The 58,249-nt window shown below is 39.0% G+C and overlaps 3 protein-coding genes and 1 non-coding gene across 12 annotated transcripts; 1 reads left to right on the forward strand and 3 right to left on the reverse strand.

Annotated features, from left to right (window-relative positions):
* Window positions 1-8,400: 8,400 nt before the first annotated feature.
* On the forward strand, window positions 8,401-16,075 carry LOC134003123 (cerebellar degeneration-related protein 2-like). Its single transcript, XM_062442254.1, has 6 exons — window positions 8,401-8,601; window positions 9,564-9,676; window positions 12,111-12,259; window positions 12,384-12,539; window positions 14,726-14,948; window positions 15,467-16,075. The coding sequence occupies exons 1-6, from the start codon at window positions 8,520-8,522 to the stop codon at window positions 16,073-16,075; spliced, it is 1,332 nt and encodes a 443-aa protein (XP_062298238.1). The 5' UTR covers window positions 8,401-8,519.
* Window positions 16,076-20,700: 4,625 nt separating this feature from the next.
* polr3e (polymerase (RNA) III (DNA directed) polypeptide E) lies at window positions 20,701-35,315 on the reverse strand. The gene is made up of 21 exons (XM_062443131.1): window positions 35,202-35,315; window positions 34,308-34,421; window positions 32,554-32,604; window positions 32,379-32,456; window positions 32,165-32,280; window positions 31,363-31,445; window positions 30,938-31,045; window positions 30,599-30,648; window positions 30,396-30,515; window positions 30,025-30,110; window positions 29,804-29,848; window positions 29,614-29,705; window positions 29,075-29,195; window positions 28,796-28,877; window positions 28,609-28,668; window positions 27,421-27,578; window positions 27,189-27,250; window positions 26,624-27,087; window positions 23,778-23,855; window positions 22,793-22,915; window positions 20,701-22,186 (listed from the first exon to the last, which is right to left on the reverse strand). Exons 2-21 carry the CDS (start codon window positions 34,344-34,346, stop codon window positions 22,130-22,132), a joined length of 2,073 nt encoding a protein of 690 aa, XP_062299115.1. The 5' UTR covers window positions 34,347-34,421; window positions 35,202-35,315; the 3' UTR covers window positions 20,701-22,129.
* Window positions 35,316-35,498: 183 nt separating this feature from the next.
* On the reverse strand, window positions 35,499-35,580 carry trnal-aag (transfer RNA leucine (anticodon AAG)). The gene has a single exon. It is a non-coding gene; the product is annotated as a tRNA-Leu (tRNA).
* A 1,451-nt stretch (window positions 35,581-37,031) lies between these two features.
* eef2k (eukaryotic elongation factor 2 kinase) lies at window positions 37,032-57,817 on the reverse strand. Of its 9 annotated transcripts, none has more exons than XM_062443126.1 (19): window positions 57,576-57,817; window positions 56,254-56,510; window positions 55,597-55,668; window positions 53,935-54,035; window positions 46,221-46,281; window positions 46,081-46,118; window positions 45,114-45,285; window positions 43,907-44,056; window positions 43,692-43,824; window positions 43,415-43,542; window positions 42,712-42,916; window positions 42,526-42,590; window positions 41,896-41,973; window positions 41,046-41,111; window positions 40,405-40,536; window positions 39,053-39,241; window positions 38,838-38,962; window positions 38,406-38,584; window positions 37,032-37,448 (listed from the first exon to the last, which is right to left on the reverse strand). In XM_062443126.1, exons 2-19 carry the CDS (start codon window positions 56,500-56,502, stop codon window positions 37,339-37,341), a joined length of 2,253 nt encoding a protein of 750 aa, XP_062299110.1. In that variant the 5' UTR covers window positions 56,503-56,510; window positions 57,576-57,817; the 3' UTR covers window positions 37,032-37,338. The 9 variants fall into 9 exon arrangements, with proteins under 9 accessions (XP_062299110.1, XP_062299105.1, XP_062299104.1 ...); XM_062443121.1 differs by having other exon boundaries at window positions 38,406-38,580; window positions 38,834-38,962; window positions 42,697-42,916; XM_062443120.1 differs by having other exon boundaries at window positions 42,697-42,916; window positions 57,576-57,816.
* Window positions 57,818-58,249: the final 432 nt, after the last annotated feature.

Consider the following 58,249-nt stretch of genomic DNA (forward strand, 5'->3'; position numbering starts at 1 on the left):
ATAATAATAATACTGTTAATGAAACTACAGTGATAATACTATCATTGAAAATTTAAACCTTTAAAAAATGATTTTGATTTGATTGTGAATGTCATGTTTCCATAAGATTAATCAAACATGTATTAATGACTGATGAGGAATTGGTGTAAAGACTAAATAGGAGTCAGAATATGAACAGTATGTAAGGGTAAAAATTTTGATTTTTGCATAATGAACGAGTTAAGAGATGTCTTCATAAACATAAAAGACATGAGACTAACGTATGATGTATTTATAACGTATGAAATTATGCATAAATTGGTGACAAATGAAATGAAAGGCCATATCTGTTCACTGAAGTGAGCTGAGGGACTGCTCACTGTTATCTGCGTTCAATAATTAAAACTACTGTGGAAAACACTTTAAGTTCAGTGTTTTCTTACTGCTGCAGCTCCAGTTTGTTAATCTGTCACAATATAATCAGCTTTATGAGGAAACATCCAAAACAGAAACTGGCTGTGAAATAAAATCAGCATCCAAAGATTTTGGCTGACAGCGATGGGAAAAAAAAACAACCCACATTTTGATTATAGATGTTGACAAAATTGCCTGAATGTGTTGCTTCAGAATGTCGTAGTTGAAGCTGATCCAAGAAGAAGCATTTCAGATCAGGACAGAACTATAAAAGACAAAGACAGCTGCGGGGACGTTTTGTCTTAGCTCAGCAGTCAGACTGTGCTGCTGCAGCGAAGTGGTCAGCTCTGCTTTTTCTAGCTTGTGTGTTATCAGATCCCGGCAAATTCAATCAAACAAAGATGTATTGTGTGTGGGAGTAGAGCAAAATCCTTCAGAAAGAACAAAAATTAACTGGATTTTAGGGGCAACTAAAGTTTATTTTCATTACAGGTGATCTGATGATTCATCCTCAAGGGATCATGAATTTAAACTTAATAGCAATCCATCCAGTCAAAGTGGTGGACATAAAAATTAGAAATTGTCTGTTTGTCGGCTCATCAATTAATCATCTCAGCTCTAAATTGAATGACTTTAGTGAAACAGGAATTTATCATCTCCCAGACTCACACACAGCATCCATCATCACTCCTGTCTGCGATATCAACGCTTTATTTTGATGCAACGTCAGCCACGTCTCTTTCCATCCACTCATTCACAACAGCAAACATCTGAGCGGCAGGCAGCTGTCATTCTTTTCAGCCTTTAAGTGCAGAAGCCTTTCATCCTCTCAGACTCATTTTCATCGTGGATCCTGGTTAAAAATGTGTTTTTTTTGTTCTTGTGTTTGAAAGCAGAGAGAGAGAGTGAGAGAGAGAGAGGGAGAGACACCTCTCTCCATGCACGGAAGCAAAGTCGCCTCTGTTTCATAAAATTTCAGCTCCAAACGAATGTGCTTTTCTATCCCTGTGCCTCTGTGATCCCCTGAAGCTGTGTGAGAGAGATTAGCTAAATTCATCTACTTCACAGAGTTTTGTTTTACCCACAGGCCCCAGGGTGGAGATTACTTGTGAAATTAAACTTCTTTTACTTTTTTTTTTAATAAAAAAGTTTCATTGATTCCCCCTGTCTATGCCTTTGATGTCAGTGTTCAGTTATAACAGTTTGCTATCTTTAACCCAAATCCAGCTTCTCTTATCACCATCTTTCCATCTCTGATTATCTCTGCGTCTCTTCTTCATTCCCACATAATTTACTATAGCTGCAGCGATCGATGGAAAGAAAATTAATCAGCAACTTTTTTGATAATTGAATCATCATTTAGGTCATTTGCTGTTTCAAGGCTCTCAATTTGAGAGTGTGTTGCTTTACATTAATGTAAATTTCATATTTTGGACTTCTCAGATGGACTTAATAAGACATTTGAGGATGCCACCTTGGACCATTTTCTAATGTTTTATCAGCCAAATGTTAAAATAATATGTGCAGATTAATGAAAATAATTGTAATTTTCCATGTTCTTTATATTGCATTTGCCGTGTTCAACTCAGATGTTCAGATGCTTTATAAAAGTAATATCTGCTACACATACTCAAGCAGGAACATGTACAGCAAACAGCATGTGTGCATGTATTGCTCCTGCCAGTTTCTTTGTCTCTCTTCATCTTCTTCTTCCTTTTTTTTCCCTTCTTTTTTTTGTGTTTCCAAACAGCCCATATGCAATCATGGATGAGAGTTGGCATCAGTCTGATTTTTGCAAACGTCTGGTTGTCATGGCAACACAGCAGCTCCTCTCACTGTGAGTATATCTCCCATCCTTGACTGTTTGTGTATACCAGTCCAGAACAAAAGGCAGTGGAGGGGGGGAAGGAAAAAAAACATGGAAGAGGACAAGAATCAGAAGAAAAAAAAAAAATTGCAACAAATTGATATGACTGCAGGCTCCGTGCACTCTGCTGTCATGGTAGATTTCTGTAAAAACGGAAGAGCTTTGAAGATAAAACACGTACTCACATACACACACACACGCAGACGTTTTGTCATATGCATTGAGTGCGTGCATGTGTTAAAGTTCTTCCCAGAAGCACTTCCTAAAATCCCATTACACCCCTCCCCAGCTCCTCCTCGCCCCCCTCCCCAAAACAATCGAGAGCATCCAATCCCACAGCGGAGACAGTTGGTATGGAAACGGATCAGAAAAGCTCCAAATCTGTCTTTTAACGACTCATTACCGGTTGCTGCCACCCATTAATGTCACTGCTTCCACGCTAGGCAGCAAGAAACACTATCACTAACCCACATCGCTGCAGGGATGAGGAGGAATGTGTGGACGGGCTGGTGAGCAGAGTGGTAATCATCCTGTTAGCTTGCCCTCTCTCCTGTAATATTTCAATTTCCTCCCTTAGTTTATCTGACTTCCCTTCGCTTCTGTATTGCTGCAAACACATTATGCTTGAAGATGGTTTTACTGCCACAGAGAAAATATGATTTTGCATTTGATATACATGTGTAATCATTTCCTGACAGAGATATAGAATACCAGTAAGGCTAAAGCAGCGCATGGGGACCCATTCTTCTTGTTTTTTGGCATTTAGGACCCCTTGAAATCTAAAATGAAAAGGCAATACAGCATCAATAAAAGCAAAAAAAAACAACAAATTGCCACAGCTGTAAGTGTAGATAGGAGAAAACACAAGTAGTGTGTTGATTCTGCTGGGGGGGAAAAAAGATCACAGTAATTTTATCGCTCTGAGAAGCCGATTCCCTGCAGAGAGTTCTTACTTCCTGTTCTGCCCTTTCTCTTATCTCGCTGACAGCCGCAAAAAAACACAGAAGGAGGAATCAAGAGGACGGTGGAGGACAGACAGAGAACACACTGAAAGTGGAGCACGAAAAAAGGGAAGAGCAAATACTCTAGGACAGTGGTACTTAGCTTGAGTGGGGGGTCCCCAACAAAAAGGGGAATCATTTATTTTTACTATAATTCCACCCATAAGTAACACAATGACAAAATGTGTGATTATTTTGGTCATAGGTTTCATACACTTTCTCTAATAAAACAGGTCCTTGAACCACTGATCTAGGAGATGAACAGGCTGAAGCTAAGAGGAAGAGCTTGTGATGTTACAGCTTCTTATCCTTCAGCCTGGCTGCAATAATCTGGTTGGTTGGTGAGTTAGTGAGACGTAACAGTGACTTCTGTCCCGACACCTACGAGCAGCTTCGGCCGATAATCTGTTTGGTCTGACTCGGCTACCCTTTGACACTTTGTCACGAGTAGTAATGGTGCAAAAATAGAGACAGAATCTCCAGTTTTTTCCCAGCTTTAAAAAAAAGAAAGTGAATTGTCTTGACGCATTTTAGGTTTCCTATATAAAGAATATCTCATAATATCTGCAGCTGAAATCTATTAAAGAGGATTTCCACCTCCTTGCTAGTATCTCTGTGAGGCTGTACTCACAGGTGCTTTGAGCAGCTAACATCAAAATGCTTCACAAGAGTCAACACGATTCAGCTCTGTGGAAACGATAAAATCCAGGCTTAAAAAATGTTTTTTTCTGTTTTCTATGACCTGACATGTGGTCGTCCCAGCCTTGTTAGATTGATCTCCGTTCTAAAATTACTAACTTCATCCTTGGTGTACATTACTACCTGTCTATGTGTGTGTGTGTGTGTGTGTGTGTGTGTGTGTGTGTGTGTGTGTGTGTGTGTGTGTGTGTGTGTGTGTGTGTGTGTGTATGCGTTTGTACTTTTATATGGTTTCTTTTTTTTCTGTTGTTGTTTTTATTGACTTATAAAGTGCACAGAGACTCTCGGGGCGATGTGCACTTGAAATAAACTGAAGTTGGAGTTGAAGTAAAGTCTTAAAAAATGACAAAAAGATACAAAGAGAGGTCTACAGTAGCCTACATGAAACAAATTGGTCATATAAATCATAAACCACAGATTAAGAAAAACACTACAAGAAGCAAAACTACTATAAGATTACAGAGATAACTAAAGATTAAAGTGTAATATTCATGATGTGCAAACTGTTCCTGATGCACAAAGAAAGATGGTCTGTTTTTGCATGCAAACATACAATTAAAGACATACTGTCTGATGAAAAACAGCCACAGTTTGCAGCTTTATGTGATGCAGAATTTATCCAATCCAATGTGCACAATTATATTCATGAAACACAAGCACAGACACAGAGAGGTTTACAGCACTCCCTGTGATTTAAGTCAGACAAATGACAAAGTCCATTGTATGTTTTATTGCTTGTTATATGGTGGCTTAACTACACTAGCTAGTAAAATACCCTTTATTTCAGGAGCTTCAGGAAGGATTTTCTTTGTAGAGTTTTGAACAGATGACAAAGTTCTTTGTTTGCGGTGTAATATAAGATGTTTTTTTCTTTGTTCTACATTTGACAAATGTTTCACCACTGCAACTTTATATTTTGGTGTCTTATAAATTCACGTGGGCTGGACATGTGTGTGCATGTCATGACACACTAAAAACAACCTTACAAGTCACAATTATGTTTTTTATAAAAGATAAAATGAAAGTAGTCAGGAGAAGATGAAGTAGTTAAGATACTTTATTATCCCTGAGGATAAAGTTGACTGGGGGCAATAGATCATATGATATACAGCTGCAATCAACCTTAATATAATATGTAACTAATAAAGTACAGAGGTACAATAAAGACCCTAATAAATCCAGAGCAGCACATCGTTGATCATTAGCTGGCAGAATATTTCCCAGAGAAAATGTTTTCATGTGTCTGTATCAGAAAAATGAAACTGAAATCTGACTGTGCAGTTGATCAAAAGCATGATTTTTTTCAGTAGCGTGGATCAACACTGTCATATGTTAATTTATCTGATCGTGTAAATTTCTTTCAATGAAACTAATTAAAAAATAATGCAAACATTTGATAATTTCATGTTAATTTCTTCTTTCTAGTGTGTTCAAATGAGCAACCTACTGTAAATCAGTGTGTGTTGATATAACGTCCTTTATTTTGGATTAAAGGCACTTTCATGTTCAGTATGTGACGTTAAAAAGGAAATTCAGAGCAAATAATGAGACTACACTGCCACCATCTGATGGAGTATAATGCCTGCAGCACACCTCGAGGTAATACAGTATACACATCTTTTCCTTTTAAATTCTCACTATTTGCACATTTGCAGATATTTTTATATATCTCTTTATTCATGCTAGTGGCCATAAAGATTAAATTAATGTGTAATCTGGGTTTTTGTTTTGCATGATTCTGACATATGCATATCATCATAAATAGTACAAGCAGTGAGAAATATCTTGGCTCATGAGGACGTCTCATTGTCAGCAGATTTCAGTGATTTTATTTTATTTTTTAAAGTGTGAGAGCAGCTCTTCCTCCATCTTTAGATGTCTCCTGCCCGCTGCCCCTGCCCACTTAGGCCCAGAAACCTGCACTCACAGTGAAAACTCTCCCTCTCCGAGCGATGACTCAGCCACTGACGTCCTACAGCCTCTCTGTCTGAGCCAACTACTTTCAGGGATAACAAGAGGATATTAGTAAGGGATGTTTTTCTCCAGTCTGGGAGAGGTTTTTGTCTATGTGTTTGCTGCTGGATATTAAAGCCTACATTCACAATTTGTGTCTGTCTAAAATAGCAGTCAGGTACCCATATGAACACTGAAAGAGTTTTTCCTCTCTGTAATCATTCCTCCTGTTCATACTGGCTTTTAAAAGATCCCCTTCAAATGTGCCTTGAATGTAAAAATCCACAGTGTGTCCAGTCATTTTGTGGGAAATTGCATTTAAACGTTCATCTGAAGCTTATATGATGTTGTCAGCCGTCTTAGGTAGTGGATATCTGCCACATGAGACCCTCTAATGTGACAAACACACATCCTCTCCCTCTCTGTTTCTTTGGACAGTCATGACTTTCCGTCTCTCCATCAGCAGCTCCACAGTTGAACAGCCTCCACCTCCAGAAGTCCTGATGTTGAGAACAAAAGCTCTGTGAGATTACAAAATATGTAAATATATGTGTCTTGTTGTTTCTTTCATCTGTTGAAATCACATTTTATAAAGGAATATTAAAAATATTAAATACAAATATACAAACCTGAAGCAGCTTGTACAGTAATCCTCTAAACAGTCATGGCTTAAAAACTTTTTTCCACAAGAATTTAATGTAATTAATACAATTCATCATATTTCATTATTCAATTTCATTATAAATTGTATACGTAAAGATTTTCCAAAGTAGAAAAAAGTGAGTAAAAAAAGTGGAGTCAAAACTACAATAATTCTTCCTGAAATGTTGTAGAGAGTAAATGTAAAATTGTGCCAAAAATATTGATTTACTGGGTAAATACAAAATACTTTCCATGTTACTTTGAGTACTATTACTGTTTCACTGCCAACATATTTTACCAGCTTCTTATCTGTAACATAAATGCTCAGAAGAGTGGAGGCTTGTTGATCACTGACAGGCAGCAGCAGCTCTTATCAATATAATTAAATATTAAAGAAAACAGAACCAATTTAAATTTAAAACAGTATTAAAGTATTCTTTTATTGGATTTCAGAGTATATTTTCTATCATCAAAATATTGAAACCAGCAGCTCATTAAAATTCTGTAAATATTTAATTATAATATTGATGTGGGGGTCAGATAACCTCTAGCTCCCCCTGTTGGTCTCCCAGAGTCTGTGCTCTGCGGTTTCAGAGGGAGGACCGTGTGAGCAGCAGCAGGTGTGGTGAAGAGCCGCTCCACCTGTCAGAGAGAGGCAACCATACCGGAAACTGCGTAATCTCACCTTCAAAATAAACGCTGAAGACAACAGAATTTACTAAACACTAAAATCATGTTAAACTGTTAATTACAAACTCTGAAGGTTATTTAGCTGAAACTTGGACTCATTTTTAATATAAATAGTTTTTTAAAATCTTGTCATTTGTTTATTAACTGTTTAACTTATTGATACTGCAATATATTGTTTATATATGATTATATATACAGTATTAGAAATAGTATATAGCACAGGTATTCAAGGTGGGAGGTGTGCTCCCCAGGTTGAGGATCATTGGGAGACTCAGTGAATGGAAGTGAAAAAATATTACATTTATTATCAAAAGGAGAATAAATGGGTGTGATTTGGACAAACGGATAGTTCTATAGTAGTTTTGGGGATTTTTTACTGCTTTCCCCACTTTCCCAGAGTCATAGACTAATACGTTCATTCAGACAGACTTTTTTTAAAATGTATTTTGTGCAGTCTAAAGTAATGTCAAACAGCAATATCAGCTGTCTTGGTTCAGTTGTTGAGAGTCAATTATGGGATCCAATAACATAATAATGATCCCATAAGTGTCCAGATATTGAGGGAAACTAGTCTAGCTTTGTCAGAGGGGAGTCCCACAGTCTTACATATATAATAAGAATAAGCTATATAATAAAAAGTATCTTAATATTAAAGAATAAAAATAAAACAGGAAATATTATGATCATAATTATATTAGTATATGCTGAGACAGAACAGATATTTTAATTTTATTTCATTTGAATGTCTTATGCAGGTTCATGTATAACAAATTGAATTGTAAATATATAATTTAACATATAGAAATATAATTATGGTTCAATAATAGGCTTGGTTTGTGAAATATGGGTCTGCAGGAATCTCATTCATTTTCAAGCCACTGCATTAATTTTACTCATAATTTATTCATAATTATGTATAATTATTATTAATGAATATAAATAACATGATATGTAATATAATATAATAAATAAATAGTAGAGTCATTATTTATATCATTATTTATGACTGAATTACTTCATCATTTAATGAGCTGCTCACCACCATGGCTTTTGTTTAGTAATGTTCAACCGGAACTGTGTCACTAACGCACCTGCGCTTCATCCTCATCATCAGTTAGCTCAACTGTCTGTCCGGTCCCGGTGATGAAGCACACACTGACCGGCGCCGGCTGCTGCAGGCGGACACACTGAACCGGCTCTTTTCCTCCCAGACTCTGTCATGTAACGTTACCGGAGGATTTTTCACGCTGCTCGGATCCGTTTAGACACGAAAGATGCTGACAGACACGATCGTGGAGGAAGAATTTGAGATCAAGGAGGAAGAGCCGTGGTACGACAAGCAAGACCTTGAACATGGTAACGTTTCCTCTTCTGTCTTTGTCCCTTGCAGCGTGAAACATAGCGATCATTTTATACTCAAATAATCAGAAACGTTACAGCTGCAGGTTTAATCAATGCATCAAAAAACACACAATTGAGCCCTGCAGCTGCACAGTAGGTTACATTTGTAGGGATTTCTATCAGGTTTGTGAACACATGATATTAATCATTGTTTTAGAAGGGGTATCCTAGAAGCTTGTTTAGTACAAACATGAAGCTCATTGTAAATACAGGAGTCAGCGGGACTCTCATATGCGGCAAAATGGGGGGAAAATATCTGAATGAAGTGGCTTTGACATCATTCACCTACATGCTTCATTGGCATGCCTTTGGGCGGTTTCGTTTAAGCACTATTCCCTTTATAATTGGTCATATTTGCATCCCTATTGTCATTTTTTATACTAATTATTAGTGATTTTAAATTATATTCATTAGAGGACTGTTTGTGGAAGGCTAAATGATAAGAGGCTGGTTAATTGAGTATATGGATGGATTGATGGAAGGAGTACTGTATTGATCCCAAAGGGTAAGTCAAGTGTCACAGCAGCTATTTGACATGAATCAAAGTACAAAAACAATGAGGTAGGTTAAAAACCCAAAAATAAATTAAAGGCTAAACTACATACAATAGGTAAACTAATAACTAAAAATAGATTATAGGTATAACCATAACCATAATAAACTATTTGAGTTCCCATTAGTGCAGTTTTACAGGTGCATCAGATATGACCAGAAGTCCTCACTCATTTAAACGTGTTTCTGCTCTGATTTGACCTCGTGTCCGTTTACACACATTTGAAAAAGTGGGTTACTGGATTCTTGCCAACAACTACAAAACCGCACAAAGCTGCTTGTGAGGTTGGTGCGTCTCCGATCTCAGTGAGACTAAACTATGAAGCCTGGAGCAGTGCTGGTTCCTCACTCCGTCTCTCCCACAGACCTGCAGCTGGCGGCCGAGCTCGGGAAGACTCTCCTGGAGAGGAACCGGGAGCTGGAGCAGGGCCTGCAGCAGATGTACTCCAACAACCAGGAACAGCTGCAGGAGATCGAGGTAAAGAGCCTGGACTTCATAATATGATTGAATTAGTTGTCTTTTTTTTAAAAATCCAAAATTCATTGATGACATGAATCTAGTGTAGTTTGACACAGAAAGGCTTGGCAAAAGTAGTAGAAAGTGGTGCTGTTTTAAATAGTACCATCACACATTTATTTATCCCTCAGTTTAACCTGAATGTATTGTTTTCTCTTTCTGTACTCGTGTTCAGATCTATAAGGCTTCACGTATCAGTTTAAAACAGCAGAAACTCAATATTTAGCCTGCAGCTTATTTCGGCTCTCTTGTCTACATGTTTTAATTTAATTGAGTAGTCGAGTCAGTCTGGGGGTGTCTGGAGATAAATCCTTCCCTGTCACTGCTGGCACACAGAATTAATCTCTTAAGACCTGTGCTGTAAGCGTGTGACGTCACAGGTCTGATTCCAGCTCATGACCTATGATACATTTAATTACCCGCTTCCCATCTCGTTTACTGTCACTTGTTTAGTGGAATCAGTGAAGAGTGACAGTGAACAAGTACTGTACTTCCATTTGATGCTACTTTCTTCTTTCCACTCTACTACCCCTGCTTCATGTTACCTTAACGGCTGTCAGAAATATAAAATAAACAGACGAAAACTTTCATACTTTGATATGTTAAAAAATACCTCTACTACATTACAGAGGGAAATATTGTACTTTCTACTCCACTACATTTATTTGGCAGCTTTAGTTACTTTTCAGGTGAAGATTTGACACTATGGATAATATAACAAGCTTTTAAAATATAACACATTGTTTGTTTTTTGACGTCTTACAAAAAGCAGTGTGTGGTCTGGTCACATTTCAGATGTCTGAGTTGTTAACAGCTCCACCAAATAGTGATTTTTTTTAAAAACTTCTCACATGGTTTCATTTCAATAAATGTTCAAATGATCCAATATTTCAGGAAAAATGAAAAAGAATTAGAGAAAAGTCCAAAAACGGAAAACATATGTATGTATCAGAACTTTTTTTTTTTCTTCTTTCCGGTCCCATTAATCATCTCATGAACCCTCAGATTTATCTGGTGACCCTTTGGAGGGGCCTGACCCCTAGGTTGGGAACAACTGGACTAAGTTAACTGTATATAAAGTAATTCAAACAGTAACATGCTGCTTACACACTGCCACTGACTGTAACGAATATCATTTCATGAAGCAGAAATGCCATGAAAATGATTGTTGACATACATTCATGTTATCATTGACTTTGGACTGATTAAGTTCAGTGTTGCTGTGCAGTATTCATTGTTTGGTTTGACATTGAACTGCTGAGCTGACAGCAGGCCTGTGATGTTCAGTGGGGGTTTTTGGTTGTTTTTTTCCTGTCTGACTTTCAGCAGGCAGATTAAATGACTAAAGGTTCAAAGTTTCCTGTTTGAAACAACTGATAAGATAACCTGTTCTTAAAGAAACAGTTTTATAAGGAGCCACAGTTGAAGACTGTTGGTGTTAATGAGAAGCAATGAAATCAACAGTTATGTTAGATTTATCTTTATCGATACGTGCAAGTAATGATTAGCAGCTAAAACAGCTAACTATTAATGACAGTAGTAGGGGTTTGGTTCCTTTATGAGCACCATATTAATTAGTATAAACTGTATTTCTATGTCTATAATAAAAAATATTACATTTAGTCGTTCAGATTAAACACTGGAGTTTTTTGACCACCAGTAGCACCACCATGAGCAGTATGTTTTTATACATGGGTCCATATTTTGTTTATAGTGCACATAGACAATTGTTGATTGAAAAATTAGGCTCTTAAAATATGTAAATGATATATGTATCTAGTGTTATTTTTCTAAATATAAAAGGAAAATGTGCCAGATATCACAGCACCAATATCAAAACTGAACTGGATGAGACGCTAAGGACAAAACGATAACCAAAAACAAGCAGATAAAAGTTAATGACATTAATGATGGCCACTTAGTACAGCATTAGTCAAATATGATGTATATGAGAATGACTGATGAAACAATCAGTTGCCCAATCAATGGACAGAGACCTTATCTGCAAATACAATAGTCGATTAATCGTCCAAGTCATTTTCAAAAGCAAAGATGTCAAACGTTTGAGCTCTCTGCTATAGATCAGATAAGTTAAGACTACAGAGGATGTCACCTGAACTCCACTCCAAATGTTTTATTGTCTTTATTATGAGGAAGAAAATGTGCTCAACATGTTTGTTAGACATCAAAGACACACACAGTGTATTTAGGTGAGAAACATTGAATGGAAACACAACTTTGTTTGTTTCAAAGAATACTGCACAAGGCATCTTTAATTAAGAATTAGTAGTTTAGGACACTTTTCTTTGCTGTGGTCTTTCAGTTTTTCATCATTATGTGATGTGCAATTAATCAATCAATGAAACATTTGGATGTGTCGTCATCTCCTCTACAGTACCTGACGAAGCAGGTGGACCTCCTCAGGCAGGTCAATGACCAGCACGCTAAGGTGTACGAGCAGCTGGACGTGTCGGCCAGAGAGCTGGAACTGAACAACCGCAAACTGTCTCTGGACAACAGGACGGCCCAGCAGAAGATCCAGGGGTAAGACTGTGGCTCATCTGAAACGCTGACTGCTTCTGGAAATGTTATCAGATTTCTCAAGTTTACCTGAATGTCTTAGTTATATTTAAGGTAAAACATCCCTCGCTCTGTGCTCTCTGTGCAGGCTGACGGAAACCGTGGAGCTGCTGCAGACGCAGGTAGAGGAGCTGCAGCATCAAGTTGAAGAGCTGAAGCTGAGTCCTCCGAAGCCTCCGCACAGAGATAGTTCGTCACCTCGCGGCACTCAGAGTGTGTCTTGCCTGAAAGAGCTGCAAAGAAGGTGAGGATACTTCACTACTGTACTTTATATCATTAGTGGATGATTCAATTGATACATTTAAAAACAAATGCCACATATTTGATGGTTCCAGCTTGTCAACCATGAAGATTACCAGATTTTTATAATAACTTTATTTACAGAGCACATTTTAAAAAGAGTTAACAAAATGCTTTGACAGACAAAGCAAAGACATACAGCACAGAGACCAGTAACAAAGCCATTATTAACATTTTAATCATAGTAAATTGAAAGACTTCAGTTTTTTTGGATAAAATAAGCTGGTTGAAGATATCACCTAAGGTTTGGGAAATTGTGATGGACATTTTTCTTTATTTAGTAAAAATTATTGAAAATTTAACGGATACAATATATATCTGAACTTTAAATATTTGTGAATAATCATTAGTTGCAGCCCAACACAGATGGGGAAAACCGATAAAAGGCAAATTTGGCTCAGATTGATGTATGAAGTATTCCATGAAAAAGCAAATTAAGAAGTCAGACTGAACATTTTCATTTGTAAAAGCAAACACTTTAGTGCTGACTAATCAATGAATCACTCTGCAGAAAAATTATTTTGTTCAATTTATTGAGCAAAAATGCCAGTTTTCTGCTGGTTTTAGTTTTCAAATGTGAAGATTTGAATATCTTTATACTTTGGAATACAAATCAAAGAAACCAAGCAATTTGAAAACTTCACCTTCAAGAGTTTGCATCAACACCACCCATATGTTCACAGGGGACATGCAGGTTGACATCCAAATATTTGCTAATTAATGCACAGCAACATCAACATAACTGATCATGTTTAATATATCACGCGGATTACTCAATTCGAGTTGCTGGATTCAGCCAACAAGAATCATCTCTGACTTTGCACTTCCGAGACTACAACACATCTCTTGACTTGGCTAAAGAAAAACAACTTCATGATTGCTTTGTCACAGATCTAGGAGCTCATTGTAAGACCTATTGGTAAGAAGGGAAGCGGCAAATCCTCCTGGCATTAACTCTCCCTCAGTATGTGTGCTAATCCTACTTGCTGGCAGGTGGACAGATCTACCTCACAGCAGTCCTACTCTGAATGTTTCATGCAGAGTTCACTTCCTCTTGGCCTGTAGTGTGACAGGTTCATTTACTGCCAGAGTTGAGTCTGCATGTGTGTGTAAGTGTATGTGTAATCCTGTTTGGACTGCTCCTTCCAAAACATCCAGGTCAGGTGGTTTTGAAATTTCACTGATAAACATGTCAGATAAACGAGTCTGAACTAAACTCAGGTTGGTGAGGTTGGAAGAAACAGGTCAAAGTCTGAGCTAGAGGACACAAGTATGTCACAATATGTCTTTGAAGCTGCAATTTATTCTCATACTGATTTCTAATCACCTCTGTTCTCTGATAAGTTCAGCGTTTCTGCTTAGTGTGCTTTTCTCTGCCTGTTTCTGTTTATTTTGTGTATTTTCAATTGTAGTTGTAGGCTTATTCTGGCATAAGATCATACATATGTAACATACTTGCAACAATATTCACAATAATATGTATAGACAAGACATAAAACCATTTTTTTGGTTTAATTTATTTAAATCCCAAACACTGTTTGTGAGAGTCACCAAAAATCTGAATTGTAGTGATAATAATGATAATAATACTAATGATAATAGATTCTGTCAAATAAAACATTGTATTTTGCATCCACAGCGTAATATCTGTTTGACCTGGCTCAAGACCTTTAGCACATGTCGTCGTCATCTCTCTCGCTGTGCTTTCCCTTAATCTCTAACATTAATTTACCTAATTAAGCAAACACGTCACAGCTTAGATGCTAAAGATCAATAAAGCATATCTGTCCATTGATCTATCTAAGATGATTGTGAAAGCGATTACAAATTGCCAGCCTGCATGGTTACATAAACGATAAATTCCCCCTCCACTCCAAAGTATTTGCTTTTTGTATCATAAACTTGATAATACTTTGGGAAGAACTCCAAGAATAATTTAGAGATGTCATTAGTTCTGATATTGTACATGCATTGATATTTTACATTTAATAAATCAATTTAAAGGAATAGTTGGACATTTTGTAAACTATACTTATTCACCAAGAAGTCACTGCACCCAGCCAAGAAGTAGTCCAGAAAAAACTATAATAAAAGATAGAAAAGGAGAAATATGACTCTGTGACTCTGCAGGTATTCTGACTACGACCCAGATGAACCCTCAGACGACCTGGAGTCCTCCACCGTGTCGTGGCGTGAAGAGGAGCAGGCGTCACTGCGACAGTCCCTCAGGACCCTCCAGACCCAGTTTGCCTGCGAGCGCGCTCGGAGGGAGGAGGTGGAACGAGAGGCGGAGCTGCTCGTCGGTGAGAACGCGGCGCTGGAGCAGCAGCTGGGGGGGATGAAGGTGTGCCAGGTATGTTTGACCAATATCTCTCACCGAGTGTCTGTTTGCAAAGTGCACACACAGAAAAAAGTGAGCCAAGTGAGCAACATTTGAAAGATTGTAAGGAAATAATCTCTAAATGTATCCTGGTTTATTACAATTTGTGCAATTACCATTTTCAGTTTTGTTTTTTGCTTCATGAAAACTGTAATATGCAACATTGTCTTAGTTCCAGTTTTCACCCAGCAGCTATAATATGGTCATGTGTAAGACTTTCGCAAGGCGAGGCAACTTTATTTGTTTGATCCTTGATGCTTTGATCTAAAAATAGCACACATCATCATTTCAGAGGGATGAAAACGACTCTCACTGTCAGCTTATTGTCTTCTAAAGTGAATCATCAGTAGTAGTGAAAGCACAGAGATACTTTAACCAGCACTGACACTGTCCTTCTTCTTGGGCTCCATGAAACATGTCACTGTTGCACTCGAGTTCAGTTTCGGTTATTCTTCTCTGACATCCCCTTTTTCTAATTAATCTGTCTTCAGGCCCGGATGTCTGAGCTGGAGCGTGAGGCCGAGGAGCTGCGTCAGCTCTGGAAATCGGAATCCTCTGCAAGATCCTCCAGGCCCAACATCATGCACGGGTTGCTGTCCGACGTGATGTTCCTCAACCAAGAGGAGGAAAACGAAGGGGAGGTGGCGCCTAAAAGCCCACGGCTCCTGAAGCGATGGGACAGCGAGCGTCTGATGAAGGCGACGCAGATCCCCGACTCTCCCGACAGGATTTACGACCACGAGTGCTCCTGCGTGCGCCGAGCCGAGGTGGTGAAGTACCGTGGGATCTCCCTGCTCAACGAGGTGGACGCCCAGTACAGTGCCTTGCAGGTGAAGTACGACGAGCTGCTGCGCCGCTCCCACCTGGGGCAGCAGGAGGAAGAGCAGGACGGGCAGAGCCACAAGTCCGTCCAGACCGCATCCCTCGCCACCTCCTGTCCTGCGCTGGCAGGCGTGGAGGACTTTGAGGATGACTTTCACCAGCCGGAGTACAAGGAACTTTTTAGGGAAATTTTCTCCCGCATTCAGAAAACCAAAGAGGACCTCATTGAAAACAGAGGGAGACTCTCAGCTGGTGCAGTGTTGCCTATTTTGCAATAATTACTTCACAAAAAAAAGAAAGAAAAACAGACCAGCTGCAAGATTAATTAACGTCTTCCAATAACAGAGGAAACTTTGGAAAGACCTTCACAGCAGGAAAAGAAGCTAACTTTAACTATATGCTATTTGCCCAGAAATGGTGATTGTTATGCAAAAAAGGATTGAGAGATACGAGTGATGCAGGAACAAGAAGGCAAAAAAACCCACCAGCTCATGTCTCTGATGCACAGAAACACCAGTGCCTAACGCCGCCGTCTCTACTGTACAATCACTCTACCTCAACGAAACAAGCTCCTGAGGAATAATTTCTGGGGAATAATCACTTTTCTTCTCATAAGCTGTATCTGTGACACTTTACTTTACAGGACTCGTAGTTTTCTATTATTTCAAAGAAAAAAACTGTCAGGAAATTCATAAGAAGGCTCCTGGGAAGGAATATGTAAATTGGTACCAGTTATACAGAAAATGGAGACATTGTTAAATAGGTACACTTTTTTTTTTATTAAATAACTATATTTAATTGCTTGTATTTTAATTATATAGGCTTTAAATATTATTTCCTAGATCACAAGGTATTGTAAGGGTTAGGGTTACGGTTTACTAAGAAAACCAGCAAATACTCACATTTGGGAAGCTGGAACACATGTTTTTGGTGTGTGCACATTTCCGTTACCTCAGGATCGCTAGTCCTCATGGGGACCAGAGCCTGTTTCTAATGAGGCAAAGCATCCTTTCCGAGGTCTTGGTTAGGTGTGAATTGAGGGTACGTTGTTAGGCAACGTTCTAATAAGGATAGCTGCACAAACTTGTGTGTGTGTCTTAAGTGGTTAATTAATTATCTAAACTATTGTGGCTTAATTTCTGTCGATCAACCAATCGTTTCAGCTTTAATTGCAATTGTAACCTGAAAGAAAAATTCTGTTAGTCAGTGAAATTTGTCTAAATTGAAATATATAGTCGCATAATAATTTAATGTATTATGTAGAATAAAATGTCCATACTTCAAGTAATTAATCTGGAAATCAGCAACTGCGTAAACTCAACTAACTAAATCTGTTTTCTTTGTAATTGGTACCAAATTATAAATCTCTTTCCAGGGAACTTTCTAGAAAATGATTAGAAAACAACATGTCTGTAACATAAAGTGCTACCTGCTGTATCTGCTATTTGCTTTGTTTACTGAGCTTTAATGTGAACCTTTTTTTTTCTCTTAGGACTGTTAAAAAAAAAGTAAAAATTGAGCTTTCTTGGATAGTTTTGCCTGCGCCTATAAGAGCGACTAGTATAGCGTGTAATGTTATATTAGTGAAGGATTTTCTATTATCGGAAGTAAAAACTGATGATTTCAAGGTGCTCAAAAATATTAGCATTATTAAAATTGTAGCGTGTCTCTCTCTGAAATTATACTTGATTATTATATGTTAGGTTAGGTGAATGTGAGTGAATTTTTTTTATATTTAAGGGAAGTTCTGCGGTTTACCAAAATATCAACTCTCTCTATGTACTTGATCATGTAACGGCCTCCTGTTATATTAGCCAGTTGTCTCATGAAGCCATGTATGATTAGAAGCTTTTCTACAGCAGCAGCTCTGTGTTGCTTTTCGCTGCCTGATGTACTTCTTGTGTCCTTGTTAAGCTTAAAACTGCACATAGTTTGTAGATGTCTGTTTTTAAAAAAAAGAGAAAAATAATCACATTGAGATGCACTTTAGTTTTGCACAGACATTAATGATGCTCTCCTGACACTTTATAATACTGTCATATGTAGTTAAAATGTGATGTGCTACCGTTTCGATCTTCTGAACCTGAATTATCTGCTGAATGTATGTACGCTGTGTCTTTACCTGTTTTCATGGTTGGACCTCTTGCTCTGAGCCATAAAACATGAAGAAAGCTGAGGTGGCAAGTTTGTCTCTTTTTATATGCTTAATCAGTGCATTGTACAGTAGAATTTTACCTTATTTATTGATTTGGTGTCACAATTAAACTTGGACATCATAAATCACCGATACACTCTGTGAATTGCATAATGGATTTTTTTTTTTTCATGTGATGTTATAAAAATGTTTGATGTCAGGCATCCAGACACGTTGCCAAACTTTAATCAAACCCAACACGTCAGTCGGCCTAAAAGGAAATCTGACCAAAGAGTCACTAACATTTAGAATTAGAGGATCTTGGTTGAGGCCTGTGGGAAAATGCTTTTTTAAAAATTATTTATGTTATCGGTTTGTTTGTCTGTCCGTCGGACCCTTCAGGGAATTTCTTCAAATTTGGTACAAAGGTCCACTTGGACTCGAGGACAAGCTGATTAGATTTTGATGGTCATAGATTAAAGTTACTGTGACAGTCAGTAGTTCCTAGATAGAGATTAGTTTTTACAAAATATTTACAGTTACTGCCAAGTGCCACTGTTAAGTTAGTTAGCTGACAAAGCTAATGTTAGCTTCCTGTTTCCGTTTAGTAAAAGAGGTAACACTGAATATGGTCGACATAAAAGTTAACAGAGAAAAACACACTAAACCTTAAATAACAAAACTTTGTCAATACTATTGGTCATTTAGTATAATGTTAACAGAATTGGAGCAGCATAATTGGATATTTCCCCCATTTTAAACTGCCATGAATTCGAACTTATTTATAGCAGCAACTGGGGGTAGTGAATGATTTCATAATTTACACCTGTGCTTGTACATGTCAAAATGGTCTATTAATAAGAATCTAATTATATCAAATCAATTACACAGATTTTCTCAGTATATCGAATCAAGAAAACCACTTGGAAAAAACCCAACTGAATACACCCCCCACCCCACTGCTCTTTTCAAGCATGTAGGAGAATATATGGTGGCTGCAAAACTCACTACAATGCAGAAGTCCCTTAGTAGAGCCAGAGTTGGGTTTGTCCATTTTGGGCTACTGTAGGAACATGACTGTACAACATGGTGGGCTCCGAGGAAGAAGTCCCTATTGCCATTTTTCCATACCTTCATTGGTCAGGTTTAGGAATGACGACTGAGTATGGTCAAAATTAGGATGAGAGTATCAGAGTAAGCCAATCAGAGGCAGTGTACGTGGGTCATACCTTCAGGTACCTAGGTAACAAAATAACACAACCCACTCCCTACGTAGATATAAAGGGCTCATTCTAAGAAACAAAAAAATGATTCTTATTTTCAGGTGATTATACCAGAGCTGTTCACAAGTCATTTTTTACAAGTCCAAGTCAAGTCTCAAGTCTTTGAGCTAGAGTCCAAGTCAAGTCTCAAGTCTTTGAGGGTCAAGTCCAAGTCAAGTCTCAAGTCTCTGGTCAAGAGTCCGAGTCAAGTCTCAAGTCTCTCGCCAACACTAAATCAAATTCAAATTCTGACCTTAGAGCTGTACAATCCTTCATCCTGATCAGTTAGCCTTGCGAGCACCTGCCCATGTCTGTTTTTGTGGTGTTTTAACTGTTTGCTGTCACTGAAGTTTGTATGTATGTATCTGTTTGTATGTTGAGATGCCCTCTCCTGAAACTGTAACCAAATATACCTTCGGCTATTACCTTGACCTAGACCTTGATATAGGACAGTATGAAAATGTATCAATTGTAGGTTCACTATAGAGAATCTACTGCAATGTGATGTGAAGAAACATACACTAAGAATTATTTCAATTCCATAACTGTATTTTCTTCAACCATAAAATAATTATTTTAACAATGTTGTAAAATACAACAAAATGAACAAAACATGAACATCACAGAAACACTGCAGTTTAGCACTGTGGTACAAACAGATGTTCATTATTTTTTTCTCCAAGCTGCCTTTTATCTGCTGCTTAACACAACACACAGCAGGGAATGTGTGGGGATATTATAAAATATATATATATATATAAAATGACCATAGTTAACGCAACGTTGTGTTTTTTAATAATTAGTAGCGGAGCCACTAAGTTAGTGGCACTAAATAACGGAGTTGCGGTGGTTTCCTGTCTGAGCTTTCAAAATAAAACCTTTGCTATTGTGTGCTTCTTATTATTATTAACAAACAAATTTGGGGCTTGTAAATTACAGGAGAAATGACGGGAGGGCGGCGGGAGATGGGTTCGAAATATGGGAGAACCAGGGAAAAACGGGAGTGTGAAGGCATTGTATCCAAACGTAATGATCTGAGGCACTCCTGCTGAACTTGTCGCACTCGCCATTGTCAATGTCTGATACTGAAGATGCGCGCTTCACACATAGCGCATGCGCGTGGCATGACGTTGGTGTGTACATCTAGCTCAGAGCCAGAGATCATACAAAAAGATGAATGACAGATAAATAATGAGAATAATAATAATAACATGAAATAAAAGTTGTTCGCGAGTCTCAAGCCTCGAGTCGAAGTCAAGTCTGAAGTCTTTTGAGGTCGAGTCCAAGTCGAGTCTGAAGTCACAGTTTAGTGAGACTTAAGTGCAACTCGAGTCAGAGTCGCGAGTCCGAGTCCCCAGCTCTGGATTATACACTAATTAAAACATACCATACTCCATTTCTGTCAACTTTGCTCCCTTAGATGCCACTTAATGTTACATACTGAATCTTTAAATAACATGTAAGCGTCTATTAGCATTTTAATGTAAAATGGGACAAAAAAAACATGAGACATTACAATATTTATTGAGCAAAGTAACCGATGGAAAAAAAAACTTGCAAGTGTCATTACTGATTAAGCCTTTATTTACATTTCCACTCATAAAGGTCTTAAAGTACTTCAATGAGAATCAAAGCATTATAGTCTTTGTAATGGCATTTATGAGCAGGTGGGAGTTTGTCCTGAATGCCTTATGAGGCAGAGGCACTTTATATGGAGGCTCAAGATAGCAGCACATGGCAAAACACCAACATATCCATAGCAACACCTCCCCCATCACCCACAATTCATCCTATCGACTTTGAATAATGAATGAATCTGTTCCAGCTCCTTTTTTCCTTTCTTTTTTTTCTTTTACAATATAATGGATTAAATCCTGACATTTGTGATAAAAATATGACAACTTCTCTCCGAATTGCATCTTTATTGGCTAACAAAATCAGTCACTCTACTTTCTCTCATAAGGAAAACCATTTGAAACTTTGTACATCCAACCGAGAAAAACAAAACCTCAACTTCAAGCCATTTAATCCTTTTCTTCTCCAATTTGTTATTTCACTACACATTAGACTGAATAATAGAGAATTGTGGGAAATGCCACATTAGATGTAACTGTTTTCCAGGTCCATGATTGCCAGACAAAGTGATTTCAATCCACAACATGAGCACAGTGACAATTAGGGCTTTTTTGCATCATAAGATGTTTTTCTTCCCCCCACATGTTGACTCAACATTTTAAATTAAACATTTGCATCCATCGTTAAAGCCATTGTGTGTTGAATTGGTTGGTGAAATAAATACTGTATTCGTTTGATAATCTTTAACCAAGTCACATTTTGTTAAGTTAATGGATGAAAAAGGAAATAAGGTTTGCTCTTTTGAGGGTTTTCTACCCACAAGGCCTTAAAAAACAATGTTTGCTCAGTTGGTGACAACGTAAAAAGCAAAGATACATTTTTTTAATTTTAATTTATTTTTTTTTAAACATCAGGAGGTAAAATGAAAGCAGTCTGAACCGCAGCTGTTTTCAATAGTAAACACCATCCTGCTCTGGTAAAAGCTTACTTCAAAAATAAAGTTCATCAAACATGAAGCCAGAGATCCAAAATCTATTGATAAACCGTATATGTATCTCGCTATTTCTTCACTTTTTTTTATTTTTAAATATTCATTTTTTTTCTGCTCACGCTCCAGCTGTCAGTGTGTGAGTGTGAGAGGAGTTTGTCCTTTGCGCTGCATCAGAGTGCTTGTGTTAATGTCCGAAATGCTTCAGCTTCGCGTTCTGAGCAGACGGCTGACATCTTTGTCCTCCGATCGCCCCGGACCTCAGAGCTGGGCGAGCTGTGATTGGCTCTCATCTCGTGACTGCCCTCCCACGGGACCACCTGGGAGAGGATTTGATTGGCTGACGGTGACCGCAGGGGGCAGGCTCTCAGTGTCAGGACTGTATTGTTCCCTTGAGGTACCACATCCCTGCGTGGCTGCTGCAGCACTCCTGGAGCGACAGATGACAAACAGCTGATTAAAGATGTTCAGTCTTAAAGCACAAGTTCACAATTGTTCAAGTCTGTCTTAACACAAGTCAGGTGCCCAAATAAAACATTGTTCATACTGACCATTAGAAGATCCATTCATAATGCACTTACAGTGTAACTAATGGGGGACAATATCCACAGTCCTCCCTCTGTACAAAAATGTATTTAAAAGTTTATCTGAAGCTAATATGAAATTTCAAATGTCAAAATGAGTCAAATCAAATAGAAATCTTTAAATGTTACAGTCTTTTTGGTTCCAAAGTCCCTCTTTTTGTTACTATACTTCCATCAAAGCTCCACAGGGAAACAAAGAGGGAACTTGATGCTAAAAAGTCTGTAAATGTGGCAGATGTCTACTTGACATGACTAACTCAGACTGCTGAAGCTTCATTTAAGTTTCAGATCAATTCTTAAATGCATTTTTGCAGAAAACAATTGTGTGGGACACATTAGAAGGGGATCTCTTAACAGCCAGTATGAGTAGGCTCTTTCACTGTCACATGGGCACCTGAATGAAGAAAAGTGAGCCTATCCTTTTACAGCAGCAGTCCTCTGGGCCTTCTTACCTTGAGCAGCCGGTCAATTTCAGGCTTGGAGACATCTCCAAGCTCCTCTGCTAGTCTTGCTTGTACAATATTCCTCCTGACACGGTAGTTCTTTGTGAACAGGTCAAACAGCAGCCGGCGGTGCTGCAGGAGGAAAAAGAAACGCACCAAAGAACACATTTATAGAAATAGTTAGACATTTTGGGAATAGCACTTATTCCCTTTCTTGTAGAGTCAGATGAGAGGATCGATACTGCTCTCATAAGTCCGTTTAATATGAACCGACTGCTGGCAGCAGGATTTTTTAGCTTAGCAGAAAGACTGAAAATAGGTGAAAACAGCTCGCCTGTTGCTGTCCAAAGACGACAGAACTCATTACAAATACCTTTTGTAGCTGACAAGACTCCAAAAGGCGTTTACGGAAGACATGGTCCCACATATATCAATTCTTTAAACCACAACTTCTAGTTTTTGGGTATTAGTACTAGTTAAACATATGATGTAACATGTTAATTAGTCATTTAGAGGTGCTGGCCAGGCTAGTACTTTCTCCTCATTTCCAGTATATTTGCTCAACTAATCATGAATCGTATCATTTAACTCGCTCTCAGCAAAAGTGATGGCAAACTCTTTCTGAAAAGAAAAAGCATAAGTAGTCTATTGCAGACATTTGCAGCTGAAATACACTGAAGACCACAAAGCACCAACTGTCATTTCCTCTGTCATCTGTAACATCATTTCAAAAAGACAAACATAACAGGAGAGAGATTAAAAACTAAACTTTGCCTCTTTAACAGAATGGTGTCCTAATTTTCTCTTCTGTGTTACATTGCAATGATTTCTAATCAATCACAGGAAATACTGGAACATGCTTTTAATTTTCTGGTGAATTTCAGTAATCGCTGAATGCTTTAACTTGTGGTTTGTGGTGCGTTTCAGCTGCAGAAGTTTGCAAGTAGTGCAGGATGGGGGAAATAAAGTCGACTACAGGCGCCTGTGTGTTTACCTTGTCGAATTCCTCTCCAGTCTCCCACAAACCAAACACCTTCTGTTCATCAGGGGACGCTGTGCTCTGAGCAGGAAACTAAATTTAGAGGGAAACAGCAAAGTTAGAAAAACATTTCATCAGGAAAAACAACAAAACTACACCATGCTCTGAGTTTGAGCAGGAAAATGAGCAGAATCATGATTTCCTATCTCAGCTCAGTTTGTCAGCAGTTACAACTACGAGACTGTTTTAAATTATGTGTGCGGTCTTCATGACAGAAAATAATAAAACCATGAATTACTCATTCGAACCTTGATTCGAGTGTGCAAATATTTTACATTTTATGGAATATTTAAAGTACATGAATGTTGAACTGCTTTACTGTCTCAGACACCTGCTTTGTCTCTTATTATGATCTCTCGCATATATAAGACATCATAACAAGAACAGAAGCAATGCTGTGACCAGAAGGACCACTGAGCACCCCCCAGATCAAGGATTAACCCTCCAGACACAACACACTGACTTATAACTGATCTGCGAACTGTGTGGGATCTAAACAATAATGTTTACGGTGGCACAGAAGTGGAGTCAACCGATTCCAGACCTGCCTGCGTATGCAAACAACTCCCGGCTTAACCCCTCGCTGAGCTGTAATGAGCTTTGCTTTGAAGCTAATAATCTGTTGCATAACAAAGATGGCATCCAGCCATTCCCTCCCCCACGACGCTTCAAATCCTGCAACGTCAAGGATAAAGATGGGATAAGACCTAAGCCAGGACAGGGCTGGTCCTGGCAGGGGACCTGGATGCTTAATGAAACAAGAGGATGTGGAACAGACCACGCCACTCCTCGCCCCATAAGCAAACACGGCTTCAAGAAAAACAGAGCTAATAAAGATGACTGATAACAGACTGCATCAGTTTATATTAAACCTACAAAAAGCGACCTCAGACAAAGCAAAGAGGACACACAAATAGACCTCAAATACAGACGTATCAGGTGGCTTCAAGAACTCGAGTGGAACCTGAGAGTTAGGTTTGCGTTGCTTCAGTGCACCTTTTCAAGTAACAAAGCGCTCACAAGCAAAACGACCGTTAATGTCGTTACTCCGTTTGAGAAAACTGATATCTGTGTTCAAGCTGCCGGCTGGAAAACCCCTTCATTCAGCAGCCACAGGCAGTTTTAACGAGGCAAAGTAGCAGCAGCTCTTCATTAAAGACGAAGGGGATTGTAATCTTGATGCTTCAAAACATCCTGTGCTGGTTTTAAGAGGTTCAAAAGTTCTGCTTGTTCCTGAGGTGTGGCCCTCGGTTCAAGCCTATTTGAACACGAGTTTGCAGTTCAGCAAGATGGGATGAAAGTCATTACATAATCCTGCATCACAGCAGCAGAGATACAATCAGTGTTTCTAACAACTATGTTCAAATCAGTAGTAGCACTGCATCCTAAAATTGGGCATGCTCGTTGTTGAAATTCAATTCTGGCACCTGAACATGAGTCACATTATTGTTGTTCAATATCATTTGTATTAGTGCATATAAATAATTATCGCCTTCTCAGCTAGTATCTAATTTGAATGGAATCAATGTTTTTGAAATTCAACTGGCGCTTTAACATATAGGCCTGGGTTTTGTTATTAATTCTGATTGTGCATATAAGAATAATGCTTTTAAAGCTGACAGTCAGTGATGGTTTTATTGGACATCTGTATTTCACAGAAGTTAAAAGTCAAAAAGATACTATTAAACAATATTTTTCAATTTTAAATATTCTTCTTTGTGGTTGATTCTGCATTACTTCAGTGATTTTACATTTTAATATCCATTATTACAAGCTTCAATTTTAAAGCTGCAGTGCGAAACTTTTATGTAAAACTGTACATCTGTTAGATTCAAGACTCTTCAAGAAACACAATGTTGATTCAGTCACGGCCAGATAAATCTCCATTTCACTGTATACAGAGTATTTAATGTGGTGTCCGGTTTGATATTATTATTCTGGCCAAATTAATTTATAGGCAGAGCATATATACTAGAGATTTACACTGGCCAAGCAGCTAACTTCTGGTTCGCTCTCATCTATCTTCAATGTGGATAAAATAATTAATTGTGGGGCTCTTGTAGACTTTTTAAATGTTATCAGACTGAGTCGATTAAATGCTGTCAGTAAAATGAATCTTGGTAGTTGAATGACGTTCAGAACAATTTATCCACTGTGTTACAGCTACAACAGTAGTGATGGAGTAGGCAACAATGACGTAAGCACGTCGTCAGTGTTTTTGTAGTTACGCTCACTGCCAGAAGGGGGGGACAACAGACTCGCACTGCAGCTTTACGATATTAATCACGATTCATCACAGCAAATTGTGCATTTAATTAGTTAATTTTTTTTTTTTTAAATCAATTGACATTGATTAATTTTCTCCTGATCAACCATTTGCTTAACAGACTAGTTGTTGAAACTCTAGCACAAACTACTCTGTTTAACAAGTTTCATGATGGAGGAAACTGTTGCTTCCATTCAGATTAGTAAATTCCTGCCTCAAAGTGATGTAATCCACTGTGCAATGATTTGACACCCAACTCCTTCAAACTGATACCTTACTGATACGCCCACACCAATGCAGGCCTTAACAACGCCTTTCCAGACTATTGTCAGTCTGAACACAGCGACAAGAGTGTAAATTCCACTGAAATGCTGAGATGAGTTTAAAGAAATGTGACAACACAAATATTGAGGGAAAGAAAGGAAAGCGGGAGAATCCGGTGTTAACTGGACTTCCAACTGGACTCTGGACATCCAAAAACCTTGTAAAACCTGAATTTTGCCCACATAAGTTGATCTCCTCCATGAATACTCACAGGCACCATTATCTGTTTGCACTGGCAGGACAGTACAGCTTCCTGTAGCATGCGGTCCGAGATGGAGTGAAAGACACTGTGCCCCGCCGGCATGGAAGCCAGGTGGAGGTTAAATAGCCTCTTAAACTCGTTCAGCGTCAGTACAAAATGCTTCCTGAAAGTCTTGATCACAAAGTCTTGCAGCTCTTGGGAAGGCGTGTTGGTGGGACTCCCTCCGTTACCGTTAGTGTGATCGAAGCTGGGGGAGGTGGCAGTGGGATAACCATTGATAGAACCGTTGGGGATGGAGGAGGAGGAAGGGGGAGAGGAGGTGTCCATGGGTTCGTCTTCCCTGTCACTGACGGGTTCTTGTTTGATGTGGACCGCTCGTTTGGAGTCCAGGTCCTTTTGTAGGGACGACTGTTTTTCTTGTGCACGATCTTGAGCCATCTTCAGGCGTTGCTCCCCGCTGACATGAACAGGTTCTGGGGAGAAAAAAAAACACATAAAAAGAGATAAGCTCAAACAACATCATTTACAACTACTGTACTGCTAATTTAATCTGCAGTATATTAACAGTACAGACCAGGCTGAGGGGAATTCTTTGGCATGAAGTCTTCTTTAGAGAAGTTAAAGACCTTTTCCAACCTTCAGGGGGGAAAAAAAAAAGAAAAAAAAAAAAAAGAGTACAAATTAATCTTAACAGAAAGCCCACAAAATATTTAATAGCACAAGAATATCCTGTTGATTGGAGAAAAAAAACCCTCTTTGTTCCTTAATCATCAGGAAGTCATCGGGCTTCTCTGAGTGTTACGTACTTGCTCTGGATGCCAAGCCACAGCATGTGTTGCCTGTGGGCAACATCTTGGTGTTTCTTAACGAAGTCTACATCAGTAGGCAACAGGAACTCCCAGCCCCGGTTTATCCGAGGCACTGCCACATGCTCCAGGAACTCCTTCACATCCTCTGGAGGAAGCTGAGAGAGACACGAGGAGGAACTTGTCAGTTCATTTTACCTGAACGAAGAGGACGTTTTACTTCAGCCTCAAGGTGGCAGACACAAGCAAGGGCAGGTGTTCAAAGATGCTCTCCTTCACCTGGGAGACGATCAGTGCATGTCACAATGAACCTCTCCCAGGTGAAGGAGTTTGTCTTTGCTTGGATCACAATCCCATAAACAATCCCCCCTGGCTGTAGCTGTAATATCTTCAATAACCTCTCAAATGACAAGAATATGCTTGACATATGAGCAAGAAATTGCAATTTTGCACAAAAATTGATTGGGTGCAAAAAGTGAAATGTTGCATTTATCACATCTTCAAAAACAACTTCCTGCTGAAAAAGGGGCTAATCTGCTGTGAAATTAGCCTCTTATGCAGCTAATGTTCTGAGGCTGAGTGATTAAATTAGGGAGACATGGTTCGTATTTAAAATCAGCCTTTTATGAATGTTCATGTTCACACTGTATGGTTGGTTTTATCCAGCCACTATCCAATAAAGTTTATTCAAACAAGACGACCTTTAACAGTGTTGACAAAAAGAGAAAGGCAACATTTCTTTGCGCAATTCTACCATGAACAGAGTGTAAGAAGATAAAGAGAAAAAAATGGAGCAAGAAAAAGATGTAGACAATATGAAGTTCAGTTTTATATCACAGCAGTCTCAGTCAGACAACAGTATTAACAAAAAAGTGTAAAATTCTACTCTAACTATATTAGAAGAAGCTCACTAGAGTTTCAAACACATTTGACTGCAGCCATGTTGAAAATAGGTCATTAAAACTACTCAAACTCTAAGACAGCCAACCAGCATTTACCTGCCCGGCTTTAGAAAGTTCAATTTCATTACTGACAAACGAAAATGACACAAAATGGCTGGAAACTACCCATTAAAAAAGCTAAAGTAAAATCAGTTGTTTTTGGCAGAAACAATATTGAGATGTTCTTGAAACTCTTTGAGAAAGAAAATTCTAGTAAATGTGTTATTTTAGTCGTGTTCATTCTTACTTTGATGATGGACGCAATCTCCTTTCTCATCAAAGAGCGCTCCAGAGTGAACCTCCACATCTAAGAAGGGAACAAATAAATGAGTTGGCACAATGTCGACCAAACAAAACAAATAATCAGGCCTGTTGCTGGTTTAAATTTGGATAACTATAAAAATTGTTTTTAAAAATCAGGGACAGCAGCTCACCACAAAGTCCCTGCCACGACAGAGCACTTCAGCAGGGACACCACTGTGAGGGCTGCAGGTGTTTTTAGGATACAGAACATCACTAGAAAAAAGAAAAAACATACAGAAACATCACACATCTTCCAGGCTGCTGTGCTTTATGTTACTAATGGTAAATTATAGAGCACACAGGTCTTACACCTTAACATGGTACATTTACACTCATTTAAAAACATTCTGTGAACCCTTTTTGGTCATTTTTATCTTGAGTTAATCTGCGTTGGAGCTTCATGGTCTCACCTCTTGACGACCCAGTTCCCTTGAACCAGCAGAGCCACCTGCTGGATGCAGCGCATCACTGCGGTCGAGTCTGTGCCAGAGGCGAGCAGGCCCATCAGGTTCGCAAATGGCATCACCTTGACTAAAGATGAATGGAGACATTGAGAAGAAAACATAAAACATTTCTGGCGACAGAATAGCAAACAGCCTGAATCTTAAATGGTGTAAATTTGATCCAGTTCATGTACTTAAGGACATTAAAAAAATGGCTGGAAACAAAAACTGGCAGAGGACGGCTGAGTGACAATCACGGGAATTGTAAACCAAAAAGTTTTAAGCCGTTTCTCATGTGTTTTATATCATTATTAATGCTCTGATGCCCCCATCTGGCACAAACAAAAACTGCACTGACTTAATATTCTGCTGTTAGAATAATAATAAATAAAAAAGGCATAAGTCACAAATGATCCATTTAAAAAAAAAAAAAAAAAAAAAAAGACATCACAGCCCTACTATCTGACAGATATGTGATCAGTTTTATCTAAAATGTGTTAACCTACCGTTCTTCATCAGGGTCTTGACCTGCTCACCCAGCGGCAGAGTACGGAGTTGAGCCATGGAAAGCACATTACTCGGTCCTACAGGCTTTACACTAACACACAAAAGAATGGGGAGGAAACTGGTGTAAGTGACTCTTTGAACCTGTTAAACATCTTTAATCTTTTGTCATAAGAAAGAGGGATTACTTACACTTTTTCCTCTGCGAGAGGTGGCATCAGCATTGCGAGATACTCCCTAAGAAGAAAAGATCAAATTAGGGAGAGATCTGAGCAGGTATGAATGAAAGAATGAGAAAAAAAGAACCAATGATCCTTTCTGGTAGGAGATTTTTGCACATTTTACAACTGCATAAATATACTCAATCATAACAAAAACTTAACTTAAAATATATAGGTAAAGCTTTTACTCACTTAGGAGTTTTGACCAGTTCGGTGTTCTGTGATGCGTCCACTGACTGGCAGAAGAGGTACTGCTTTTCATGCTCTGAACGGCTATCCTGAATTTGAAAAAACATGACAAAGACACAACTGATGGGACAAATCCTTCATGTCAACATCTCCTGAAGATGAAGAACAGCGACAATGCTATCAGATAATGTTTCCAGTACTAAAAATCAGATGTCAGCAGCCTTGTATTACCAGTCAACAGAAGACATACATTTAAGTTAAATTGGGGACACACATTACATGGTGTCAGTATGTATTTTGGTTAATATAAAAACTTTAGTACACAGTTGCCCAGGAGAGGAATGTGGTATCTTAATGGTGAGTGTGCACCCTACCTTGACACCGTGGTAGTGCAGGTGAACCCAGGGCTCCTCTGCCTGCTTCCTCTGGAGGAACTCATAGGATTGGATCCTCCTCTGCCGGGCCTGCTCCGACTCGGGACGAGCAAACCTCACCTGGAGAGAAACAGGCACATAGAAAGGTAAGATGTGATGCACAGAGTAAGAGCAATCGGGAGTTTGTGTGAGTGAGTTTTTACCGTAATGGCTTTGGCTTCCTCCTCAGCTTCATCCTGGGAGGAGTCTCCACCTGCAGACAGAAGACATTTAACGTCATCATCACACCTGATTGTGTCAAGTAAAGCTGATAAAAGCATCAAACTCAACTGTTTTATGTGTAAAAGTGTATTTCAGTAAATCAGCACAAATTGTGCAATTTGCTTTTGGGATACTGGGTTTGTGGAGGACAAGTGAGTTAGTTTCAGCATTACAAACATTATCTTACATTTCCATGACCTTCTGCTATCACACCAAATAAATGCAACCTGCACTAATCTCTCTCTTATATTTATTTCTTCAAGATACAAAAGCAAACACACCTTCATTAGCTGCCTCCCTCTCTCTGGTTTTGTTATCAGCCTTGTCCAGGTAAGAGAAGCTGGGTCTCATCTGGAGGATTCCCGTCAGAGGTGTGACATGAAGCTCACCTGTTGACATCGTTAGCAACAAGTAATTAAAGACCTGAAACCTAATTTTGAACAGTTATAATGCAGCAGAGGTTGATTTTGGACTCATGTTACTAAATCTTGAAGTCAATCATACTGACACGTGATTATCTTCACTGTAAACATAGTGACATTACACTGAACACTAAAAAAAGAAAAGATAAGCAAAGTTTACACTGATAAAGAGTCAATTGGACTGTCAACATGTGGGCGACCTTTGAGTATTTACAGGAGGCAGTGGCACAGTTTAGAGCAACCAAAACACGAGCGTAGTGCTACAGTGGACTACAGGATCTGACCTTTGCGGAAAACAGCAGCAGCATATCTGGAGGTGTTGGTGGTGGCTTGGATGGAGGAAAACGTCTGTTTGTCCATCACTTTACTGTAGGAAAAAAAATAGAAGAGTCATCAATTGTGCTGTCTATCTTTATCCAAGAGAGGTCCTGGAAAACTTGTGAGTAAAAGCAAAGCAGACCAACAACATGATTTTGTTGTAGTTGATAAGCAAAGCATGAATTCAAAAGCTAAACTACTGTTAAATCTATCTGCTGATCAACAATAAAAGCGATCTTTGTATGTATGAGCCAATAGTGAAAGAAGGATTTATTTATACAAAACCCATTTGGTAAACCATATGCACATAAACACAAGTGCAAGGGTTTCTTCTTATTAAAAACAAAGAGGGATAAAGTAAAAACAGCAGTGAGCTGTGTCTGTAATCTCCTCCATGTATTTTGGGAGTCAATAAAACGTGTGAAATGCTTAGCGGCTGCACAATCCTTTAATATGAGATCAAAAGCAGTCAAATTTAAAGAAAGGTTATCCAGGGATGCCTCTTTTTTCTGTTAATACATGTCGTTATAATTTATGATGACATATCAAGTCCAGCTGCAGTCATCAATAATAATGTTTATAATCATAATTTGTGTAAGCTCACCAAAACTGTCCAATGAGTGATTTACCTGTCATGTGACTTTACATTTAGTCCCGTTGGTTAGTTTGTAAAAAAGGCAGCAGCAGATCAACTAAACTAAAAGGTGTGCAAGCGACCTAACAGGGCACTGGCATACAAAGGGTTAATGCTATACAAAGCACACATACGCTGAATATGTGTTGGTTTCATCATAGGCGGTGCCATCCACATTCAGAGCAATCTGCTCTCCTTTGCTGCGACAGTAGTTTGGACTCATTGTGTTGATGGCCATTTCCAGCTCCACCTGCGTAACGCGTGGTAGAAAAAAAACCCATTACCAACACTTTCAGATGAAACGGAAGTTCTTTAAAAGATGAATTGTAAGAGAAAACTTTTTTTTACCCTTTGCTGTTTGGGTTTGATCTTAGCAGCTAAGTGGTTGACATCATCATAGGTCATAGCGGAGGGTCGGACAGGGTACTGTGTTGGTGAAATCAATACAGGTGATTAGTGACTCTTGACAATAGATAATGAGTCATCCTCATCAGCATTTAGTACAACAAAAGGAAGCACTTACCTGAAAAAGATACAACTTTTCTGCAAGGCTTTTGGCAAGATACACATCAATCTGAAAGACACATTGAGCAAAGCTATTCTCATTCATGAAGCCGTATCTACAAAATCACTGATGTTTCTCGTGCTACATTTTGATCGATGCAGGAAACAGTGGCTCTGGATTGAAATAAACAAGACAAGAACTACAAATGTGTAATTTAAATGTAAAATAACATGTTTGGATCTCGTGGCAAGAATCTCCAGAAAACGATAGTGTCAAATTCAGCACTTTCAATTGTGAAAATTAGAGCTTAATATGTTGTGTAGTAAGGCACACTCAATTATTTGTATTATCATTAATTAGCTGATAATTTTCTCAATTAACTAATAAAGTGTTTGGTCTATCAAGTGTCACAACATTCTTAAAAAAGGCATGTCACAATTTCCAAAAGCCTATGGTGATATCTTCGAATAGTCACATGACACAAGTTAGCGCCATGCCAGAAGTGATACCTACAAAAACATGTAAAGGATAAGGCTGGCATTATAAACCCCAATAAAAGATTAAACCAACAAGTGCTTTAATCTTTCTGTACTGTCTAAACCTCTGTAAAACATGCACCCCTTTACATCAATCTCACTGGAAATGTACCATGCCTGTCTCATGTCTGAATAAGCACCCTGGTCAGTTTCAGGTAGGTCGGACCAAGGAACGTTTCCATATCAATTTCCACACAACACAAGCCTGAACTGAGTGCAATCAGGTTAAATTAAAGCCTGCAGCAGCACAAGGTAAAATGTGCAGAGAGAGTAATGTGCATCTTATTTCACCTTCTACCAACCAAACCAAAACCCTTACAACGGAAGTATAATCAGACCAGCACTGTCTCTATAAATTCCATTTTCATTCCTGTCAACTCCTCGAAATAATATAGCAGTCATCTACAGTATGTCTGAATGCCGTCACTTTGAGCAGCTTTATTAAGCCATCAACGTTACATATTCCATTCTAGTCTGAAAAGGGTTTAATTTTTTATCAGATGATGCACAAAGAGCAGTAAATAATGCATTTGTTGGGGAAATATTTAATTAGCTAGTGAGTATTTCTGGCTCCAGACAATCTACAGTATTCATGTTCGTAATAATGGCTAATAAAAGTGTTTTCAGTGTAAGTGATGAAGGACAAAATCCACAGTGTGTCCACACAGTCATATAAAAGTAGATGTGAAGCTTATATGAGGCTTCAGCAGACAGAGTTAGTAATATGAAGTGGATATCTGCCACACTTAGTCTTTTTTGCATTAAATTCCCTCTTTGTGTGGAGCTGTGGTGGGAGTATAGTAACAAAAGGAGAGACTTTAGCATTAAAGACTGTAACATTGAAAGATATCTACTTGATTTGACTCAAATTTGAAGCTTTGTATTAGCTTCAGATAACTTTTAAATACACTTTTGCACAGGAGGACTGTGGATTTTGTCTTCCATCACATACATTGTTAGTGCATTATGAAGGGATCATCTAATGGTCAGTATCAACAGGAGGAATGATTACAACCAGATAACCTGTTTCAATGTGTATTTGGGTGCTTGACTATTGTTTTAAGACAGTCTTGAAAAATTCCGTACCCATCCTGGACAACAAGGGAGGTCTATAGCACAGATGCATGTAATATATCAGTCTTTAACTACAGAGGCAACACCTATAAAAGAAGAATAATTGAATTAAATACTGATAAGAGTATCTCCAGTCTTATCCTTCAACCAGCTCACACATACCTCTTCTATAATGGGGTCATCATCATCCCCGCTGGCCATATTGATGTGATCAGAGCAAGCAGGGGAGAGGAGATGAAACAGGAGAGGAGCGGCAGTAGATCTGTGAGATCCAACCTGGAAACAAAGAAAACACAACCTCACAAAAATGTATTTTACAAACAAAATTTCTCACCAGTCAACACCCAGACTTGTAACAAAGAAAAACAGATGACAGGTAGCTGCTGCAACAACATGGACACCACCAATGTGACTCAACATAGCAAGGTTACACCAGATCTCATTAGGATGTTGTCTGGGTGCTTCAGGTTGTCAGTCTTCTATCATCAAGTAAATAGTAATTTCCAGAAAGTAAAACTATGAATAACCTTAAAATTAGTCAAAGCCAGACCATGATCAAGCAGTCTGTGAGGTGAAACTCACATGATGTAAGAGCATGCAATCAATATTAAATGTCTGCTCTTCATGCAAACACAATGTAACAAACATTACACATGTAGCTAACACGGCAGGCATTGATTTCTCACTGTTATAATACTCATTACGAGCCACAGTTCCTGAAAATAAGTCCTCTTTCTGGCTAAGTTAGCAAGCATTAGCAGGCTAGAATACAAACAGCCACTTGTCACAGGCCTGCACCAACACTACGGGTTACAATTGAACTCAAACACATATATAAAACACTTATAAAAGAAAGCAGGACAAAGGGTAACACTCTCAATATTCCTATTTTTCTATAAGCGACGACAATAGCTGATAGCCGGTGATAGCTTTGCCTAAAACTAGCTGTCAAGTTAAGCGTAGCATGTTAGCTTTTACCAATCAAAAACAGCACACAGGCCTGTTTTTAACGCTTCATTCTTCCTAAACAGCTTCCCCGTTACATTTCAGTCTCACCTGCACACTTCAGTCCCCAAAAAATGTAGCACGCCGAGAAACAGAAGGAGTGTGTTAACTCCTGCTAATGCTAACACAGCTGCAGTCAGTCACTGTCGGTACCATGTTGACTCCACGCAGGCACGTGGGGAGGAGTGCGTGCCCACAATGCACAGCGAGCCCACCACTTATTTATACCCCAAAATTATTTATTTTAAATATAATTCAGTGCTTGTGTCAAGGGTTATAGTTGAATATAGTGTATTTACATAGTGTTTATCTGTGTGCAGCAGGTTGAACAATCATTAAAAGGGTTGATGGCAGCGGTGGGATTCGAACCCACGCCTCCGGAGAGACTGGAGCCTTAATCCAGCGCCTTAGACCGCTCGGCCACGCTACCTCATGGTTAGCTGCTAATGAACGCTAATAAAATATAGGCTATAATTGAGCTATAGATGAGCGCTTTATAGTTTTTCTTTATATCACTTGTCACTCATCTACATCTATATTCTTTGCCATAAAACCCCGACAGATAATTATTTCATTTTGGGCGCACAGCCAGCAAACATTAAGAGAACTCAGATAATCAAGTTTCTAATCAGCTAATCAATCAATTTCCAGTCGGTCTCACATGCATTTTTTTTTTACCGTAATGGCTAATATATACACGCAACGCAAAAACAACGTGGGGTACATACATGAAGTTTGTAAAAAAAAATGTGTTGACATTGTTAGAAAGGTGATAATTCTACTTTTAAGAGCTCATAGTGCGTGTTGGTGGTGTATTAGGGTGCATTATATATTGAATGGTCTTCTTAATATTTTGTCCACCTCATTAGCATACATGAGGCACCCCAGTGCCACCACCACCACCACTAAGATCCATAAGTTCTGCACACAAGATAATAACTTGTATGCACAAGATCAAAAAGTATCACCTTTCAGGACTTTAGGGGTTAATTTACTTCTTCTCCTTCTTCTTCCTCTCCTTCAAAACTCTTCACCCAATATGTATTTACAGCAGTGGTCCATGTGGACTGGATTGTGTCACTTTTTTGACACAAATTGAATTCAATGATCATTTAAACCCAAAGTTTATGTACAAACAAACGAGGAATTCTGAGTTCAAACCATAACATGACACAAAACACCAACCACAGCTAATTCTAACAGCTAATTTAACTCACACAGAATATTTTGCTTCATTTTGTACAATTTATATATTACAAAAATATATAGTTTAGTATCCCTGGAAGTGCTTTATTTTCCTTTTGTGTATTTTGGTATTACTCCAGGCAAAAATGCCAAAATAATTTCATATTTCAAGGGTCCTCATTTGCAGCATTTCCATGAATTTCTGTAACATACTGTGATGTAGTGTAATGTAGTACTTTCATACTTGTTTTGAAATCAAATCCTGCTTTATACAAAAACAAATGAACAAAACTTTGATAATAGACAACAGTGATACATATCATATTTTTAGGCTACTTAAGCTTTTTAAGTTACTGTGTTATGAAGAGTTGTGGTAGGAATCGTTGATGAGACATTAATGAAGTGTTTTGGTTGCATTAGTGCACTTCAGATGTGAGATTAACTGTTGTATTGAGCTGTGTGGTAGGAAAGTTTTTTATTTTTAAAGAAAGTCAAAATGGAAAAAAACAAACCAAAATAGTTTAATCTTGTCTCATTGTGAAACTAGTTATAGGCCTAATAAGTAAAGAGCAGAAAAAATGAGAATGTTTACCCATAAAAAGCAATGCAAACTTTATTTTTTACACTTTTAAACTTCAAGCATTTAACATACACATTCTTCCAATGTAAGTGTGTTCATGTTAGGGACCAAATAAGTCAACTAATTTTATTTATTTAAAATTTTTCAGACACTCCCTTTTATACAAGCGCATTAAGAAATGGTAAACAGAGACGAGGAAATTAAAGAACAGAAGAGTCAAGAGCTTCACAAATCAAGACAGAGAAAAACAGACATCTGGAGATGTACACCCAATCATGGAAGTCTCAACACACAAAGCACCATTAGCGAAAATTTCTGTAATAAAAAATATGTAAACTGTAACCCTTCAAGCTGTGCTATGACTGTGTAAAACCAGCCTGACTGACACATAACTCCCGTTTGCCTATTTTTGACTTTTCAGAGTTACTCCTCCATTAGTGCCCAGCATTCTTCAGCTTTCATGAAGTACTTGCTAGCCAACCGGCCTTTCATGGCCGCCATGGCAGCTTCTGCTGCTTCTGTAAACAGGTCACCTGGAGAGACAAATGGTATGAGAGATTAAGGTGGAGACAGTGACAATATTTGCCTCAAATACTGAAGACAGAGAGAGTTCGGTTTCAGTTGGTTTCAGCTTAACATTTTGTTGCTAGTAGCAACCGTTACTGGCACAGTTCAGCTGCAGCTGAACTGACACTGACCGTGTCTGAAATCACTCCCTGTTTAATATATAGTGCGCTACATTTGTTTTAAGGAATTTGCTAGTGTTTTTTAAATGAAACAGTATATTTGTAAACCAATTTAAAATATTAATGCCTTCAGCAGGAATTAATTGGCTTGAGGTTGAATATTACAGACAAAGTAGGGAACAATGTATTTATTGACAATAACAAAAATATAGAAAAATGCTGACCCTATCAAAGTTTGCCTATTCTCTGTGCAATTTTAAAGTAACACTATCTTCCTGAGTATCAAAACCTCAGCTTTACAGGTTCTAAAAGGTGGCTCAAGCAGGTAGCTGCAGGCAGATTGGATTCAGAACAGTTTGGATGACCTTTTAAAATCCTCCTCCATCATATTTTCCCTCGTCTATAGTTGATCCATGTTTTTCGGTATGTTCCAAACAATTATAACTTTGCCAATAAATCACTGACAGCACTGTATTCAGTGGAGATTTTAAGCTATGCATAATGTGGAAAAAGTGTATTTAGCCATGTTGTTAAGAATGAAAAAAATAAGAGTGTTTGGAAAAACACTAAATATGTGAATCACGGAACAGAAAACTGAATATTGCTGCAGAAAAGGTTTCAAAAGATATTTAGTTGTTTTTTTTCATGTGAGTCAGGTTTAATACAGGAACCCACTGGAACTGCTACAGCCACTGTTGTCCATAAGAGAGCAAACTACAAACTTTTCAACTTTTCAGAGCCTCACTTGCAAACTACATGGGGTGAGTGTGCACAGTAAGATTGTGTCAACATAGAGAGTCGAACCTGATCTCTGAGGGTCTGCAGTGAGGTTGAAGCCTCCCTCTTGGTACATCTCTGCCTCTCTGGCCAGCAGCAGGTAACGAGGCTCGTCCTGCGTCCCATCGAACTCTCCCCCCTCGTCGTAGTCTGTCATGTTCAACACTTTGTCATACCAGTGTATCGCCTCTTCCCAATCCTGCTTCCTGTATGATTGAAAGAGGGGAAAGCAAGAGAGCTCAAATGTCTATTAAATTAAACAGAAACACTAACAATTAATGACCTCAGTGGCATCAAAACTAGCAGAATCTTGCTTCCTGTATTAAAGGGAAACTCCAAAAATCCCTCTAGGGGGCAGTATTATCCTGACTGCTAGAACTGGATTCCTGTGTTGTTTTGGAGTTCAAACATTAAAATCCAAGCAAAACTTATAAAGTTCAAAAACAGACTCTCACTGGCCTGTCAACGGGCAGATTGAATCCACTATCAAAGGCTCTGGCCACTGTGGTCATACAACATCTGTCACCAGCTTCAGCAGCTTGTAGCAGATACTTGAAACCTCTCATCCTGTTTCCTGCACAATCCTGCCAACAACACACAAAAGTTAGAATTCAAAGATGTATAAACAGCCAAGACAAAAATAAAAAAAGGAGGGAAAATAAACTGTGTTGTACCTCCAACTCCATGTCTGGCAGGATATGATGGGGCAGCTGCAGACAGCACTGTCCCATGGCCACGATGGCCTCCAGCTCTCCACACTGGGCTGCTGTCTCCAGGTGAAACATGGCTGACTTCTGATCCCACTGCTCATTCTTCTCACAGAAACGGCCCGCTTCATGGTACCGCACCATTGCCAGATGGACCTGGGACAAGAACAAAAGGACATCCAGAATATGTTCAACACATGAAACTATCCATGAAAACCAGCTCAGAACAGAGATGAGTGTATTCAAAACTTCAAAAGATCTGACCAAGTTGTACCAGTTCTGTTACAGCCAGTTGATTACAGGAGATAAAGTTAAGTGCGTTCAGATGAATTGCTGCCCCGATTCTTGTCAAAATTTGGGAAAATTGGGACTGTTGAGGGTGATTTGACAATGCCTGATGAAGATTTCAAAATGTTGCTTGTTCTTTGTTCGGATCTTTTGTCTGATTCTTGACTTTAGTGTTATTTTTCATCCAGCACCTCCGAAAGGTTTTTTGGGATGCACGTGCTCTACATCTGGTTTGCCCTTAAAATTAGAGTTTTCGATAACAGCAAAAATAACAGGAGAAATATGCTTTTTAAAAAGCCAAGCAAACAGTAGCAGAGTGTGGTTTGCTATGCTAAGCAAACAGTAGCAGAGTGATGTTTGCTATGAGTAGTGATTCATTTATAATCCAGTTTTTCAGGATTCAATGTAGAGCTACCAGCCTTTATCTGTCCAGTCGAAACTTAGCGTTTTTCCTCAATTTCTTTGCTTTTTCCATGGAAATTGCGAAATAAATTACAGAAACGAGACAGGAAATAATTGGAGAGAGATAGGGGGGGTGTGACATGCAACAATAACTCCCAGCTGGAATCAAAAGAAATATCATGGTTATATGATATGATATGCATCTAAGCTACTAGGATGCCTCAAGGTAGATTTTTACACTCCTCCAGAAACTAGGAATTCACTTTATAAAAACAACTTGTTACATTTCAGTTTTTGTGTGGACTAAACATACAAGATTTGTTACTTTTGGACATTACCTGGCTTTCTGTTTCCCCCTGTTAAAAGTCATTATCTTCTGGTTGTAGCTTCATATTAAATATTTAACAGACAGATACGTGGCAGAAAAGTGAATAAGCATATTATCGAGAAGTGCTCCTTTTTGACTGGAAATACTAAGAAAAAATCAGTATGTATGTTCATTAAAAAAAGTCAACATGTGTATGGTGTCTTGTCAGGTTTAAATATGTATGTCTAATCATATACATCACATCATCTTTATTAATGTAGTATCAACCAATCGGATGTTTGCAGGCGTTGTGCTCTGTTACCTTTCCGAGGACCGACTGGCCGATCTTCTTCTGGAGCAGAGAGTTGAGTCGCTCTACCTCAGTGGCCACACAGGAAGGTCGATGGACGTGAGCGCGAGATGAATGGTAGAAGCTCCACTTCTCCTCTGTCAGCTGGATAGGAACAGAAAGTAAAGAAACAAAAAGGATAAAGACAAAAAAAAAGTTTTATCTGTTCTTTAACGAGTTCATCATAAAGCCTGTTTTTATGACAATGACACTCCACTCTCAGGGGTGTACCCATCCAGTAAAATAAATCTGAGCTGATAAATGCCACATATGAGCCTTGAGCTCAGTGCTAGAGGATTACACCCCTGTTAGCTTGTCAAATCATATAAAAAGAATAAGAACACACACGGCAAGAATCATGCGCAAGATGGTGGAGTTTGGTGAAACAGAAGAAGCAGATGATGTTCAGGTTCCTAATTTCACTTTTAATTTAGCATTTTCAGACTGTTTTCATTCACTCGTCTGTACAGAAAGACAGAGAGGAAATGGAAACAGTGGCAGCCAGCATAATTAACTACTCAAATCTTAACTTGAGAATCATGCTCAGTGCATTTTTTCTCAATCATGATATTTCAGCAAAGACAAGACTGCAGGCCTGCCATGCAAATAATCACCCATTCGTGGTCAGGAGTGACAGAATATAAGTCTGCGGAGACTCTTGGAGGAACTACCATCTTTATCTAGTAAGGGAAAACACAAAGAACAGCAGGGCCTAAATTAGAGGAAGGGTGAGGAACCACTTTCATTGGTGAGTAATTTTATGAGGGGAAAAGACAACATGAAAGAAAGACAAGAATGAGAAGAAATAGAACAAGGTTATCTGATTAAAGTGAGTATGATTATGATCAAGGTGAGGTCTCTACTGTTTGTTTACCCGTTTGACACTGTCCTCATCCGACTCGGAATAATGTCTTTGGTAGCGGTGATGGGCCTACGTGATGATACAACATGCATTATGAAATCTACTGTCAAGAAGTCATAACAGTCAATCTTAATGTAAACAAGAGGAAATGTTAACAGACTATGAGCTACTGAGAGGATACAAAGATAAAAGACAGTGTTTTACATACAGCAACTACAGAAGTTGAAGATGTCAGGGTTGAGTAACTGTTAATGATAGAAGTGTCTAACCAGGGTATGCTGACAGATTTGTTTAAAAGTGTACAATACTAAGCCAAACAATACATGAAAATGACACTTTGAAAAGGTCCTTTGGACCAAAAAATCCAAATGAGTTACAAAGATATGTAAAATATTGATAGCCATGTTGGTAAATGTCAGAAACAAACATTCTTGGCCACTGTTTCTTTAAGTGAGGAAGGAATGTATCAGTTATTTATGTCGATATTTAAGTCCTTCCACGGTCCATTTTAAACTGCTAGAAAATCAATACTGCAAATCAAACCTGGAAAATGTCCGACTGACCAAAATGAAATCAATGGGAGGTAAAATGTAAATCTTTACCCCGTCCACTTGGTCATTCACATCCCCTTCACTCCTCCTCTCGCTTGGGTATCCGCTGTCCCCGCCGCTATCCGTTTCCTACAGACAGAAACTCAGAATTCAGTGTGGTGACTTGTGAGTTATGTGTCAAGATTGCAGCCCAGAACTCAAATTAGAGACCAGCTCATAACTGAAGACACATGACTCAAGTCATACTCGGCCTAAGCAGTCACCTTAGATTTAAAGTAAGACTTTCACTTCGGCTTTAACTTGAATTTTATCCGATAGGTTATCAATAAAATGTATATAAAGACACAGAGCACACAGTGAAAATACTGACATTATCTAATATGTGAAGAAAAGCCAAATGTAATGTAAAAAGCACAAGTGAAAACAGTTTTAGCAACAATTACTTTGATAAAGTGTAAAGCAAGTATATATATAGACTAATGTTCCCTGGAAATTCCTGTTCTGTGCAACTTGCAGCATTTCTGTCTTTTGTTTTCTGTATTTGCAGCAAGTTTTGTTATATTTCATTTAAGTTATCAGACGTTTTTTGTTTTGTCTATTTGCTTGCGTCTTATTTAGTTACTTTGCATTGAGCTCTCAGGGCTGCTATCTTTCTGTGCTGTTTTTGGTGTTATTGCTCACCTTGTGGTCACCTGTGTTGTTATGGTTGAGTCTTTCATTTTCATAACTTCCAGTAAAATATGAGCCTGTAAAATATAGAAAATGATTTACAAATGGCAGTTCCCCCATGTGGATACCATGCTTTACCGCATCAAATACAGAGTGCCTGTAGTAATGTGTTTGAGCGCGTACCAAAAGGGGACTTGCCCATAGATCCATGTGCAGCTATGGGGGAGTAGGGGAACGTGTGAGGCGAGCAGGGGATGGAGTCCGCGTCGCTCATGTTGTCATCTGCAGATGAAGTCTCAGACAGGCGGGATAGCATCGGAGGCACTCGGCTTCCTGATATGGTGCGTACTCGAGGAGAACCGCAAACCTCCTCCTGACCCCTCAGCACTGTCTGAGCTGATTTCTAAAACAAAAAAAGATCAAACCACCTTCAGGACATAGATTGCATGACAAGCAAACAATAGTGAGGGTGACAATAAAGCTTATTTGTTCTGCTTATCCTGCAACTGAACTGAGGCTGAGCTGGCCGACCAATGGTGTAACTCCACTCAGTCACTCACAGGCCGCGGTCATAGGGCCGGCCAAGCCAAAAACATGTCTGGAGGGGACTTGTAAGTATTTCACACTCTTTATAATCTCTACTATTTAAGGCATTACACTGTTTCCTGAACAAAAACACAGGAAAGTTTGTGCTCATAACCTCCCACAGCAGGGAACAGACACATTCATGCCTAAATATGGAAACTGTGAACTGAGTTTTCATTTCTGTGGACATTTTTCAATATTTATTAATGCCAATCAATCATTTTATGAAACTTTCAAGTGTGTTTCTACGCTGACCTGCCGTTGATTTCCGGCCCTGGCTGACACTTATATTAATATGGTAATATTTTAAAGTTACAAGCAGTTTGTTGGTGCAGTCCAGCTGGGATTTCTCTGCGTGGGCCAGGTCAAAAGGCGTCAGACCCATACTCTTGCAGATCTTGTTACACAGATGAGAGTGGAAGAACAGCGCCATGCCTCGCACCCCTGCAACACAGGTATGATCAAGAAATCTCTTTAAGAATCTTATTGCAATTATGGAAGCTTCTTTGTATCACTTCTAACCTAATTTCACACAGCAGTTTGTCAATTTGTCTAACAGCTGATAATAAATGATCAGAGAGAGAGAGGTGTACCCAGATTTCCATCTCCAAAGTCAGTGCCGATCTCTGTGTGGATCTGAGGGTCAGTGTAGAGGTCTCCAACCCCCTGGATGTCCACCACAATCAGCTGGTGGCCCGACCGCTCAAAGCTAAAGTGACTAAAGGCCTGATGGATAGAAAAGAGAATGAAGTGATGAACCAACTACTAGCTGAACGTGTGTTATTGTCAAAAAGGTGACGTCACTCACCTGTGGAGTGAGTCTAATGTTGTCGTCTTTCACAAAGCCGGAGTTGGAGTTGTATTTGATGTACTTGCCCTCGATGAAATGTTCCAGGTGGAAGAAAGGTTTACCTGGCCGGCTCGTCATTTCCACCACACACATCTGCATGATGTCCACCTGACGATTTAAACACATCATGGATTTGATGACGACTCACACATATGTAGTGCAGGTCCTTCATTAGAAAATGAAGTGAGCAAACTGACGTTTAATTTATACAGTGAATGAGATGTAGATTCAAAGGTTTACAAATTACATACACAAACAATATGTGCTGTGAAATGCAATGTGGGATTGTAAGGTAATCTAAGGTTGTGCTATATGCAAGAAAAGTTAAAATTAAAAGGCAACTATTTCAATAATCGACTGATCGTTTTAGTAATTTTTTAAAACAGAACTGCCAAATATTTGCTGGTTACAGCTTCTCATATTTGAAGATTTGTTTTTGTGTCATACATGATAGTAAACTCACCATCTGTGGATTTTGGTCTTTTCTCACTATATTATAGACAAAATGATCAATAGAGAAAATAATGAGCAGATTAGATAAAAAATTAAGGTAATAGTTAGCTGCAGCCAAAAGTGATGCAATTTTTTTTTTTAAAGAAAGAAAGAAAAACAGTTATGTCCCTACAGTAAAACAAATGAGGAAATATTATTTAATATTCAAAGTGATCATACTTTTTATGACCATTCAGTACAATGTGATACATATCACATATAAAAACATCCATCCATCCATTTGTTTATTTGTCTTTGGTTTAATAACAGGATATAGCACGAAATATGATGGAAAGTTAGATGAGAGGAACAAGATTAGAGGATTTGTTTTTGGTACAGTACCAGGATTTATGTGATAGACTTCTTAATAATGCAAGGCCGAGGAATTTTTAAACATTTATATATAAATCCACTGCTATATTCACTTAAAAAGACAAACATCTGGCACATGTATCCTGTGATTGATGCAAATTGAAAATATTTTCATTATTATCATATTATTAAATTACAAAGGATTACAGGATTGTGTGATGTTATGCCCTCGAGGGCTTTCGAGGTTTGATTTTGTCCATACTGTCCCAATGAATAATGAGCACCTCAGTGATTCATGTTATCATCTTTCTCTCTTCTAGATCTACCGAGTTCATTTCAGAGGTCAACTTCTCTCTTCTACCTGTTTAGGAGGCCTGTGGCGGTTGTACTCCTCTCCCCAGAGTTTGGCCTCCATCTGCAGCCTGACATCTTCTAGGTAAACGTCTCTGTCCACCTCCTCCATGTAACGCTTGGCCACATAGTTTGAAGCTGACTTCCAGTTGCTGCTGTGTGAGAAATTAGACAACTTCTTCCTGATGGGAGAGGAAACAGATTATTCAATTATTGCAACAGTGAGCAGAATGTGAAGTGTGTATATTCACAGTAATCATAGCATCAACTTGAGCAGATCTCAAATGTGCCTGAAGTGACCCTTACTCTCAGAACAACAGCTCTAAACCCTCACATCCAACAGGAAAAACCATTTCTTTTTTTAGGATCTAATTTGTCCGGGCTCATAGGGGCTGAGGGAGTTATTTTCAGGCTCTGGGTTTTGTCAGAATGAAAACTTTTGGTGGGATACTGCAAACAACAAACAGCTGTAGGGGTGGTGGTGGGGGGTGGGCAGGGGAATCAATGCCTGTCCTATACATCTCCCACATAAGTGAGGATTAAACCTTAACAATTAGACTATTATTCCTGTTCCCTTTCATTCTGCAATGTCATGGAAAAGCCAAAACACGGTGGTGCAGTGTTACCACCATCCGTTCAAATTGTGCTTCACCAAACAGTGAAGATCTAAATGAGGGAAACAATACTTACACTGAGATAAAAATAAAACCTCAGTGCCGTCATGGAAGACTTTACGGAGCTGGTCCACTGTGATTATCTCAGAACCATCATTGGCTCTGAGAATAAGGAAAGCGTCAACGTATCCTTCTGGGTCTGAGTAAAAAATGTGAAGAATGTGGACCTGCACCACTCATGGGTCGCAGCGTAGGAGAGCCATGCTTTGTTTACACTGAAACCAAGACAGCATCTGCTACCAGAACACGAGGGCAATAACCGCTGGAGGAAAATAGATGACTATAGAGTAAAATTTAACTTACGCTCTGAAGCACTCTCTCATGGCCCCTTTCCCGAACGGCTGTGAGAAACCAGGCAGGGAAAATACATTAGTCAAAAGATGAGAACTGAAAAGGCTCTCTTAAATATTAGCAAATGATCCTTCTCTAGAGAGCAGCATTACCTGAGAAGCCATCTTGATGTGGATCTGGTCTTGAGCCCATTCTCCTGTGATGGCATTGTACCTGCGGAGAGGAATTACATCAACACATGTAACATTTATATTGTTTATTATGCAAGTTTGGATGCATACAGCGCAGCTGTGTCTCATTGAAGGGTTTTTAACAGCTTTTGGATAACATGGAAGTCTATGATGCAGAGGAATATTTTATATAAGGCTTTGGATACACATAATACTTGTAAGTAGGATCAGTTCATTGTTTGTTTGGTGCTGCAGATTAGATTGACTGACAATAAGAAAAATAAAGAAAATCTCCAGCCTTATCCTTCAATTCAGCGTCTCAGTGTAACTTGAGGGGGCTATGTGACTGTCACATGTGTGGGTCGTTTTTACGTCACAGACCAAACCCTGTGACCTTCCTCTGCCACTAGAAAATGGCACTTGTTTTTGTTTTCCATCTGTCACATCACAAATCACTCACACTGGACTGTCTACAATGCTGACGCTGCGGCCTATTCCACGGTATCTATTGTCACGAGGTCAGTAAAACTAGAACATAGAGATAAAACTCTTAGGAGTCTAATTCTTTTTTTTTTAAACTTTATTTTTATTGAGTCATTCAGTTTACAATATAATGGAGAAAAAGAAAAAGGAACAAGAAAGAACAACAAGGAAGAAAGTGCACAGACGGAAAAATGTACGCATATATATCGTTACACAGAGAAAGATATAACAATATGTATATAAGCGGTAGATCCAGGGTTTAGAGTTACTTCAATCATTTTTGTACTGTTTATCCACAGTCTACTCTTCTTGTCAAAACAGGACTAAACCATTCACACACTAGTGTACAACAAGACTGAGAGAGCACATCAAATAGGACAGTAGAGGGCACTGTACTCAAGCAAAAAATAAAAAAGTAAATAAATAGAAAAGTAACAAGATAAAACAGAGCACAAGTTGTGATAGTGTCGCTTATTCAGGATGAGCTGTCCATTTCCTCCATAATACAGTGAATTTGTCCATGTTCAAGTTCAAAGAAAAAGTCAGTTTTTCCATGTTATACATTTGTTTTACAATTGCGGTCCACTCTTCTTTAGATGGAGACTCTTTCGATAGCCATCTTCTCGTAATAGCTTTTTTAGCGGAGACCAACATTATTTTAATCAAATAATTGTCAGTAACACTGATTGTGGGGGAAATATTACCAAGATAAATTGTACAAAAATCACGTTTAATCTCAAAGCCCAATATTGAATTAATTTTCACCACTACATCCCGCCAGAAAGAATGTATAATCGGACAGTCCCAGAAGACATGGAAATGGTCCGCCTGTGCGTTTCCACACTCTCTCCAACACTTTCCATAACTTGTCTGACCATTCTGAAGCTGTTTGATTTTGGGAGTGATAAAAAATCGGATTATATTCTTCCACGAAAATTCCCTCCAATAGCCAGAGCTAGAAGTGCTCATTTGAGTTTTGCAAATGTTCAACCAGTCATCTTCTGAAATGGTTATTTTGGCTTCTTTTTCCCATTTGGATTTAACATAAAGAGTAGAAGTACCATTAAATGACTGTAAACAGGTATAGATTTTAGAAATCAATTTCCGGTTTAATTTAGATTTATATGCCTCAATCAAAATGTTTATTAAATCAGAACTGCCTTCCTCTGTTGTGCTTACATCACAGTTAAAATGCGCTCTAACTTGAAGGAACCTGAAAAAGTCTTGATTTTCTAAGTCGTATTTATCCTTAAGTTTTTGAAAACAGTCTAGTGTCCCTTTGTCAGAAATGAGACAGTATGTTGTGATACCTTTGGAGAGCCACTGTTTGAAGCGTCCATCCATCTGGGCAGGTTTAAAATCCTTATCATGTGTTACCCATCGTAATATTTTCATGTGGTTTTCCAGTTTGTTTTTTCGGCATTCACCAAACCAAATATTTAGGGGAGTTCTTGTCCAACCATTTAAGTTTTGTTTATACAATAAATATAGATTTCTGTCACCAAGCAAGCTCTGGAGGGGAATATCCAGTTGGCTTAATTCCAGATTTTTCCACTTGGCGTTGTAATATGGGTCGCACAAATAGATCAAGTATCTGAGCTGTGCAGATTTGTAGTAGTTCTCTATGTTCGGCAAGGCCAAACCTCCTTTTTCTTTAGACAGTTGCAATGTTTTATACCTGATCCTTGGTTTAAGGCCTCTCCAAATGAACCCAGACAGCATTCTCTTCCATTCTATTAATTGTTTTTGCGGTATTTCTATTGGTATTGACATGAAAAGGAAAAGCAATCGTGGTAAGATGTTCATTTTAACTATATCTATTCTGTTATGCAAGTCCAGTGGTAATAAACTCCATTTGTTCAAATCTGCCTTTATCTCTGTTGTAATTGGGGGATAATTTGTTGCGTAAATGGTAGATAAATCCTTTGGGATTTTTATTCCTAAGTATTTAATAATGTTATTTTCCCATTTAAAATTGCACAGGTTATTTATTTGAGGTGGGGGAATATAGTTAAATGAGATAACTTGTGTTTTATGAATGTTTAATTTATAACCCGAATAATGACCAAATGTTTTCAGGAAAGACATTAATGTTGGTAAACTCAAATCTGGTTGGGAAAGGGTGATTAATACATCATCTGCATAAAGGCAGGCCTTATACTCAGTGCCTTTAAACCAGATTCCCTTAATGTTCTGGTCTTCTCTAATAGCCTGAGCCAAAGGCTCGATAAATAGAGCAAACAAAGTCGGACTTAAGGGACATCCCTGCCGACAGCCTCTTTCAAGTGGCACAGGGTCAGTCAAACTACCATTTATTTTGATTCTGGCAAAGGGAGAATGATATAAATTTTTCAAATATGAGATAACTTTAATATCAAAGCCAAATCTTTGTAATGTTAAATATAGGTATTCCCAACTAACTGAATCGAATGCCTTTTCAGCGTCAAGGCTAAGAACAATGGACTTATCTTTTTTTTTACTCATGTGCTCCATCAAATGTAACGCCCGTCTTACATTATCTTGTGTCTGTCTGGTTTTAAGAAAACCTGTCTGGTCTTCGTCTATTATGTCCGGAATAATGTTTTCTAATCTTTTTGCAATTATTGAGGCGTATAATTTATAATCTAGGTTTAAGATCGATATCGGTCTATAAGAACCACACTCAGACTTATCTTTACCCACCTTAGGAATTACAGAAATGACAGCACGTCTCCAGGAGACTGGTATTTCTCCCCCATTAAGTGTAAAATTAAAACATTTCAATAATGATGGTGATAGTAACTCTCTAAATGCTTTATACCATTCGGCGGAATATCCGTCCTCACCTGGCATTTTATTTGTTTTGAGTCTGGAGATTGCGTTATCCAGCTCTTTTTGTGTTATTTCATTCATCATTATTTTATTCTGTTCAAATCCAATGGACGGAAGATCCAGTGAGTTAAGGAAATGTGTAATACTCAAAGAATCAGCTCCCTTTGGTCGAGTGTACAGATCTTTGTAGTAATCTTCAAAGGACTTTTGTATTTCTTTTAGCTTATGACACATCTTTCCAGATTGTGTGTCCTTAATTTTATGAATGGACCTTTCCTCTTGCTGCTTTCTTATCCTCCAGGCTAACAGTTTTTTAGCCCTTGGTCCATTATCATAGTACCTTTGCTTGACGTACTTTGCCTTCATCTCCTCATGACTATCATATAGTTTATTTAAGTTTTGCTTAGTGAGTTTTATCTGATCTAATAGTTTGGGGTCATTAAGTTCCATATGTTTAATTTCGAGGTCTTTTAGTTCCTGTAATAGGTCGTTTATTCGTTTCTGTTTCTCCCTCTTTTTAATTGAAGACCACATTATAAGTTTTCCCCTTATTACTGCCTTGGCAGCATCCCATACAGTACCTGGAGACACTTCTCCAGTGTCATTTTGTTCTAAATATTCTTTAAATTCTTTATGAATAAATTGTTTACACAACGGGTCATTTAATAAGCTTGTGTTAAGCCTCCATGTCGTGTTTTTCGTTTCAGTATCCAGATGTAGGGAAAGATATACACCTGCGTGGTCTGAGATATCTTTAACCCCTATTTGACATTTCAAGATTCTGTGTCTTTCTGAGTTGAACATAAAAAAATAGTCAATCCGTGAATGAACATTATGGGGGTGGGAGAAAAACGTAAACTGCCTTGCTGTATGGTTCAGTGCCCTCCAAACGTCCATCATACCTGCTTCAAGGAGAAGTGTCTTAACAGTGACTGTTTCAGAGTTAATTCTTTTTGTTACATTAGAGGAGTCAAGGGACGGTTGTAATTGTATATTCCAATCTCCGCCACAGACCAAAATCCCTTCAGTCTCTTCAGCAATCAAATCAAATATTTTCTTTATAAATACTTTATCATTACCAGGGGGTCTATACACATTCAGCAGTGTTACCTGCTTGTGATCAATGTAACCCTTCACTAAAATGAATCTCCCCTCGGTATCCCTTATTTGTTTAGAGATCTGGAAAACAACTTTGTTTGAGATTAATATTATGACTCCTCTCTTTTGACCATGTTTATAAGATGAGTAATATGCATTCTTAAAACCCAACTGTTTAAACTTTTCATGCTCTTTATCACTAAGGTGAGTCTCCTGCCAAAAAATAATCTGTTGTTTTTCTCTTTTCATTTTAGTAATCAACTTGCTCCTTTTAATAGGATTTTGTAGACCATTGACATTTAAAGTAATTATTTTGTATTCCTGATTTGACATCCTACCTCTTAATTCCAGTCCACATATTTTTCCCTTCCAATAATCTAAACATATAAATGAAAACCATCTGTGCTGAACACAAGCAAACAAAAATAAAAATAACCTCCAAAGGTGAAGTAAAGTAACAACTTCTGAACGGGGAGGGGAGGCCTCCAAAAGGAGGGCCCCTCCAGATGCATCCTAACATCGTCCTAGGCGGTTTTAGTACACGCAGTTTTCGGTGTAGTTTCTGTCACCCCGTGAAACAGTCCGATCGGTACTTTCTTAATAATATGAGCTAAGAGCCGTAATCATCAACCGGCGTTTAATAAAAAAGAAAAGGAAAAAAAAGAAAAAAAAAGAAATACTCTAATGAAAAAAAAAGAGAGGAGGAGAAAAAAATAAAACAAAAGTCCTAACAGTTCCAGTCTTTTAAATAATTATCATTAATAATTTTTTTTTTTTTTCTTCAATTTTACCCTCCTCTCATATCACTCACGAGTGCACCTCAGGTCATATCCTCCTGCAGTGTAATGGATCGTTGAAATCTCCGGAGCTTCTCTCTGGCTCGTTCGATGTCTGAGGACCTGTCTCGGTGTCTTGGGGACCCGCTGGTCTGCCATGTGTTTCTTTCCAGCTTCTTGCGCGGTGTCACAGCTGCCTGGGATGCGTCGGCGCGCGTGTTTCCCTCGTCAGCTGTCAGTATCCCCCTCTTGAGCAAATCCTCCGTCGCCTCGTCCGCGTTGTCGTATGTGGCGGGTCCTTCATCATAGAAGACTCTGAGCCTTGCAGGTGCAGGTGTTTGGAATCTGAGTCCTCGTTCTTTTAACACCTTCCTCAGTGGGGCGTATTTCTTCCTCTTTTTTATCACGTCTGCTGGGTAGTCGTGATCGAAGTACACTCTTTTCCCCTTGAAGTGTATCTCTTTCTTTTTCCATGCGGTGCTCAGCACCAGATCCTTGGTTTTGTAGACGAGGAAGTAAGCGACCATGGATCTCGGGGCGGCTGGCGGTGATGGTTTTGGTCCGAGTGACCGGTGGCAGCGTTGTATATTGAGGTCGATGTCTGGGAGTTGCAACTCGGATTTAATAAATCTCTCCAGAAACTCACATGCGTTATTCCCCTCCTCCCCCTCGGGGATCCCGAAGATGCGGAGGTTGTTTCTGCGGGAGCGCGTCTCTAAATCGGTTAACTTTGACACGATGCTCCGTTGCTCCTTCAAAGCCTGGAGAAGCTCGTCCCTCGCGGTAACACTCCACTCCTCCATCTCGGCCACTCGGGTCTCCACCTCCTCAACCCTAGCCTCTGTGTTCTTGAGTTCTGCCCCAATCTCACTCAGTTGTTGGTTAACTTCTTCTTTTAAGTTCCCGAACTCTTCCCTCATGTCTTCTTTGATTGTCTCGCAGAATCCGCTCAGTTCTTTCTTCATGTCCAAGTGTCCTGCTTTTATGTCAGCGCGGATAGCGTCCATGCTAGCTTGCAGGGCGGCCAGTGTAGCATGCACATTAGCTTCATCTGTGTCGACGCCTCCTGTCGCCATTTCCTCGTTTTCCTCACAGTTTGGGCTCGTTATGGTCTTAGCATTCCTTAGATTGTATCTCCCCATAAAAAAATCACAGATATGCTCGTGTAAATTACTCTGAGGTTGGGGAAATGTCGGACCGTTCTGGGAGCTCTCGGACTACACCGCCGACCAGCTCGCCGCCATAACCGGAAGTCTAGGAGTCTAATTCAGTTGCTAAAAAGGCACACAAGTTTCCATCCTCAATCATGTTAGCCAAGTTACACTTTGTCCTCTGTGAGGGAGTTTGTCTGTCAAACAGCCCATAATGAATTCTTATCGTGGAGACACACAAAGCGGCCAGTTTCCTTTACACTGCAAAACAACACAGATAGAGTGTTTCCATGTGTGTACAGTACTTTCCCCTCAGCACTTAGATTTAGATGTAGGGACAGTTTAGAGAGAATTACAGATTTTAGGTTAGAGTTGAGGGAATTCACATAGTCAGTGAAGAATCTCGTACAGTCAATTTGCTGATAAATGTTTGTGTATGCAATGCATGTCTGGGTCAGTGTGTCTGTTTGGCTTGGCAGTGTGAGTGTCCTGAGTTAATGAGTACAACATGTACTGTAGGTGCAGGCTGTAAGTCACAACTGAAACCTGAATCACACTGAACTAGGAACTTAGTATTGAGCTTTTTTTCTTCTTCTCTCTCTCTCTCACATCATTCACGTATACACACAAGAGCAGTGCTCTGTTCCAAAGCCTAGCGTACGCTCTTTTCTGCCAGCAAGTCATTTTCCAGGCAAGGAACATGGTGTACCATGACTTTCATTCCATTAAGTTCATACTACAGGGGGCATAAGTGAAGGGAGGGAGAGTGAAGTTACATGTGGGTAAAATTAGCACACGGGAAAAGAACACGAGGACAAATCCCAGCTCTTGACAATCCCTCCTCTCCGATTCATCAAGTTCAAACCCTGTGTGTTATGTAACAGCCCAACAGCCACACACACTCACAAACACAGGCAAAGGAATTTTTTTTTCCCTCCTGTTTTTTGTCCACACCCATTCAATTGTGAGGCAGCTTTAATATAACACTCTCAATGTCTGGGAACTGTGCCAGAGGTGTGTACGTTTATGCAGCCACCAGTTTGGCCACAATATCTTAAGTGCACACTCATTATCCCACCCACTGTATATGAGATAAAAATTAAAATAAGAACAGGATAGGATGAAGAATGTCAGTACTTCATGAGCCCACTGAAGACGCTTTTATATATGTCAACAGTTAAGACTAGGGCTGCAACTAACAATTAAAATGTGAAAACTATGAATCTATGTTCATGCAAACATGCAAAAAGATTGTTTTGGTAATTTGGTATTACACTGTGGGCTACTATTTCAAGACCTGAACGCTGTATGATCACACTGTAACACAAATACAACAATGAACACTGTTGACTCAAATCCACACTGAGTTATTTATACCTGTAGCGTGTACATGGTTCAGTCTCTATCGCCTCCAGATGAAACTCTGCCCAGGGGTCGGGCATGGCTTTGGCCTTTTGAACAGCTTTTTTCCATGCTTCCTGTTTCAATGTAGAAACACATCTCATTGGTTCTCAGAATTACTTTTTAGTAAGAAAAGTCAGCTTTCAAAACAGTTAGCTAGAACACAAAGAACAACAAGGGGGAAACAGTCAATGCATAATGACTGTGAAATTTAATTTGCAGCATAAAGGCTTTTCCAGGCTTTTTTCTACTCTTTCTGCACAATACATGCCCTTGCTCTCTCTAAATGCCTGTATTGTGCTTTTTAATAGAGTGCATTTACTTTTATATATATGCATTAAACAGCTTCCCCTCAGAAATGAGGGGAAGCTGCGAAAACTGCCTACACTGCAGTTCATATACCAACAAAACTCAAGGATACATCCAATATACAATACAGCCTGACCTGAAGTTTATGCTCTTTAATTTGTAACTGTTGTGACAGCATGCAAATAAGGAAGCAAAAAAGGTTGATGAGGAAGGGAGAAATGCAGATGACTTAATAACTACAAAGCAGGAAGAGAGCTCACAGTCATTAGAAAGTACATAAAAGGTAAGGTAAACAAAAACAACAGAATTATGAAGGAGTCAAGAATTAAAAGAAGGAATTTAAGGTAAATAGGATCATTTTAGTAAGTAGACCTCAGTATAAATGTATTACAAAAGGCTCAACATCTTTAGTTCCATTTAAACCCCAATGTTATCATCCTGTGTTGTCTTATCGTCATCTACAGTTGTGCTACGTTCAAAAAATAACTTTCTTAGTAGGAACCAGGGTCGAGGTGTCAGTAGTAACGTAAACCTGCCCGAGTAACTCGACCCATCCTATACCGTACAGCAGCACGTATCCCTCGTCAGCAGGCATTCTGGACATGTTTATATATAGATGGAAAGGATTTACACCAAGTGAAGTGAGGAGGGTCATGTTTTTTAACTGATAGAGTGTCACATGTTGTTTGTGAGGAGGAGCCTCGCTCACCTGAAGGAGCACAGGACTTCTCTATACCAGTGGTCTCCAACCCTACTCCTGAAGAGCTACTGACCTGCATGTTTTAGGTATCTCCCCACTCTAACACACATGATTCTAATAATTAACTTATTATCAAGCCCATTGACAAGTTTCAGCTGCATGACCCTTATGTGTGTGTTTTTTTTTCTTATTTGATAGTCTTATTAGATCTGAAATTTGAAAATGGATAAAACAAAAACAACAAAAGAAATGTTTGAAGCTGCAGCATCTATAATAAAAATAAAAAAGCTCTCTGAAACCTAATTCTCAGGATGAAAAAGACTGAAGAAGATATCACGTTTTTTCAGTGTAGTTTTGTCAGTATTTCTAATGTTTGTTAGTGTAGATTAAGAGTAAGTGATAACACTCTAGAGGAAAGGGAGATGCATTGATTAGGAGGGATAAAACACCAGCCATTAAAAATGAAAATCATGGGAAATATGAAAGGGAGTAAAAGATGTAGGTACAAAAATAAAAAGACATTCCAAAACAGTGAAGGAAAAGCGGAAAAGTGGAGCGGGGAGAAGGGAGACGTAGATGGTCACTGGTGAAGATGGATGAGGAGAAGATATAATTTATCAGTAACATACCCGTGCGCTCTCAGACAAAACCGTGTACTTGTGCGATCGAGGTTCTGCCACTTGTTCTGTTTCTGTATCATTCTATGTGGAAAGGTAAAAGAAAATGGACGGCTTTTCATCAGCAAATTATGCAACATGACCTCAGATAACATTAATTGCCTAGACGCTGTAAACAAAACCACTGAAAGATCATTCATCCCAACAGTTGGCTGGTGCACACTTGCTCTGATAAGCAGCATTCTGCCCTGAATAAAGTGATTATGCAGCTCACTGCTGGTCTGTACTAAAGAAGTCAATGAGTACTGAGAGACGTGTTTACATACAACGTAATGTACAACATAAAACCACGACATGAAACCCACACTCTGTTACTTCCTGTTCTTTAGAGAGTGCACTTTAAATGTGGCTGATCAGCTTTCAATAAACACATAGCACACTGGCGCATGTGTGCAAGCATGCACAGATCATCTCTCCTTATAAGGAAGCAGATTGCAGAACTGAGTGTTTATGATGATGTGTCAATACAAGACATCAACAAAGTAAATAAGCATTTAGCAATATAATTTAATCCTCCTGCACTTGATTTCATAACACATTTCACTTCCCTGTCACTCCCAGTAAGATTATGCACCTTGTATCACCCTGTTGCCAGGGGCAATGGCTCACCCTGTATGTAAAGTTGCTCTTGGGAAGAGAGTTTGAAAGCTGGCGGCTGTAAACCAGATTTTTCATGTAGTGACAGATGTCTTTGGCGGAGTCGTCCAAGATGGAGCAGATGAAGCTATCGTCATCGTCGTCATCGCTAGCGTTGGCATCACTGAGAGAGGATGTCCGCTGGTTGGGGGTGCTTCGTTGGACGGGGGGCTTCCTAGCACTGCCCACCTCCTCCATGCTGAACATCAGTTCATCCTCCATGATGTCTGCTGTTGTGTTGACAAGAGAGGAGATGGGAGTGTGAGTGCACTTAGAAACCAAAGTCACATAAGGGAGGGGTCCAAGTTCAAGTATGGCTTAAAACAACAGTCAGGTGTCCATATGAACACTGAAAGAGGTTTTCCTCTCTGTAATCATTCCTCCTGCTCTCCTTCAAATTTGTTTTCATTGTGTGTGATGGGAGCCAAAATCCAAAGTGTCCACACAAATTTGCCTGAAGCTTAAATGAGGCTTCAGCAGTCAGAGTGAGTCATATCAAGTGGATATCGGCCACATTTACAGTCTATTTAGCATCAAATTTCCTCTTTGTGTTTCCCTGTTGAGCTGTGGTAGAATTAAAGCAGCAAAAAGAGGGACAACAGAAGCTCCATATTAGATTCAGATAAACTTTTTAACACATTTTTGCATAAAAGGACATAGGATTTTGTCCTGCTTCACTTACATGGTAAGTTCATTATGAATGGATCTTCTAATAGTGAGTATAGGAACAATTACAGCAAGAAATCATTCATTCATCTGAAAAACTGTGAACTTTCCCTTTTGCTCAGTAGCAGTCATATTATTTCAAGCACACAACAGCGGTGCATCGCGGTGCTGTTGTGCACATCCCTGCAGCTCAATCCTTATGTAAGTCATCAGTGCTATCTTAGAAGTGGCTGCAGCATGACAGTACCATCATAAAGCATAAAGCTCATTCAAAATACACAGTATAACATAACATCCACATGTAAATGCAATTTAACTTATTGCATCTATGCTACACAGCAGCTGTCCAGGTTTGCCCAAAGCTAATTGTATTTACAGATTTTTTTGTAGTGACAGCTGGCTGGCAGAGAGGAATGCAAACACAGGCTGAATACATGACGTTCCTGTGCTCCTGTTGGTACAGTGTGCTCCCACAGAGACCATGCAGAGGATACCATGAGTGTAACACATGATGTTTAAGCAAGCTGCAGTAGAATTTAACTTAAAAAATGAACAGCTTCAGGTAAGTCTTCTGTTAGATGCATGTATTAAATAAACAACCAACCTTACACCCAGAGGCACAGACACACCTTTAATGACTTCTCCTGACAGACTGTGACAGTGTTTTTAAACCAAGTCACCTCGGTCTTCTTCCGTCTCGCAGTTTCACTTAGAAGGAAAACAAGCAGAAATGCAGCAGAAGAAGTTGTTAACGCTCCTCCTATACCAGAGTTGGTCGGTCCTGGTTCTCCAACCTGTCCTGAAGGTCCGGGGACGTGCCTGGCACCCAGGACAGGATGTAATTCTCGTTACTGTCCACCACGACGGCGTGAGCTCTCTGCACGTACAACATCGACCACTCTGATAGTAGCCACGCCCCTGACTCATGCTGCCTTCAGGGCTATCGGAAATATAAGATCAACCCTGCTCCTGGAGAGCTATTGACCTGCATGTTTAAATCTCCCCACTCTAACACACCTGATTCTAATATTGTTATCAAGCCCATTGACAAGTTTCAGCTGCACGATAACGAGTTAATTATTAGAATCAGGTATGTTAGACAGGGGAGATACCTAAAACATGCAGGGCAGTAGCTCTTCGGGAGCAGGGTTGGAGACCACTGAGATAGACAGACAAAATACATCCAATTTTGATATGTTAAAAAATACCTCCAAGGATGTATCTTAAATTTAAGGGACACAATACAATAAATACATAACTTGCTACTGTATACATCCTCTCCACTACATTTCAGAGGGAAATA

This window comes from Scomber scombrus, chromosome 21 (assembly GCF_963691925.1).
Source record: "Scomber scombrus chromosome 21, fScoSco1.1, whole genome shotgun sequence".
NCBI classification, from domain to species: domain Eukaryota; kingdom Metazoa; phylum Chordata; class Actinopteri; order Scombriformes; family Scombridae; genus Scomber; species Scomber scombrus.

What these genes read in the sequence shown, in the direction of transcription:
- LOC134003123 (XM_062442254.1), top strand. Translation starts at nt 8,520, where the DNA reads ATGCTGACAGACACGATCGTGGAGGAAGAATTTGAGATCAAGGAGGAA. An exon ending in CAAGCAAGACCTTGAACATG is followed by an intron (nt 8,602 to 9,563) that starts GTAACGTTTCCT and finishes TCTCTCCCACAG; the next exon opens with ACCTGCAGCTGGCGGCCGAG. An exon ending in GCCCAGCAGAAGATCCAGGG is followed by an intron (nt 12,260 to 12,383) that starts GTAAGACTGTGG and finishes CTCTCTGTGCAG; the next exon opens with GCTGACGGAAACCGTGGAGC.
- polr3e (XM_062443131.1), bottom strand. Translation starts at nt 34,346, where the DNA reads ATGGCCAGCGGGGATGATGATGACCCCATTATAGAAGAG. An exon ending in GAACTGGTCAAAACTCCTAA is followed by an intron (nt 29,849 to 30,024) that starts GTGAGTAAAAGC and finishes TTTTCTTCTTAG; the next exon opens with GGAGTATCTCGCAATGCTGA. An exon ending in GGGAACTGGGTCGTCAAGAG is followed by an intron (nt 28,878 to 29,074) that starts GTGAGACCATGA and finishes TCTTTTTTCTAG; the next exon opens with TGATGTTCTGTATCCTAAAA.
- eef2k (XM_062443121.1), bottom strand. Translation starts at nt 56,502, where the DNA reads ATGGAGGATGAACTGATGTTCAGCATGGAGGAGGTGGGCAGTGCTAGG. An exon ending in ACTGCACCAACAAACTGCTT is followed by an intron (nt 42,917 to 43,414) that starts GTAACTTTAAAA and finishes TTTTTGTTTTAG; the next exon opens with AAATCAGCTCAGACAGTGCT. An exon ending in TCACTCCTGACCACGAATGG is followed by an intron (nt 40,537 to 41,045) that starts GTGATTATTTGC and finishes GTTCCTATCCAG; the next exon opens with CTGACAGAGGAGAAGTGGAG.